This window comes from Humulus lupulus, chromosome 1 (assembly GCF_963169125.1).
Source record: "Humulus lupulus chromosome 1, drHumLupu1.1, whole genome shotgun sequence".
In the NCBI taxonomy this organism is placed as follows: Eukaryota; Viridiplantae; Streptophyta; class Magnoliopsida; order Rosales; family Cannabaceae; genus Humulus; species Humulus lupulus.
Genome location: NC_084793.1, coordinates 16,983,836 through 17,050,800, shown reverse-complemented (window position 1 = coordinate 17,050,800; position 66,965 = coordinate 16,983,836). Strand labels below are relative to the sequence as shown.

The window sequence follows — 66,965 nt, the reverse complement described above, 5'->3', positions numbered from 1 at the left end:
AAATAAAAAGAAAAAAAAATTTTCTTTATTTATATATATATCTTTTCTTTTCTTTTTCTTTTTTTTATCTTTTTTTTTCGATAAAAAATATATATTTATATTCATATATATATTTATACATATCTAAAAAAAAAAACTAAAAAAAAAAGAAAAAACAGAAAAAATAGAAATATATGTATTCTTATTTCTATTTCTTTGTTTCCTTTTCCATTTTTCTTCTCTTTTTGTTTTAAAAAAAAATCATATATATTTATATAATTTTTTTTCCTTACTCCATTTTTCTTTCTTAATTTCTATTCTATTTTTTTGTTTAATACATATTTGAAAAAAAAAATAGATTAAGCTTGCTATTTTCTCTTCACTTTAATTTTATTTTCTTTATTTTATTTTGTTTTGTGTTTTTTTTTTAATTATTTTGTTACTTACTTTAGATTTTTATTTTCATTTGCCTTAGTTTTCCTTAAAATTTAGGTTTTTCAAAAAAAAAAAAAAAAAAACATAAAATTGCATAAAATTGTTCATAAAATTTCGATCATAAAACTCTTAGTATTGGGAACAATTGTGTAATATTACAAATGGTAGAAACCGATATTGTTCTGTCTAGAAAGATTGGTTGTTAAATAAGGTTTGTGATAGCGTTACCCTCCACACTTACCTGGGAACCTCAGGGAGTTCTGTCTAGGCAAGTGTGGGTCTAAAGCGGTACCTTGGCAACCTTCCCAATCGGCCTGGGAACATTTCGAGCATCTACTTTTGCACTATTACATTGTTGAACTTATTACTATAAGAAAACCAAGCTTGTTTTGTCAAAATAAGCAATTTCACTTTGCTTAAAGGTTGTTTGGTTGAAAAGGTTGGCTTGTGATCCACCATACTTACTCAGTAACCTCGGGGAGTTCTAGTAAGGCGTTGGAGATCACCTGAAAACCTCCAAATCTACCTGGGAACAAGTTTAACAAAAAAAAATAAAAAATCATCAAAAAAAAAAGAGAAACATAAAATACATCTAATTCTGATTTCCGAGGGTGGATGAATCATCACGAAACTTCCAGTGACACTTCTTCCAATTCATCTGCCACTCCTACCGGAACTCCTTCCACCAATCCTACTTCTCCACAAACTTTCGCTGTTAATAACCCATTCGCAATGGCTCGCAATGATGAAATCCAACCAAGAACTCTCAATGACTACCTCCATCCTACTCGCACTTCCACACATTCATGCATTATCTTCCCTCCTAATATGCCCGCATTAGACTTTAAACCTGGCATGATTCAACTCTTGCCTACATTTCATGGAATGGAAAACGAAAGTCCATACGTGCATATTAGAGAATTCGAGGAGGTGGTAGCCACGTTCTATAACCGAGCCGAAAATGTCGATGTTGTGCGACTGAAGTTCTTCCCTTTCTCCTTGAAGGACAAAGCCAAAAGCTGGTTGTACTCTTTGAGACCTAAGTCGATTGGAACATGGGAGGAGATGACCAAATCTTTCTTTCTGAAATACTTCCCTAGCCATAAGACCAACAGTCTAAAACGACAGATTTCCACATTTTCCCAAAAAGACAATGAAACGTTCTATTAAGTCTGGGAAAGATTCAAAGATCTGTTAAATCAATGCCCACACCATGGCTATGAGAACTGGCGTTTGGTCAGTTACTTCTATGAAGGCCTCACGAGTCGTGAGCGCCAGTTTGTAGAAATGCTATGCAATGGTAAATTCCTCGAAAAAGAGCCAGATGATGCTCTTGAATATCTCGAAGAAACAGCGAAAAAGTCTCACACCTGGACTGGTCCAAGTGCTACTGACAGCACCAACCGACACAAACCATCTGGAATCTATCAACTTCGAGAAGAGGATAGTATTAAGGCCCAACTCGAAGCTTTGAAAAAGCAGTTTGAGGTCTTAATGACGAAAAATGGGCAAAAGTCACACATGATCGCTCAAGTGGAACCGCAAGAACCTTGCTTTGTTTGTGGAGGGACGGAGCACTTAGCTAAGGACTGCTTAGCTTTGAATGAAATCAGGGGGGTTTATGAGGAGCAATGCAATGCCTTAGGGGCATATAACAAGCCATTCTCCCATACGTACAACCCTGGTTGGAGAAACCACCCAAATTTCAGTTGGAGAGATTCCAACCAAGCTCAATCGTCGGGAGGCCAATGGAGAAGTGAGCAACAAGTTCAACCATCAAAGGCGTATTCTGCACCTCATTACAATGCTCATCCACAACGAAATTCTCTCGAGAATACTCTTCATGCATTCATGGAGGAACAATCCAAACTGAATCGCCAAATGATGGAAGAAATCAAGGAAATGAAATGTCAATTCTCAAAATTGACTGAATCCTTGGCCATTCCGGAAAAAGGCAAATTTCCTTCCCAACCGAAATTCAATGTTCAAGGCCAACACATGGCCCAATCTTCAAATTCAAATGATCAAAACGTCAAGGAAGTGAATGCCATCACGACAAGAAGCGGTAAAACTCTGCAAGACCCATCAATAAAATCCAACTCTCCCAGTATTCCAAAAGTCATTTCCGAAAATCCACCACTCAATGCCACTCCAAAGATACCATTTTCCCAAGCTTTGAAACCTGTTGGGAAACTTCCTGAGAAAGAGAAGAGAAAAATTGCATTTTTCTTGAGACAAAGCCAGCCCAATCTGAAGGCCCAAGCCCAGTAAAAATCTGCCTTCTCTTTGCCCAGCTGCCACGTGTCACCGCCACCGCCACCGCCTGCCACGCGTCCCAGCTCCTCCTTCAGCCTCCTTTCCACCTGCATTGACCCACCATGAACATATATGCATATTATGTACAACGTGACCATCAACCATTCATCCCAGCGGCCCAAGAAAGCTAAGGCCCAATGAAGGCCTTGCCTTCTTTTGCAACTCCATCCAATGCAGCTGAAGCCCAGTCCGAAAGCCCAACCCGAGCTCACCCTTTTCCAGCCTACTATCCACGTATCTTCTTCCCATTGGCTGAAAATGGGTCAATGGACCAGCTGCCACCAGCCACTTTCAACCCATATTTTGTGGGTATTGGGCCTTGCAAAATTACCATTTTGAGCTTTAAAGCTCATCTTTTTTGGTGCTTTTGGAAAAGGGCATTTTGACCATACACCAAAATAGCTATGTTAATATTAATAATAAGATTTGATTTTTCAAAATCATATTTTATTATTAATATTTCAGATTTATTTTGTAAACCCCAAATTGTTATTTAATTTCTTTTTAGTCATTCTCTCCATCTATAAATAGGGACACTTTCTTCACATTTGGTATGTAATTTTTAGGTAGCAAAACTCTAACAAATTTTAGTCTCATTTCTCATATTTTCTCTCTAGAATTTCATGAGAATGTCTAGCATAATAGGCTAACCTTCTTAGGAAGGTTAGGATGATCCTATATGCATTATGACTTTGTTTGGTATTTTTGATTCACCATGTACTTAAAGTTTATATATTTGAGTGATTTATTTTCTTTCATCTCTACTTCTTCATCTTGTTATCTATATTTATATTTACTAATAGTATATAGATTTTGTCATGCACTTTCTATGTATTATCAAATTAGTGAAAATAATATAGATAATATCTTCATCATTTTCTCTATCTCATTCATATATATTTACTTTTACTAAATCTATATAGAATTAGTCATGCTCTTTCTATGTATTTTATAAATAGTAAAAGTAATATTTGTGTTAGGTTTTATGTCCAATCTCTTATTGCATTATTGCCAATGGTATAATGTCATTTTTAGATTTCTCATAAGATTTATCTCATCTTTTCATGGTAAAGAATAATAATCACTTGAATACATTTTGTAAAATATATTTGTGCTTTAATGATAAATCTTCCAAATGAATAGTTGGGATGTGAACTATACATTTGTGTAATTTTTGTGAATCAAAAATCAAAATAAATAAGTATGCATATTGGTGACTCTTGATCCTTCTTATTTGTTACCTATTGTTACATCACACTTTATTCTATCTTTATTTATAATCTTTAAATTTCAAAAACAACAAAAATATCTTCATATTATTTATCTCTAACATTTATTTATTGATTAACTTTATTTCTTTGCCTTCTTGTGGAATCGACCGCCTGATCTATACTACGACAACTGCTAAGTGGAAGTCACGTTTGGGCGTTAAACACTTATCAACCAGGTGTTTCTTGCCTCATCAAATCTCGCGATTAGATGCGACCAGTCTGGTCGCATTCTTTGGTTTATTTCCTTTAAAGATATGTAATCTCGTAATAACTACATTTATTATATTTTCTCTTTATTGCCTTGATGCGCTGGCATTAAGGATAATTAAGGCTCATTGGCCCATGTAACCCCTTTGAGCCTATAAATATGAATGAGAAGGCTCAAGGAAGGGACTTTTGAACCTTGAACCTGAATACTCATAGAAAGAACATAGTGTGATTATCCACCGAAAAGTTGTAATTCTCCTAAGGCTGGTGAAACTCAAGAACCCTAGTTCTTTGATCACGGCATTAGGATTCAACATCAGTAAGAACACTAAGTGGACGTAGGTTATTACCAAACAGTTGGGGCCGAACCACTATAAATCATTTGCGTCACCTTCTTCCCATTTGATTTCATTCTTGATTTCCTTCTTGTTTCTTTGTCATTATTTTGACTCCGTGTCATTGGCCAAATCGATGGTCAACATTCTCGTGCTTTCATTGAGAGATTATTCAAGAAGCTTAAAGAAAATCAAATGGCGAAGACATACAAAAAAGCTGGACACGTTGCTGGCGCTGCGTCGTCTCAACCTCCTCCTCGAAATATGGCTGAAAATGAACCACTTGGATTTTGAAGAGGAGGAAATGGATTTCGAGATGTTGAGGGCAAGACTAGGCATGTTGTAGGATGAGTTGGCCAGTCTGAGGGTCAATCAAGAAAATGCAGCTGAGACCTTGGTGCTGCAGCAAAGAGAGATTGAGCGTCAGCGCCAGGAGCTAAATGAGCGGCAGGCAAAAATGGGTTGTCGACAGAGAGATGCCACAGCTGCTCTTGAAGCAGCCATTCAGTTGGCCAGAGGACATGCTACACCGGCCTCTCAACCGGATCAGCCACCAAGTGCACCACCATAACGGGCCCCAAATCCGAGTCCTCCGATCCAGCTGGCAAGCCCACAAAGGCCGGAGCAGCCACATGTTGCTCAGGATGATGTCCCAATTTGGGATCCTGAGCAACAACCACCTTCTCAGGCTGGTAGCAGCAATCCCCAGCGACAGAATAGGGTCGGACAGCCGCCCCGTAGCCCTAGATGCCCAAGGGACGATGAACAAAATCCACCGAGTAGGGGGTAGCGTCCTTCTGCCAACAGAACGCATAACAAGTCAGGCTCTGCGGTCAGGGGCCCCCCACAGCATAATAATGCACAGGGATCCACCGACCAGCGCAGGCCTCCCGCTGACGCTTGGGAAATGCCAGCCAGAGGAGGAAACAGCGTGACCAGCCAGTTGCGCCAAAGTCGGCCACAATTTAGAGACGACCATGACTACAATGAGGTCGATTCCGGCAGGGGAAATGCTGGTCAAAGGCATGAAGAAAGAGGCGGAGACAGGAACCCCCCACCATGATACAATAGGCCTGTAAGCCATAACGCTGGGGGGCAACCCAGATAGCATAACGTCTTTGATCGGCTAGGAGTTAGTGAGCAAAGGATCAGGGATGATGACTTGAGAGACGTACTCAACGACAGGCGCGAGAGGCACGATGAGTACGCTCCTCCAGCACTAGTCACCCCAGCAATCCCAGACGTGGTTCAGGCTCAAATTGATGCTCTGAATTAGGCAGTACAGCAGCTGGTCAGGAGCCGGACATCTCACATAGAGTATGACCGGAGGAGAGGCACTCCGTTTGTGCAGAGGATTGTTGTGGCAGAAACCCCTAGCAAGTTCAAAATTCCAATACTGCCAAACTTTGATGGGTACGGGGACTCAGTATCTCATGTCAACAAATTTGAGATATAAATGGATATTTAGAAGGTGTCGGACGATGCCCGCTGCAGGATCTTCCCCGCCACACTATCTGACATCGCCCAGGAGTGGTTCTTTAAATTCCCTCCTGCTAGTATAGTATCCTGGGAAATGTTCGTGAATGAATTTTATGGACAATTCTATGCGGGTCGCGTACACCCCACTAAGGCCAACCAGCTGGTCGAGATACACAAAAAGGAGGGAGAGCCCTTAAAGGAGTATGTCCAGTGCTTTATGCGAGCAGCGGCTGGAGCCAAAACAGTGGGCGACGAGGGAAAGAGGATGACCCTAACTGTCGGGGTTAGACGCCATTCTCCCCTCTAAAGCAGCTTGAGAAAGAATGGGGTAAGAAGTACCCAGGAATTCCTAGATCGAGCTGATCGATACATCAAGCTCGAAGATGCAATTGCCAACAAAGGGAAGTCGCCCACGAAAGATAAGGGACTGAAGAAAGATCCAGCCAAGGCCGCCAACGGGACGGATAAACCCAATGGCAACGGTTAAGGCAACGGCAACAGAAATGGCAGAAATGGTGGAAAAAGGGCGGGCAATGAGCCGTCAACATCTGAAAATAAATGCCCCGAAGGCAATAGATACGAGCCAAGATTCACCAACTATACGACCCTTGTCGAAAGTAGAGCAGAGGTCTATCAAGCGACCAGCTCTAATGTCCCTTATAAGTGACCAGCGCCTATAAGGAAGGATATCTCCAAGAGAGATACGACAAAGTTCTGTCATTTTCACAACGACTATGGACATGACACCAGTTGAAGGACGAGATCGAGTTCCTGATCAAGCAGGGACACCTAAGGAGATACGTACGAGCCGCATGAAGGTCTCTGATGGACCCAAAATGGCTATGTTTTAAATATTTATAACTCACAAGCGTACGAATCGTATATGGAATATAGTGTTCGTGTAAGCACGAGATCGAACCCAAAGGAGTTGTCTAAAATCGAAAAGAAAACTATTTTAAATCAAAATTAACAAATTCTAACTTAGCTCCAAAGATTGAATAGATTTTTGAATAATGAAAGTAAAATAAAAGACAATAATATAGATAATAAAGACAATATATAAACATAAACTAATAATAGAAATCAAGATAGTAAAATAAGATTATTAAGGATTAGAATCCACAAAATATAAGTTTAATAATATTTATAAGTACTGATAACTCTACAAAATAGAGTTATTTTACCACTTTTTATGTGCTAATTGTTGCATAATTCTTGAGTTTTTAAGTAATTTATTAAGTTTTTAAGTAATTTTGAATTTATTAGTCTTATCATGATTTTATATACTTTTGTGTGTTTTTATAGTTATTTTGTTGTAAAATGTTGTAGTTAATTATTTGAATTATTATTGTTAAGTTAGTGATAAAAAAATGTTGTATTATTGAACTTAAATGTTTAATAGAAATTAAGTTTTAATTAATATTTTCATGGAATTTATGAGGTATATTTGATTATTGAAAATATTTAGTTTTAATTTAATTTATATTTGTTTTATAGGGAATTTGTTATATTTTATTTGCTCTTGAAAAGCAAGAAAAATGAGAGAAAAGTGGTATTTTTGGGAGAAAATATAGGAAAGTTGGCATTTTTTGAAAACTTTCAGTCACAAGGCCCAAGGCCCATCACGTGAAGCCCAATTGCCTCCGGCTACAGCCACCTTACATTCAGCACTCCATCAGCCACGTTCAACTCCACTAGCCTCCAGCATCAATGAAGCTCCTACCACCTCACAGCCATCTCCTTCAGCACATCACGTTCCAAGACTAGCCATTCTCCCATCAGCTCTTCAGCAAAAGCAAGCCCAAACGCCAAGCCCAACAGGCCCCTGCCCAGCTGCTTCCTTTGGCCCGCCAGCTTCCCTGCTGCACGCCAGCACTTCTCTTCAGCAGCTTCTCTTCCAGCTGCCTTCCAAGCACTCCAGCTGCCAACCCAAAGCAGTCCCCAAGTACCAAAACAGCCAGCCAATTCCCTTGAGCCCAACATTGTCCCTTTTGTCTAAAAATACCAACATTTTTACCCCACTTTCTACACATTTTACTCCAAAACATTATTATTACACCCTATAATTTACCCCTATTTGCCATATTATAATTAATTCAATTAATTTAAATTGATTATTTTAATACCTCATTTTTGGCTATAAATAAGGGATTTGGTGTCCATTTTTTAGGGGGAGGTTACTATACCATAATTTCTACACATTCAAAACCTCTCTATTGTCTCCATCTTCTTCTTCTTTTTGGTTATTTTCTATGTATTTTTAGAGGAAAAATTTGGGGGTTCATCCTCCAAATTTTCCTATTTATGTTTGTAATTTTTAGTTTGTATTTTCTATTCTAGTTATGTGTTTCTAATCTTTTTAAGATTATTAAGGTGATGATGAAACAATATGTAACTAGATAGTGTTTATTTTGTATGTTGATTTCCCATTTTGTGCAACAAAGTTTATGGAATTTTCTTATTCAAATATCTTTTTTCATCTTAAATATCATGTATTTTGGATTGTTAGCACATATTTACACTTTGTTCTTCATTAGTGCAAAAAAAAAACATAATATTCTTTGTGTAAGATGTGTCATTAAATTGTACACATCCATGCTTAGAACAAAAATATTATGTTTTGCCTTATAAATAATGTTCATTGATTTATTTGTTATTTCATTAGATTGATTTACACTAAATGCTTTGAAATTATAATTTTGAAAAGTGAAGAAAAATCCTATCTTTTTAGAAATAATTTGTGCTTAAAATTATAAATCTATTTAGAAAATGATAGTTTAATTTATTTTAACTATCACTAAAACTTGAGAATCAATGTACTTATAAATATTATTGAACTTATATTTTGTGGATTCTAATCCTTAATAATCTTATTTTACCATCTTCATTTCTATTATTAATTTATGTTATATATATTGTCTTTAATTTCTTTATTATTATCTTTTATTTTATTTTTATTATACAAAAATCCCATCAATCTTTGGAACTAGGTTAGAATTTATTAATTTTGGTTTAAAATAGTTTTCTTTTCGATTTTAGAAAACTCTTTTGGGTTCGTTCTCGTGCTTACACGAACACTATTCTATAAATACGATTCGTGCGCTTGCGAGTATAAATATTTAAAACATACCCGTTTTGGGTCTATCAAGTACATTGATTCCCAAGTTTTAGTGATAGTTAAAATAAATTAAACTATCATTTTCCAAATAGATTTATAATTTTAAGCACAAATTACTTCTAAAAAGATAAGATTTTTCTTCACTTTTCAAAATTATAATTTCAAAGCATTTAGTGTAAATCAATCTAATGAAATAAAAAATAAATCAATGAATATTATTTATAAGGCAAAACATAATATTTTTGTTCTAAGCATGGATGTGTACAATTTAATGACACATCTTACACAAAGAATATTATGTTTTTGCACTAATGAAGAACAAAGTGTAAATATGTGCTAACAATCCAAAATACATGATATTTAAGATGAAAGAAGATATTTGAAGAAGAAAATTCCATAAACTTTGTTGCACAAAATGGGAAATCAACATACAAAATAAATACTATCTAGTTACAAATTGTTTTATCACCACCTTAATAATCTTAAAAAGATTAGAAACTCATAACTAGAATAGAAAATACCAACAAAAAATTACAAACATAGGAAAATTTGGAGGATGAACCACCAAATTTTTCCTCTAAAAATACATAGAAAATCACCAAATATGAGAAGAAGATGAAGAGAATAGAGAGTTTTTGAAATGTGTAGAATTTTTGGTATGGTAACCTCTCCTCAAAATAGACACCCTAAATGGTCTTCAAAAGTCAATATTTATAGCCAAAATGAGGTATTAAAATAATCAATTTAAATTAATTAAATTGATTAAATTAATTTAATTAATTATAATATGGCAAATATGGGTAAATTATAGGGTGTAATAATGATGTTTTGGGGTAAAATGTGTAGAAAAGATGGTATTTTTGGCCAAGGGGACAAGAGTACATAAGAGACAATTTTTGGGCTCAAGAAAAAGTAAAGAGGAAAATGTTTTGTGGGCTGTGGCAGGTGGCTGGCTGGGGTGAGAGGCAGCTGAGGCAATGGGCCAGGCAGGCTGGGCCGAAGGGCCTGGGCTGCTTTGTGGTCTTGGTGACTTCGGCTGGAGGCAGGGAGCATGTGGTTGATGGAAGTCCCACGACTGGGGATTGCTTCGGTGGGCAGAGGAGAATTGGGAACTCTTGGCTGGGAGGAGTTGCTTTGGGTGCTTTGTTGAAGGCGCTCCACGCGGCTGGCTGGAAGGCTGAGGGAAATGGCTGGGCCTAGGCAGGTGCGGCCCAAATGAAGGCAGCTGGAGGAGACGTATGGGCCTGGGCCGCTGGGCTGAGTGGAGCACTTGTTCTCAAAATTGCCATTTTTTTCCTTTCTTTCCTTGAAAAATGCCATTTCTTTTCCTTTATTTTTCTTTCTTTTCAAGAGCAAAAGTGTCATAAATTTTCCTACAAAATAAATATAAAATTAAATCAAAATCTACTAATTTCAATTATTAAATAAATCATATTAATTCATTGAAAATATTAGTTAAAACTTAATTTAATTTAACATTTAGTTTCAATAAAACACACACTTTTTTTACTTCTCACTAAACACACACCAATCATTCAAATAATTAAACTACAACAAAATAACTATAAAAATACAAAAATGTATAAAATTAAAATAAACATAATAAATTCAAAATTACTTTAAAACTTAATAAATCAATTAAAAACTCAAGAATTAAGCAACAATTAGCACATAAAAAGTGGTAAAATAACTCTATTTTGTAGAGTTATCAGTCTCAATGAGAGGCTCAAGATGGCAACGAGTAGGCGCCTGCACGCCAACGCTTGTCACCTTTACAGCCAGCTCCTGTGGCAGGTACATTACTCACCATCTGTGGTGGCCCACACCTCGCAGGGGATAGTGGGAAAGCAAAAAAGCGATACGCTTGGATCTTACACCATGACCAGGACATCGAGATGATGAGTGTGGAGAATCGCGCACCAAAGAAAGCTCGAACAGAGGAGGAGTTGATAACCTTCTCTGAAGACGATGCTCAACATGTCTGATTCCCACACTCCGATCCTCTGGTCGTTGACGTCCAAATTGCCAACATGATGGTTAAAAGGGTGTTGGTCGACACAGGAAACTCAATCAACATCTTGTACAAGTCCTCACTGGAAAAGATGAAGTTGTCCGTCAAGGACCTAGAGCCGTGAAACCAAACCATATATGGTTTTTCTGGCGAAGGGCTCACCCCGACAGGGTCGATTAGACTCCTAGTTACAGCAGGAACTGCGCCTGCAAACAAGACATTACTCACTACTTTCATAGTAGTTGATTGTCCTTCAGCGTATAGTGTTGTAATTAGAAGGCCAATTTTGGTCGACCTGCAAGTCGTTACCTCGATATGGCACCTTGCCATGAAATTCCCAACTGACGCATGGATAGGATACGTGTTGGGAAACCAGCGAGAAGCGAGGGAGTGCTATAACGCCTCAATATCTAAGGCAAAGAAAGGCGGTTCGAGAGAAGCTGCCAGAAAGGAGTTGCAAACGGCCAGTGATGTACAAGCTCAATCAGGTGATTGTGTCACCAAATAAGGTGTTGCCCAAAGTTAGGATAGGGATTTGGATCCTCGCTTTGGGGATTTTGATGAAGAGATTGGTCCCATCGAGGACCTTGAAGAGGTCTAACTCGATGAGATAGATCCGACCAGGGTTGTGAAAGTCGGTAAAAACTTAGAGACAACAACGAAACGAGAACTGGTGGAATTTTTAAGGAAAAACTAGGAAGTCTTTGCCTGGTTGCATAAAGACATGGTTGGAATAGACCCTGCGGTAATTAGCCATGTCCTGAACGTATACAAGAGTTTTCCACCAGTACAACATAAAAGGAGGTTGTTCAACAAAGATAGATCGAAGGCTCTAAAGGACGAAGTCGAGAAGCTAAAGGATAATGGATTCATCAGGGTAGCATTTTATCCATCATGGGTCTCTAATCCCATGCTTTTTCCCAAGCCGAATGGCAAGTGGGGAACATGTGTGGATTTCACAGACCTTAATAAAGCTTGCACTAAAGATTATTTTCCACTCCCTAGAATCGACTAGCTGGTCGATGCCACTGCAGGGCATGAGATTCTCTCATACATGGATGCATACTCCGGATATAATTAGATCAGTATGTATCCCCCTGACGAGGATCACACTAGCTTTCGGACAGATACAAGGCTCTACTGTTACAAGGTAATGCCCTTCGGTTTGAAAAACGCTGGTGCGACTTACCAGCAACTAGTCAATCACATGTTCAAGGAGCTGATCGGAACAAACATGGAGGTATACGTCGAAGACATGCTTGTTAAGTCGAATAAGGTACAAGGACACATAGGGGACTTGCAAGAGTGCTTTAACATCTTGAACAAATACCAGATGAAGCTGAATCCCCTCAAGTGTTCCTTCGGAGTTGGTTCAGGGAAATTCCTGGGATTTATAGTAAACTCACGAGGAATTGAAGCCAATCCCGAGAAGATCAAAGCCCTGGTTGTAGAGCTGAGCATAAAATCCGAAAAACCGAAAAAATCGTGTACACCGACCTATCGAACACTGAAAAAACCAAAACCGTTTAAATCGAAAACCGAAAAAACCGCCGACGGTGCAAACCGCCACTGTTCGGTCGGTTTTGAAATTTTGGGTGAACCGACCAATAAAACCAAAACCGACCGAACATAATAAAATAATAATATAATATTATATAATTATTAATTATTAATTATTAAATTTTTTAAAATTTGTACTTTTAATTATGGACTTTTAATTATGTTTCAAACTTTAAAATTTGTAAATGTAATTATGTTCTATATATTTATGTTTTAAAAATGCACAAAAATAAATTCCAACAATCCAAAATTTTTAATTTTTTAACTAAAACTTTCAAAAAAAAAACAATAATCAATTCGGTTTGGTCGGTTTAACCGACCAAACCGCGGTCCAAAACGGTCGGTTTTTTTTAAACTGGTTTGGTTCGGTTGGTTTTTGGATTGCACCAATCCGGACCGAAAACCGAATTCTGGATTTTTTGTTGTGAAAAAACCGCCCAAATCGACCGATGCTCACCCCTACTTAGTCGATATGAAATCGCCAACAAAAATCAAAGATGTTCAAAGCTTGATCAGAAGAATTGCTGCTCTCAATAGGTTTATTTCCAAATCGATAGAAAAATGCGTCCCATTTTTTAATCTACTCAGAGGCAACAAGAAATTCGAATGGACGGAGGAGTGTGAACAGGCTTTTCAAGCCTTAAAGACTCACATGTCCCAGCCACCGATTCTATCAAAGCCGGTTGATAAAGAAACTTTATTCATCTACTTGGCGATCACAGAATACGCTGCTAGTGCTATCCTAGTAAGAGAAGAGGAAGGCGTGTAAAAGGTTGTTTATTATGTAAGCAAGAGGCTAATAGGAGCGAAGCTGCGGTATCCACCTATTAAAAAATTAGCCTATTGCCTGATCTTAGCCTCCAGAAAATTGCGGCCATACTTCCAAGCTCACCCAATCATAGTTTTGACCGACCAACCTCTACGGCAAGTTCTGCAAAAACCAGAAGCCGCAGGCCGATTATTGAAGTGGGCGGTCAAACTTGGGCAGTTTGATACCTCTTACTTTCCACGAGCAGCGATAAAAGGACAGGCTCTGGCTGATTTCGTCACAGAACTCACTGGGCTTCCAGACAGCGAGCAGCTAGAAGGGCCTGAAGAGCCTGAGTCTCAAAGCCAAACTCCTTCTTGGAAGTTGTTTACTGATGGTTATTCTAATGAGCACCACGCAGGAGCAGGAGTGATTTTGATAACGCCTGAGGGGCATCGATTTCACTGCGCAATCAGATTTGAGTTCACTGCTTCTAAGAACAAAGCCGAGTATGAAGCACTGCTCGCAGGATTACGGTTAGCCAGCAGCATGCACATAAAGTCACTTGATATCTACAGTGACTCTCAGTTAGTGGTCAATCAAATCATTGGAGAATACCAGACTCGAGGTTTAAAAATGGTCACTTACTTGAATAAAGCGAAGGATCTATTGGTGCAGTTTGATAAGTATACTCTCCAGCAAGTACCTCGCGACCAAAATTCAAACGCTGATGCTTTGGACAAGTTGGTGAGTGCCAAGGATGCTGACACCCTAAACATAGTGCCAGTTGAACGACTATCTACATCAAGAATCAAAGCAGAAGGGGCCTCTTTGGTGATTCAAGCGGCAGATACATGGATGGCACCTTACATAGAGTACCTGACGAAGGGAGTGTTGCCAACGGACAGAAACAAAGCCAGGACCCTTCAGCGGTAGGCTGTTAGGTATATCCTGGTTGAGGGAATCTTGTACCGAAGGGGATACTCAATGCCACTCCTCAGGTGTATTTTGAAAGAGAAGGCCAAAGAATTGATGAGAGAGGTCCACGGAGGCTTTTGTGGGGACCATGCTGGGGGGCAGAGTTTATCAAAAAAGATCCTAAGGCAAGGATACTTCTAGACCACAATGAATGAATACTCGATGGAATTTGTGTGGAGGTGTGACAAATGCCAGAGGTTCTCCAAAATTCCACAAGCAGCCCCTAATGAGCTAAAACAGATGCAAAGTCTATGGCCGTTCGCAGTCTGGGGTATAGATCTAATCAGATCTCTGCCCCCAAGAAAGGGCAGTGTCAAGTACGTCGTAGTGGTCGTTGATTACTTCACTAAATGGGCCAAATCTGAACCACTTGCAACCATAACGACCAAGAAAGTGCTGGATTTCGTAGTAAGAAACATCGTGTGTCGCTATGGATTGCCAAGAAAAATTGTCTCAGACAACGACACCCAGTTTGATAGTGATCTGTTCACAGATTTTTGCGAGCGGCATGGAATTATCAAGAGCCTTTCTTCAGTTGTTCACCCTCAAGCAAACGGACAAGTCGAGGCAGTCAATAAAACGCTAAAAGATACTCTGAAGAAAAGATTTGAAGAAGCAAAATGGGCATGGCCAGAGCAATTGCCTGAAGTCCTTTGGTCATACAGAACCTCCCATCGCACAGCAATAGGCCATACCCCATTTTCCTTAGCTTATGGATATGAGGCTATGTTGCCTATTGAGTTAGATCCACCATCGCATCGAAGAATAATGTACGATCAAGGCTCTAATAGCTAGCTATTGATGGAATCTCTAGATTTGGTCAATGAAAAGCGAGAGCAAGCCCAACTCCGAGTAGCAGCTTACCAACAAAAGGTTGCCTGATATTTCAATTCTAAAGTACGTGAAACGAAATTCAATGTCGGAGATCTAGTTCTTCGAAGGATTTTCCTCAACACCTGCGACCAGGCTGCTGGAGTACTCAGACCTAATTGGGAAGGACCGTTCCAAATTGAAGAAGTCCTCTGTCCAGGCACTTACAAACTTGCTCGCTTAAATGGAGATCTCATTCCTCGCTATTGGAATGGTGAACACCTGCACAAGTACTATCAATAAACAATTCTTCTTAAAGAATTGGCTTGTATTAATTTTACTTTTACAAGTTATGAAAAAAGGTTGGTCATTTTATGTGACTGATCACTTATAAGTGTAAGATCATTTTGTTGATCACTCGTACAGACATGTTTTGTCCATTTATTACGAGAAATAAAAGGGACTATGCGCAGCCAGTCATTCTTGCCAACTATTGTATTTATTACAAGTATTTGCTCATTGTGCTCAAAGAGATAGCTGAAATCGGCCCCTTGGTTGTGTTTCCAAAAATCATAGAAGCACTTGGACGCGGCGCCCTTGTACCTCTCCAGATTGCTGGCGTTGGTTTTTTCGAGATCGTTGATGCGAGCCTCTAGCTTATCAGCCTCTTGCCTGCTTTCGATCAGGTTCGCCTTGAGTCTTTTGGCTTCGCGAAAATTGGTGAGGTGGGACTCATTGTACTTCTCCTTTTCTTCAAGGGCTTTGTACAGAGCAGCCTGTTGTTGCTTCATCTCCTCGGCCAAAGTATTTTTATCCTCGAGCAATGCTGCATTTGCCTTCTGAGCCGCCTCAAGCTGCTCTGTATATTTCACTTCAACAGCCTTAAGCTCCACAACGTGCCATTGCTCGGACGCCTTGGATTGCTCAGTAGTGACCCCCGAGCGGAGCCGGCTAGCAGTCATGGCCAGCATTGCCTGTGATCAAAACAATAGTTAAAATGACTATAATAGATAAAAAGATTGAGTCTCAACAGGAAGAGACAACTTACATTGGCAAGCTTGTTTAGTGCGCGGTTCAAGATCTGGTCAACATCCATCGACTCTGTCCCACCCATGGATTCTTGGCTGCGCTCGTTCCTTAGGATCCTTGTCATCCTGTCCTTGGCCAATCTTAGAGCGCGGCTCGATAAGTCATCCCCTGTTTGAACAGAGGCAGCTGACTATGTCTGATCGACAGGAGATGGCGGAGGAGGGGTCGACCCGACCGGTGCAGGCAGAGATTGCTGCTCGAGGGGAGATGGAGGTGGTGTTGTATTTTTTGAAGGACCAGTTGCTGGAGGGTCCTCAGTGTGGGTTTTCTTGGCCGGAGGCTCTTTGCTGCACTCCTCGCGATGCCGCCTGCTCGTCTTCTTCTTTCTCGCAGAAGCATCAGGCGCACTGTAGAGGTCGAACATGTCTTCGGATGGCATGTTTGCAAGAAGGCAAGTACATGAATAGTTAGACAATATAAATAAATGAGTGTGCTCTGTCAAAAAAGGAAACAAAGGCAATTGTAAGTAAAATACCCAAGCTATAATTACGGGTCGCTACATCATATACTTTACTAGTGTTACACTCACTCTCTGGCATGAAGAAGTCTGAATCTAAAGTGGGAGTGTACTTAAAGTTGTCGTCCCTGTCAAATAAGTGACAGGGAATAGACAAACTGTAACGACCCAAATTCGCTAATAAGGCTCAAGGGCCTTGATTAGTGTGCCTGGAGAGCATAAAGGGAATTATGTGTGATTTTGATGATTAAGATGCATGATTATGATTTAAAGCATATTATATGACTACTTGAATATTTGAGATGCATGACTATGTGTATTAGTATGCATGTAGGCCCTGATTAGGTTAGAAGGGCATAATCGTAATTTTGGCCATTATGGGCATAACTGCTTTGGTATATGTGATAATTGTTGAGACCACATTATTATGTGGATATATCTATGATCTGTGACTCGAGACGATCCTAGTGAGCAGAGTAGCGAAAAAGTCATGGCGGAGATTTATACCCGGCTCGAGGTGAGCCTAGGGGTATAAATGGGAATTTAGTAAGTATATTGGAGTCTATCTTGACATTGAGGACTATTATTGGTGATTAATTAGGTATCGGGAGTTAAGCGGGAAATATTAGAGACACTCGAGGAATTAGCGGGAATTGGGTAAAATGACTAAAATGCCCTTAAGTGGACTGAAGGGTTAGAAATAAAGGGGAGGGCATTAAGGTCATTTGGTTTGCAAGGGATAGATATGCTGAGGCTTTATGTTAGTGGGAATTGTAGAAAGTAATAGAAGTCTGAAAAAAAGGGAGGAGGGAAAGTAGGAAAAAGAAAGGGAGAAAACAGAGAGAGTTTTCTAAGGTCGGTTTATGCTTCCTTCATCAGTTTCTTGAGGATTTTTGGAGCAAAGTTCAGAGGAGAGCTGGGTTAGGCTGAGCATCAAGGATCCTAAGCTAGGTTTGAGGAATTGGCAGAGGTTTAGCAAGAATTCACCAACACTTGAGGTAAGACTATGTAAGTTCCTTCAGTTCTAGTTTTGGTGTTTAGCAAAGATATCTAAGCTGTGTTGATGGGGAATTCTAGGGAAGTTGGAGCCAAGGGTTGAGGAATAGCAAGCCAAGGAGGTCTAAAGACAACTTGAGGTCGAAGTTCCATCAAAGGTATAAATTCGAAGCCTTTAACTCTGATGTTTTGACTGGTTTTGCTGAGTTACTGAGCTTAGGGACAGCCATGGTGAATTTTGGGATTAGAGATGCATGTGAATGAGTTTTAGGTATTTGGGGTGCTTGGGATGAGTGGAGTATGTTTATAAGGTTGTTTTTGAGGTTGCAAAAGGTTTGGAGAAGTTTTGGTTGAGTTTGGTTCGAGGAAATCGCAGGAAGAGAAATTTAGAGTTGGCCTGTCTGTGACTAGCGCTATAGCGCTAGCCTTTGGGCGCTATAGCGCTAGGCCATGCATGCTGAGGGGGTTTTTCTTCTGTTTGTAGCGCTGTAGCGCCCTCCTAAGAGCGCTGTAGCGCTGACCTGTTTTCAAAAATGGATTTTAGGGTTGTTTGAAAGGGTTTTTGACCAAGGGTTTAGGGTTTGATTCCACCACCTTGTTAGGTGGAACTAGGACTTCCCGGGGGCTCAGGATTGGTCCCAAGGCTAGGTTTTGGAATTGAGGATTGATGATGACTTTGGCCTATGGTTGTGTTTAGGTGAGCGCTAGGGCTCGAGGGGGATCGTGCTCAAGGAATTGAGGGATCAAAGCTAGCGAATCGAAAGGTAAGAAAACTGCACCCGGTTATATGCTTGTGATGGGACTAAGTGCCTAATTGCCTAATTGTCTGTTTTGCCTTAATATGGCTTGTTATTGTATCTAAACCTTATGACTTTTGTAGTCGGTCTTTAAGCTTGATATTTTTGGGATCCCGTGTAAACAGGAAATGCTTCTTAATGAAAATGTGGCTTTTGAGACCAAAACATTTTTAACCCTAGTTCCTTTATAGACTCGATGACACGTTTTTAAATGAAGGACTTGATTAGTAGGTCTGGCACTTTATAAACACACAGTGTAACGGTTTTGGCTATCCAGGGCGTTACAAGCAAGTCTGACACTTTATAAACACACAGTGTAACGGTCTTGGCTATCCAGGGCGTTACAAGCAAGTCTGGCACTTTATAAACACACAGTGTAATGGTCTTGGCTATCCAGGGCGTTACACAAACTATCTAAAAGCGAGAGATCAGTAACGTTCTCATTCGAGGATTTAGAGACATGCTCGGAGACCTTCTTCTTGCCCTTCCCTAAAGGGGCTCGAAGAGCATCTCCTCGCGGGGTGCTGGAGGGTTCCCTGATTGTCACTCCAGCTGTCCTCCTCCTTGGGGGTTGTGACACATCTGAGTGCTGCTTAGGAACTCCTTCATTAGTGACACTCCCCGCAGTGGTTTCCCTCACATCCTGGTGAGGTGCCAGAAGGCCGACCAGCCTTAGATTGGCCTCTGTGACCAACTCTTTGACATTTTTTTTCCACGTCAGTCATGCTAGCCAAAAGAGCCGCTCGTAACTCCATCTCTGGAGTAGGGGCTAGTCGTAGCCATGGACCTGAACGACATAAAAGTTCTAGTAAACGCGTGGGAAAAGTTAAAAGAATTTAAAGCGACAAGAGAATGAAGAATTTACCTCCCTCGGTGAAGGCCAGATTGTTAGCGACAAGGTCTGGGGTTAAGAAGTACTCCTAGAAGTATTTTCCTACATTGGACTTGTAGGAGGTTTCACTCAGGAAAATGCGAGACGATTCCTGGTGGTAGAAATATAAAAACCCCGTGTTGTTCTGAATAGGGTTAGACTTAAGATCGAACAAGTAGTTGATCTCATGAGGTGTGGGGACATACCACTTTTTATGGCTGTAGAGGATATAAAGGACAGAAAGTGTCCTATACCCATTTGGTGTTATTTGGAAAGGAGCGGCCCCGAAATAATTGGCCACTCCTTGGAAGAATGAATGAAGAGGCAAGGTTGCCCCTGCCTAGATATTATACCTCGACCAGGCGCTAAAGGCACCACCAGGCAAGTTTTCCCGCTGGTCGTTGGTGGGTCGGACTAAGGTTACCCCAAGAAGTCCGTACTTCCTGATATAATTGGCTATCATCTTAACCGTGATTTGGCTAGGAGGAGCAACGTACCATTCGACGTCTGGTCGAAGGACGTTTCAGAGTTGGGCTTGATTTTGGATTTCTGGATCAGGGGTATTTTCATCTTGACCACTAGTCGAAAGAATTTCAGCCCGAGGAGCAGGCTGATTTGAAGGAGGGTTGGATGATTTCTTTTTCTGAGTTGTAGACTTTACTTGACCCATGTTTTGAGGTGAGGTCGAAGGATTATTTGGGGTGTTTCGAGAAAAAAGGAACTCCAAGATTAGCATCGACGGTTGTTCTTCGTCCTCGAGAAGTTGGGCCAGCAGATCGTCGTCAATTGGCCTCTCACCTCCCCACTGATCTTGCATGAAAATCTGCGAAGAGAAAAGGGGAGATGAGAATCTAATGGCCAAAAGGATCAAGATGTTTAAAAGTTGGAATAACGTTGCTCGTGTATAAAAGTAAAACTTTTATACGATCAGCAACATTCTTACAAAAAACACTACATTTCAAGCGAACCGTTTGGAAAATAGATTAAAAAGAAAAAAATTTCGACTCTGAAAGGGCGGGAAAAACCCAGTTTTTTCTACAAGCTTATAAATCAAATTTTTACTTCGATTTCACGCCCTAAAGTTATAATCCTAACTACCCAACTAATTCATCATCCCAGCAAAGTGTTATTTTCCTACCAAACTCAGTGTAAATCAATATACCCATTTACCTCGAAACCATTTTGCAAAAACTGACAGGGATATTCAAGAACTCAAAAATGAAAAATAAATGGGAAAACAGGCATAGTACAGCATAACAGAAAAAAATCGACCACAAAGCTTACTTGGATGAAGGATTGGAGTGAAGATTTCAGAAGAATGGACAAGCGCACCTTGAATCAGAGAAGTTTTCTGGGTTTGTTTTGCTTTGTTCTTCAGAGTTCTTGAAGACAAGAAGATTGGTAAAAAGTGAAAAGTGAAGAAAATGGGTTATTTATATTGATCGTGGCACTGAAAAAGAGGTAATAATGAGATTAACTTTTCAAGGCATGGGGAAACGCAATAGCCGTCAGACAACTTTTTGGAAACTGAAAAGGCATGATTGGTTGCCTTTTTCGAGAAGGCATGGGTGGCTCTGACAGATTTGGTGAGGTATGTGAAGGGTCAGTCTCCTAAGTTTACTTTATGCTGGTCGCAGTAAAATAAACTTGGGGGGAAAATGTTTACCCGAAAATGACTCCTGATAACATGGCAAAAATTTATTACACGTGGTTGGCACGTTGCAGCGTCAAAATGAAGGAGTGTTGTTCGCACTAGGTGTTTCTTTCCTCATCAAATCTCACGATTAGATGCGACCAGTCTGGTCGCATGCTTCGGTTTATTTCCTTTAAAGATATGTAATCTTGTAATAACTACATTTATTATATTTTCTCTTTATTGCCTTGATGTGTTGATATTAAGGATAATTAAGGCCCATTGGCCCATGTAACCCCCTTGAGCCTATAAATATGAATGAGAAGACTCAAGGAAGGGACTTTTGAACCTTGAACCATAGTGTGATTATCCATTGAAAAGTTGTAATTCTCCTAAGGCTGGTGAAACTCAAGAACCCTAGTTCTTTGATCACGACATTAGGATTCAACATCACTAAGAACACTAAGTGGACGTAGGTTATTACCACACAGTTGGGGCCGAACCACTCTAAATCATTTGCGTCACCTTCGTCCCATTTGATTTCATTCTTGATTTCCTTCTTGTTTCTTTGTCGTTATTTTGACTTCGTGTCGTTGGCCAAATCGAGGGTCAACATCCTCGAATAAACAATATTGTGACTAGTGTCATGCTCTTAATGGTCTTGGAAGATTCTAGAGTTTCTAGAACTTTCTTTTATTTAAACTATAATTAAATCCTTAAATAAACATGCACACGACAAGTGTCATGATCTTATTAGTTCTATCTAAACCTTATAGTATAATAAATGGTATCTTTATAATCAACTATATTAATCAAACCTTATGTTATAAATAATATTCTTAAACTATAGGTTAAACTTATAAAATCTATAAGTGTTGCTACGAGTGTTCAACTAAGTCCCGACTTGAACCAAAAACCACAGTAACTATCAAACTATAACTACTACTAGCTACTACTACTATTGTAACGACCCAAAATCACTAATATGGCTTAAGGGCCTTGATTAGTGTGTCAGGAGGGCATATTTGGTCCATGCGTGAATTAATTGACTAAATACATGATTATATGTTAAGTGTGCATGCTTGATTATATGAATGTTAAATTGTGATTGAATGTTATAACTGTGAGAACCACATTATTATGTGGGTAAATCTGCAGAGCACGACTCGAGGCGATTCTAGGGCTAGATAGCGGGAAGAGTCACAATGGGGTTTAACAGTTGACTTTAGATAAGTCAGGGGTATTTTAGATATCGGGTAGCTATTTAGGCTAGCGGGTTATGAAAATAAATATATGGAGATATATTTGAGGTCAGGAGGTCTAGGCGGGAATATTGGGGAATTTTTCCGTTTTGCCCTCGGGGGATGTTTCCGGCACCCCGAGCCTCGGGATTGACTTAATGGGATAAATGATAGAATTAGTTAAATAGAAGCTAGTGGAAAAGAAGATTAGAACGACTCTTTTTCTCTCTCTTCTCTCTCAAGGAAACTAGGAAAAACACAAGAAAAACAGAGAAAATTTGGAGGATTTGAGCTGGGATTTCAGAGGATTTCAGTGGGGATTTAGAATCTTAGCTTAAGGATTATCCAAGGAACATTTAATCAAGGCCAAGGTGAGAATTAAATTGTGTTTTTGAGGTTAGAAACTCTAAGTTTTTCTGAGTAGTGAGATAATTGTGATTTTGATGTTCAAGGTTGAATTGAAGCTGGAAGCTTGGGAATTAACCTGGATTTTGCTTAGAGAAGTGGTTCAGCAGAAGAGGTAAGCTTCAATTGGTGAATGAGGGGTTTAAATTCGAGTTTTGCATGGCTGGTTGGGTGTTTTGAAGTTCTTGAGTTTCAGAAATTGAAAGTAGGATTTCAATGAGTTTTAAGTTAGGTTTTCAGTTGAATTAAGTTGTTATAGTCATTCTAAAAGTGTTGGGATTAATTGGTTTTGAATTAGGAAGCTTTAGGATGAGTTTTGGGTAAGGTTTAGAGGTTGAAAATGGTCGAATTTCTGGGCACGAAGGGAAGGGCCGCGGCTCTGTTCTAGAGCGTTGCAGCCCTAGGATGCAAAGGAGCCAGGGAGGCTCGGCCAGGGGTAAGCACCGCGGCATGTGTCTTCTTTCAGGGGTGGCCTTGGTTCTGTTTTAGGGTAGGGCCGCAGCCCTTAGGTGCACACTTGAGCATTTGGGGATTTTAGGCATGGGAATGTGGTCTAGGGTGCTCGGGATCGATTTCCCCACCGTGCTTGGTGGAATTCGATGTCCCAGAAGCTAGTGTTGTATCCGGAAACCCTTATTTGAATATTAATGGAATCAAATATCTTGGTTGTGACTAGGTGTTAAGGCTAGGGCTCGGGAACAGATAGTGCTCAAGGAACGTCGCTCGTAATTAGTGAAAGAAGAAGTTCAAGGTAAGAAAACTGCACCTGGTTGTATATCTGTAATGGGACTAAGGGTTCCCTAATGTGTATGCTTGAAAGGATTATATTATGCCATGTAAACTAAATAGTGAACCAACAGCCTAAGAGTGCCAATGGTTACACTAGCGCACAAGACGCAGCTTGGCCACTGGTAGCCAAGGACAGCTTAATATGCACTAAGCTCGGTTTAAGCGGGCCGGAGTCAGTGGGATAGACAGAGGGTGCGGCCGAAGTTGTCGGCCCTGATTATTATGTGACCTAAATATCGTGAGACTTGAATGTTATCTGTGATTAGTTGCGTCCTTAATTCTGAGTATATGCTTATTGGTTAATGTGGATTATCTAATGGTTGATCATGCTTAAAGAATTGACTTGTTGTTATTGTTGTTTGTGTTACACGTTATGTACCGAAGTCTAAAAAGGCAGGCCGCCAGGTACATACTGGTCGATGGTGTTATGTACCGAAGAGGGTATTCAATGCCATTGCTCAGATGCGTTACGCCAGAAAAGGCTAAGGAACTCATGAAAGAGGTGCATGAAGGCTTCTGCGGAGATCATGCTGGGTGGCAGAGTTTGGCAAATAACATTCTAAGGCAAGGCTACTTCTGGCCAACTATGAACGAAGATTCAATGGAATTTGTACGAAGATGCGATAAATGTCAAAGGTTCTCCAAAATTCCTCGAGCAGCTCCAAACGAATTAAAACAGATGCAAAGTCCGTGGCCTTTCGCGGTATGGGGGATAGATTTGATTGGGTCCCTGCCCATAGGAAAAGGTGGAGTAAAATACGCAGTTGTGGCAGTCGACTACTTCACCAAATGGGCCGAAGCTGAACCGCTCGCTACCATAACGACCAAGAAATTTCTTGACTTTGTCATCAAGAACATTGTTTGCCGGTATGGCTTGCCCCGAAAGATCGTTTCAGACAACGGAACCCAATTTGACAACGACTTATTCACCGACTTCTGCGAAAGGCATGGAGTTATTAAAAGCTTTTCATCAGTTGCGCATCCCCAAGCAAACGGGCAGGTTGAGGCCGTGAATAAAACTCTTAAGGACTCCTTGAAGAAGAGGCTTGAAGATGCTAAAGGAGCATGGCCAGAGCAGCTGCCTGAAGTCCTCTGGTCGTATAGAATGTCTCACCGAACAGCGACAGGTCATACCCCATTTTCCTTAGCTTACGGATATGAGGTTATGTTACCTGTCGAGTTAGACCCCCCCTCACATCGACGCGTAACATACGACCAGGACCAAAACAACCAACTAATGATGGAGTCCCTAGACTCAATTGACGAGATACGGGAGAAGGCCCAACTCCAAGTTGTTGCGTACCAGCAAAAAGTCGCCCGGTACTTTAACTCCAAAGTTAAAGATAGAAAATTCAACGTCGGTGATTTTGTGTTGCGACGAGTTTTCTTAAACACCCTCGACCCCACTGCTGGAGTACTCGGACCTTAACAGATTGAAGAAGTCCTTCATCCAGGCACCTACAAACTTGCACGCCTAAACGGAGATCTTGTTCCATGTTATTGGAATGGAGAACACCTGCGCAAGTATTATCAGTGAACAGTTCTTTTTAAAGGACTGGCTTGTATTAAATTTTACTTTTTACAAGTTTTGCAAAGAGGGTTAGCCGCGTTGTATGGCTAATCGCTCGTATATGTAAGATCCTATTTTAGGATCACTCGTAAAGACATGTTTAGTCCATTTTTAATACGAGATTATAAGGGACTGTGCGCAGCCAGTCATTCTTGCCAACCTTTGTAAATTTATATTTACAAGTATTTGTTCATTACGTGTGTTGTTTTGCTGTATTACAAGTATAACTTTTCCACCCGAGCAGAAATGTTCGAACAAGTCATGGTCAAGGCAAGTGACCAAGGACCTAAAGCTCCTCGATCACTTGGGGGGCATATAAGGCACATTGATAGCAAAGCGTACCATGAGGTATGTAAACACATGAACAAAATGAGTGAAAGCATGCTAAGGTACTTAGAGTATTTTTCAAAATTTATATTTTGTTAAATCAAGCCAAAGTACTATGCTAAGTTCGGTCATACAGACAGATGTTATAGTAAATAAAAATATTATAACATTATAAGGCAATCTTTTACACCGCAAGCATCACTGCTTGGATGTAATTGTTCGAATAAAAGGAAACTTTGCTGCCCATGCAGCAAATTCAAAAAAAGATATTGTCTTTACATCACGACCCGTGGGTCGTGTAATTAAAAAAGAAAAAAATAATAATAAAAGCTCAAGAGGCATTAGGAGCAAGAGGGTCTTTATCAGCATTCTAATTGGTCGCATCCTCAACAACCCCTTCTTCCTCTGCGCCAGCGATGCTTGGGGAAGCAGGGATCCTTGCTCTTGCCTCCTCTTCAGCCAATTGAGCAGTGCAGCGGGCCAGCTCAACATTTCTAACATCTTTTGAAAGATAACCGAAGTTGGCGCTCTGATTATTTGTGTAGAAGTTGTAAAAACACCGGAGCGTCGCGTTCTTGTACCTTTCCAAATCTTTGGCATTGGAAAGCTTCAGCTGCTCTACTTGGCTCTCAAGAGTAGCGATGGCCTTGTCCCCTGACTGGAGCTCCTCGCCTAGTCTCTTGCATTCTTGATATTGGACTCGGCTGGCCTCCTGATACTCCTCCCTCTGCTTCCTCATAACCGCCTTTGAAGCTTCAGCCTCCAATAGCTTTGTCATCGCAGCATCCCTCTGTTGAATGACCGCCTCCAACTCCTTCGCATGCCTGGCCTCTGCAGCCTGAAGCTCCTCAGCTGCTTTCGCCTGATACCTCTCGATGGCCTTCGCCCGAGCCTGGTCGATGGTAGCTTGGGCACGGGTGCGGGCGGTAGTTGCAGTCAGCAAAGCCTGTAGACAAGGGATAAAGTTAGAATCTGTTACAAAGAGTGAAAGACTAAGGCCAAAGAGATACGAAGTGCTTACGCTGGCCATTTCATTTAGGGCCCTGTTCAGAATCTGGTCGACCCCCATGGTCTCTACCTCAGCCATCGCGTCCTTGCAGTGGTCATACCTCACGATGTGCGCAAGGTGGTCCTTTGCTGCTCGCAGGGCGCGATTCGAGAGTTTGGCCCCAAGGGTTTCGTCCCGCTGGGTCTGTTCCTTGGCGGCTGCAGGTTGAGGGTTCGTCATCACGGGCGGAGTTTCCTTTTCAGCAGGAGCCGAAGGCTGGGCAGGAATTTGCCCAGTTGGCGCGTCCTTGGAAGGATCTTCTGTTCGACCCTTCTTGGCAGGAGGTCCCTGGCTTGTTTCGCTGTTGTGTCTCCTAGACGACTTCTGGCGGACCAGAGGAACCTCTACTTCCTCCTCAGCCGGATATAAGTCAAAGACGTTGGGAGTGGCCATATCTGCATACAAGTAAACACATGCAAATGATAAGATAAAGGCAGATAAAAACTCACGAAAAACAGAAAAGAGGTCACAAAGTTTAATACCCGAGCTACAACTACTGGTCGCTACACTATTGACTCTATTAGTCACACACTCACTATCTAGCATGAAGAAGTCTGGCGCTAGATTTGGAGTATACGTAAAGTTGCCTTCCCCGTCAAACAAGTGACAGGGAATTGGCAAGCTATTTAAAAGCAAAATAATTGTACCGTTTTCATCAGAGGATTCCCCCAAGTCCACAACCAGCTCTTTTGCCTTTTGTTTCCCCTTGCCTTGGGGAGCAGAAGGCCTTTCTGCAGAGGATTGCCCGTGGGCTCCCTGATTGTAACCCCCGTCGACCTCCTACGTGGAGGGGACGCAGGAGGTTGCTGCTCGGGAACCCCCTCGGTAGTGGCATCAGCAATCACAGGTCCTCTTGTTTCATGGCGAGGAGCCAGGAGGCCAGATAGCCTCAAATTTTCATCAGTAACCAGGAACTTGACGCTTTTTTCTGCGTCTGTCATCTTGGCCAAAGCATTGGACCTCAACACCATGTCTGGTGTTGGGGTCGGACGTAACCATGGGCCTGAAAGACAAAGTATACTTTAAGAAAGATGAAGGAAATTTTGCTGATTGAAAAGTATCGACCAGTAAAAACAGCACTTACCTCCTCGAGCAAAGGCCAGGTTGTTGCTGGTCATGTCTGGAGAAAGGAAGTACTCCTTGCTGTACTACCCCACGTTGGATATGTGCGTGGTGTCCCTCAGGAAAGTCCGGTTGGTCTCCTGGTGACAAAGATGGAAGAAGCCCGTCCCATACTGCTGAGGGTTGGACTTGAGGTCGAAGAGATAGTTGACCTCATGTGGGGTAGGTTCTGGCCACTTTTTAAGTTTGTACAAGATATAGAGTGTGGCCAACATTCTATATCCATTTGGAGTGATTTGGAAGGGGGCGACATCGAAATAATTGGCCACCCCTTGATAAAAAGGATGTAGAGGGAGGGTAGCCCCCGGCTTTATGTGATACCGAGACCAAGCACTGTACACACCTCCGGGGAGGTTAGCCCTTTGGTCTGCAGCAGGGATTTTGAGATTGACCCCTGTGAGAGGATACTTCCTAAGGTAGTTAACAAGCATCCTAGGAGTCACTAGGCTGGTCGGGGAGAAATACCACTCGACATCAGGCAGATTCTGATGGCGAGGACGGGCTTTAGTTTGGATATTAGGGTCAGGAGCAGGATTTTCTCGACCACTGGTCGAAGGAATCTTAGCCTGTGAATCAGGCTGGGCACGAAGGTTTGGACTATCGTCGGATTCAGGTCTTTTCTTGCCTAAGGATTTAGAACGGGCCATCTGAGGAGGAGATGGACGAGGTCTAGAAAAAGATCGTGAAAAAGGGATCTCGTGAATTCGGTCGATCGGTTGTTCTTCGCCTTCAAGCAGTTGAGCAAGAAGATCGTCGTCGATGGGCCGTTCACCTCCCCACAAATATGGCATTAAAGTTTGCAAACAGAAGAATGGGGAGGTGAGGATAGAGAATTTTTTAAGACCTTCTAGAATAACGCTGATCGAGTGTAAAAGTTAAGCTTTTATATAGCAGCATTCTAGCAAAAGGCTAAAAAATTTCACACGAACAGTTTGAAAAAACGGATCAAAGGGTGAAAGCAAAAAGTTTTTCGTAAAAGCTTTTTCAACTCCCCTTAGGGCGGGAAAAACTTATTTTTCGGCTGGTCTAAAAATCGAATTTTTACTTCGGTTTTACGTCTTAAAAGTATGATCCCAACTATCAAACTAACTCGTAACTTTTTTCACCCACAAGACATTCTATTGACAAACATCTCAACCCAGAAGCAGATAAACTCAACAGTCAACATACAGGAGCATGCATTACAAAAATACAAAACATAAAGATTCGAAGACTTACTAGAAAGAAGATCGTGGAGATTGGTAAGAGTTTTCGAAGGTCAAGGAACTCTCGGGCTGAGTCTTGAAAATGCAGAAGAACGGTCTCTGGAAGAAGATCGAAGCTCTGGTTTTAGGGTTTCAGGAATGAGTAATGGTGTGCGTAAAAAGAAAAAGAAAAACTTCGGAGATGTTATATAAGTTTGTCTGTGGCATTAAAAAATGTGTAATCATCAGTTTCCCCTTTTTCAAAGTATGGGGAAGCGAGATAGCCGTCGAATTATTACTGGGGAACCGAAAAGTCATGATTAGACAAGAGTAGGTTGCTTTTTCCAAGAACACACGAAGGGTTCTGACACGTATGGCGGGGTCACCGAAGGGTCGTTCACTCAAAAGTTTATTTATTGCTCGTAATAAATAAACTTGGGGGGCAAATGTTATCCAAAAAATTGGCATTGATGACGTGGCAAGTGATCCCTGGACACGTGGCTGACATCTAGAGGAACTCTGCTAGTGTATCGACCAGAAGGTACATTATAGGCAGTAGGCGGCCCAGTCTTTCCTGCGACCAGTCTGGTCGATGGTTCCGCATGCAGCATGATGTTCCAATAAAGATCTTTGTATATCCCGAAATTAACTCTCACAATCTCCTAGTATCCGATTATTTAGGAGAGAATATCTGTAACAAACTCATGTAATCCCCCCATTAGCCTATAAATAGGAAAAGATAGCTCAAGGGAGGGACTTTTGGCTTTTGAATCATTTGAGACTAGAGTAATTCTACCGGGAAATATTGTATTGTTCTTCAGAGGTTAGTGAAACTCATTGAACCCTAGTTCTCACATCAATAACAATCTAAGTGGACGTAGGTTATTACCATATCCTGGGGCCGAACCACTATAAAATATCGTGTTCTTATCTTTTTCGCTATTACGTTCTTTTCAACGCATTCATTCACATCAAGCATATTCTGACTCCATGTCAGTTGGCCAAAATCAGGGTCAACACTTTCGTAGCATCGAGATGTGGAACACATTGTGGCTATCTGTTAGAGCTGGCAGTAGGGCTAATCTATACGCAACTACTCCCACTTTGTCCAATATCTCAAAAGGACCTATAAATCGGGGACTAAGCTTGCCTTTCTTCGCAAACCGCTTCACACCTTTCATAGGAGATATCCTTAGGAAGACTTGATCTCCGACCTTGAATTCCACTTCACGCCGCTTGGCTTTCGCATAACTTTTCTGACGGCTTTGAGCAGCGAGCATACGTTTTCTAATCAGCACTACTTCTTCTTGAGCTTTTCTAACAACTTCGGGACCAAGAAGTTGCCTTTCTCCTACCTCATCCCAATGTAATGGTGATCGACACCTTCTTCCATAAAGTAGCTCGTAGGGTGCCATCCTGATCGTTGATTGGTAGCTATTGTTGTAGGAGAATGCAACATGCCAATGTCATGGTCCCGACCCCTATTCCGGGACACTGTTTGGGCTTTACTGATATTTGGGCCGCCAAAGCTCACTCCTTTTTCATCTATTGGGCCTGATCTAGGCCTTAACCCTTCAGGGTGGCCCATGGACTCAGTATGCGGAGCCGTGAATGTTAAGGAGAAACGGGGATAACAGTAGGCATATTGTGGGAGTGAATGGGTGAATTTGTGTCAGATTCAAGTGTAGGTGTAATGCCCTACTACCTTAGAGCCATTACTAAGTGAGTTTAAAATGTGCAATTAACTCGCTAAATGAGGTTTTTAGAACAAAAGTGTGACTAAGCAAAAATTAAGGCTGTAACCCTTAAAAATACTCCCTTTCATTGAAAATTTCAAGTGTCTAACATTTGGGATCCCAAAATAAGGTTTACAAGATATTTATAACTCAAAATAGGTTTACAGTTAATTAACTACCAAAATCACAGTTTATTACAGCCATTTCTCAAAATGCCCCCAACCAAAGCAGTCGGGCAGGCCAAACATGTACGCGCCGCTTCACACTCTCCGTACTCATGGCTGGTTGACTTTTTCTTTGCCCTTACCTGCAACACAGAGCACCCGTGAGCTGAAGCCCAGCAAGAAAACTCATACAGCACATAACATATGCATATTATATAATCAACATATCAGATAATCCACAGATAAATAGACAGTCCGTCAGACTAAACAAATACGGCCTTGCCGTCCCAGAAGCGTTACCAAAGCCTGGGGTCTCGGTTCTCACCGTAAGGATATCCCATGTATCCATTGGGGTCTCACCCTAACCATAAGCACTCCATGTGCTAAGTGTTATTCCCGGCCCCACTGCCGTTCTCGGCCCTTCGCCGTTCCCGGCTCCATTGCCGTTCATTCTACTATAACCACATATAGCATAACTCAAACAACATTCAAGCATATAATAACTCAACCAAGGCTATACCCTAACATGTAATACAATCTGGGGCCGTGCCCTACAACAACACTATGGGCACATGCCCTGCTCTACGGGTACTACAGTTTTCTTACCTGTATCCCGAGCTCCTCAATGCTCCAAAGTCACGAGCACGGTCCTCTAACTCGAGCCTCTCCGAAAACCTAGTCACAACACATATAAAACACTCTTTAATACTAATCAATCCAAGACCACTTCCCGGGACCAATCCTGTACTCTCGAAACCTCCAATTTCCCTAAACAATGCAACGGAAACATCCCCCAAGCCCCCGGGGCAAATGCCCAAAAATGCAAAAATCTCCCTGCCCAGAAATAGCCTAGCGCTGCAGCGCCCAACAAGGAGGGCCGCAGCGCCCAGAAACTTCTCTGTTGCCTGATGTGGCGTGCTACCCCTTTGGCACACCCACATGGGGCCATTTTGTAAATGAGCATGCCTTAGTGCTTGATCATTAGTCAAGTCTTGCACCAAGCAACCTCATGGGATAGGGTAGTGGCAGTTTTGTAATATTGCATATGTCTCCCAGACAAAAATCATATATGTTCCTGGGAAGACTTTATTTCCCTAGAAGGCTCCTTAAGGGGAGGTGACCTGGTGACTTAGGGAAGCACCATGGCCATCAACAGATAGGGGCCAAAGTTGTGTACTTCCTTGCCCTATCTATGCTATATATTAATGAAATAACATTTATCCATACTTGCCCATGTGTGCTTCCTTGTTGCTTATGTGGTACTTGTTTGTTATCTTCGTTGGGCCATTGTGTGCCACTTGCCTTGTTGTGTGCTTTGTGTTGTGTGGACGTTCCTAGGAATGACTTGCTTTGTGCTTTCTCATACTTTGTTATTGCCCGTTGCATGTTCGAGATGTGTATGTGGCTAACCGCTGAGTTTGTTTGCCTGTAGGTGTGTGTTGTAGGCTGACTTGCTAGCTTGAAGAGTCTACAAGTGCCGTACGTTCCGTCTAGTTGGAGTACCCAAATAGCCGACCCGTGACACCTGATGCAGCCTTGCGCCGCGGCACCAAAGAACAAGGCCGCGACGCCCCTTTGCGAACCCAGATTTATGGGTTTTCCCCTGAATTTTCCCCGAGCCAAAACACTTCCAATTCAACCCTAACATATACCTAAACCCCAAAACCAAATTAAAACCACAAATGAACCATTTAATAACCTATAAACACCTACAACAAGCTCAATCACACAATCACACCCAAAATCCACACTTCGGTTTTAAACTTCAGAAACTTAAACCAATAGGCCAAAAACTTAAACCAAAGCTTGAAAAACTTAAACCATGCTTCCAAATTCTTAAACCACATCAGATACGAAAACTCAAAGATGTTTAAAACTCTTACCTCAATCAAGAATTCGACTTTGAGCCCTCTCCAAACCCAGCTCCAAACCAAATCCTCTTGATTACCAAGCTGAATTCCCATACCAAAACCAGCCACAACAATCTTTCAATTTTCATGCTTACTTTCTAAAAGCAAACTTGAAACTTAGTAAAACAGGGGATAAACTCTTACCTCTGAACAAGCCTTAGCCTATACTTGATTTTAGTTGCCTCAAGCCTCTTGATTCTCCTCCTAAGTTCCCAATTTCAGCTCCCCTCTTTTCTTCTTCTTGCCCTTGGTTTTCCTTTTCCTTCTAGTTTCTCCTCCAATTTCAGCAATAGCAAAATGTGACCAAGTGTTAGAACGTGAATCCTCTTTCCCCCAGCTGAAGCTATCTAAACCTCTGCCAAAAGACCATTTTATCCCTCCATCAAAATCCTTTCCTAACTCAAGGGCATTTTTGCCATTTCACCTTTCCTACAATTCTACCATTTTCCTCATCTAAATTTGTTACTCTTAATGGTTACCAATGGTCACTCAAGTTACTCAATTACCATTAACCATTAACTCACAAACTTAATTTATAAAATTCCCAAAATACCCCCAGGCTCCTCCCGAGCCGGGAATAAAATCCCGTTGTGACATTTAAACTAATTAGCTCCCTAGGACCGTCTCGGCACGTGCATCACAATAATATCACTACTCACACGTGGTATTAACCATATAATACAATTATCACATTTATGCCCTCAGCGGGCTAAAATTACCATTTTACCCCTAACATACAAACGGGCCCACATGCATATTTATTCCACCTAAACATGCATTCTAATCACATATTCATTTAAATTCATATATTAACATGTTAATTCACTTATCGCCCTCCAGGCACGCTAATCAAGGTCCTAAACCTTATTAGCAACTTGGGGGTGTTACAGTAGGAGAGAAGGGAAATTGGCTATTATCACTTAGGGTAGGATTAGGAATAAATTGAGGCCGTTGGGGTAAAATCTATGGAGAGATAGAAGCAGGAAAAGGTATGTATGCTGCTGAGGTTGGTGAGTTTCTGAACTAAGAAGTAAGGTCAGAAAACAGTTTGGAATTAGGAAAACAAGTCTCATCGAAAGTAACACTACGAGCAACATAAATGCGACCAGAGGGGTGCAAGCACCTACAACCTTTATGAGAAGGGTTGTAGCCTAAAAATATACAAGTAGAAGTCTTAAAACCAAACTTGTGAGAATTGTATGGCTTGAGAAGTGGGAACCAAGCACACCCAAAAGTTTTTAGAAAAGTACAATCAGGCTTTTTGCCAAAAAGATGTTCATAAGGAGACATGAAATCATTATATTGAATTGGTAACCTATTTATAAGATATGTGGCAGAGACAACAACATCCCACCAAAAGTTTAATAGTAAATGGGCTTGAGCAAGTAGTGTAAGACTAATTTCAGAGATGTTTCTATGTTTTTTTTCAGCCCTACCTTGTTGTTGGTGAGTATGAGGACATGGGTGTCGAAACGCTATGCTGAGTTTTGCTAGAATTGGTTTTAATGGTCGATCTTCACCCCCCAAATCATCTTGCAAACATTTTATTTTGCTAGAAAATTGTCTTTCAATGAAAGTGTTGAATTGCTGAAAAACAGAAACAGTTTCAAATTTAAGTTTTAATGGAAATGTCCATGTGAGTTTAGTGAAGTCATCAACAAAATGAACATAGTATCTATATCCTTCAATAGATAGATAAGGAGAAGGACCTCATAGGTCCAAATGAATTACTTCAAAAGGTTTCTTGGTACTTGTAACACCCTGCTAATTAGGGTTCGTCACCAAGTGTGTTTAAAACCAATGCTGGACTTGCTAAACAAGTCATTTGGACTAAACATATGATTAAGTCACTAAAGGTTTAGGTATTAAAAACTTTTGATTAAGTCATAAGTATTTCCATTAAATCAAAAGCATGTTCTTTACACGGGATCCCAAAAACATCAGTTTAAAAGCTGGTTACAACATTCAAGTTACATAATAAGCCGACCTAGGCGACAAAAGTTGGGTGTAACCGTAGTTTCCTTGAGCATCTCGGCCGTGGTGGTCGAGCGGACTGCATATGTACATGTCACTGCTATTGCCCTCCGACTCATGGCTGGTTGAGCTTCTCTTTACCTTTACCTGCACCACAAAGCACATGTGAGCCAAAAGACTCAGCAAGAAAACATATTAAACAATTCACAGAGTAATATGTCTGTCAAACAGTAATTACTGAATCTGGTGTACTCATTACACAAATTAGCAACCATAGGGTCACTCAAGTGCGTGTCGCACTTCCTTTCAATTTGTTGGCATTCGAGCCAGTCAAGTGCGTGTTGCACTCCCAGGATGGCCTAACCATGGTGGCCTGCACTCCACATGCACAATGCCAATCTCAGCTTATAAACTGAGTCCTTAAAGTCCTTGACTTATAAGTCAAGCCTCACATGCCCCTGACTTGTAAGTCGAAGCTTTACGACCCTTGACTTATAAGACGAGTCTCGCAAAGTCCACTATGCCCTCGACTAATAAGTCGATCTCCAATTAACATCCTAACAATCCTCTAGTTTATAAACCGAGCTTCCTAGTCACAACAGACAATCATGTATTTCATTTAACATACGTACCTACAGTCACAATGCATTTTAATACACTCAAACATCAATCATAGACATAACCATAATTATGAGCATTCCAATGTACTTAACCAGATATTCACAAATATAATTATAAACATGCTCATTAACAGGGACAAAGCCTTAATCATATTTATATTTGACCATTGAACTAAGCCATAATCACACATTCACATACTGGGTGTAGTTTTCTAATCTTCTATCCGAATGCAAGTTACTAGCGACACCCTTTGAGTACGATCCCTGATTCGAGCCCTTAGCGTAGACCTAGTCACAACCATAATAAGGAATTCCATCAACAACAGGAGAATAAAAGCTTCCAGACCAAATCCTAGCCTCCGGGACGTCGAATTCCACTCAACAAGGAAGTAGAATCGATCCCGAGCCCAAAAGGTTAAGTTCCTGACCTAAAAACCTCATTAGGGCCAAAATTTCCCTTAAGGGTTGCGGCCCCATGCAGCCCGCCTCTAATCAAAGGCTCGGCCTCCCTGGTCTCCAAACACGCGTCGCGACCTTGGCTCTGTGGCGCTCCCTTGCCACTGAGCCAACTTGGCTCCCATTTTTGCTCCATAGGGTCGCGGCACACCAAGAACAGAGCCACGGCCCAGCCCTTCAAACCCAGAATTTCTGGGTTTTTCTTTAGCCGAACCCAACCAGAAACAACCTAATTATACCCCAAATCCTCCAACTCAATTCCCATAATCAATATACTTCTTTCCAACAACCAAACCCAACTAATTACCAGATTAAAACTCACCAATAATCTCAAAACTCATCCTCTTAACTATCAAACATGCAAAACACCATAGCTCTCAATAAATCAACATAATTAACATAAGAACTTCAAATTAAAACCCTTACCTCAACTGTATGACTCAAGTTTTAATCTGTTCCCAACAATTCCCTGGTTTCAAGCCTCCCTTCTAAGCCAATTTTCTTTCAATTTGACTCAACCCACCAAAGCTCCAAGAGGTAAAAAAAATAGAATGTGAGAGAGAAGGAGTGAGCTGATGAGGATCTTTTTTCCTTAAGTTTCCTAAGTCATCTAAGGGGTTCCAAGCCAACCAAGTCCTAAACTTGGACAGAAATGACCAAATTGTCCCTTTGCCCTTAGCCTATTCATTTAATGCTCTCAAGGGCAATTTTGTCCTTTGTCTCAGACCCCGTTATTCACAATTTACATCCTATAATTCTCGTTACTTCCAATATTCTCACATGATTACCACAATATTTTTCCACTACCCACTAAATCCCGGTAATGTACTAAATTACTAAAATACCCCCAAGCTCACCTCGAGTCGGGTATAAAACCCCGTTGTGACTTTTCCGCTAACTTGCTCATCAGGATCGCCTCACGTCGAGTAACCCAAATATATCCACATAATAATGTGGTCTTAATCACACAAACACATATTTGCATTTATACCCTGAACGGGTCAAATTACTAAAATACCATTCTTATAAGAAACGGGCCCACATACACATGTTTAGCATTTCTAACATGCAAGCATAATTATATTATAATATAATTCACATAATAACATGTTCATACTATATTAACATATAATTGAGGTTTGGGTTGGTTTAATGGAGGTTTGATTGAGGTTCTTGGCTGGTTTTAATGGAGAAAATGGCAAGGGGGCTCTGTTTGTGGGGTCAAGTCATGACTTGGTCAGGCAAGTTGCAACCCACCCTAGTGCCCATGTTGAATGTGCTCTCTGACTTGGGGGTGCGCCGTGACTTGCTAGGACAAGTCGCGACTTGCTAGGCCAAGTCGCGACTTGCTAGGCCAAATCGCGACTTGCCCCTTCCTTTTGTGGCAGGGAGGAGTTTTTAAGGGCTTAGGCTTGGGGGTTCAATTCCTAAGGCTCGGGATCGAATCTATTAACCGTTTTAGTATGATTCGAGGTCCCGTGAGCGAGGTTTTAGATCATGAACCGTTTATTGATTTATTTTATTAATGGAATTCCATAATTGGTTATGACTAGGTGACCGCTAAGGGATTAAAGGACCGATCGTTCTCAAGGGTCGCTCTTTTATTATTTCACGCTCGAACCAGAGGTAAGAAAACTGCACCCAGTATGTGACATGCATGATTATTGATGAGACATGTCGAGTGCTCTATATGTTGACATTGATTGCATTATAAATGCTTAGCAGTCTTGCTTATTTGTTAATGGTACTGACTTATTAGTCAGAAACGACAATAATGTTTGTATTGATTGTGAAGCTGTGACTTATTAGTCAAGTTCGGCAGTAGTACTGAGCACTGGTTGTATGGTATTGACTTATGAGTCAAGAACGATATTAGCGTGTTTAACGCGAGCCGAAAAGATTAGATATAATCAACATGAGCATTATCAACATAAGCATGAAATGTTTGACCGAACTTAAGTTCGATGAAAACAAAAGCACTTGTCTAGTCTAAAGGCTAGTTACTTAGAGCCAGAGCCAAAAGGCTAAGGTGACTGACACGTCACATGGCTTAGGGAGCGGATCCCCAGAGATGGACTTATTAGCCATCTATTTAAGGAGCAGAACCCTAGAGATGGACTTATTAGTCATTTATACAGGGAACATATCCTTATAGGTTGACTTATTAGCCACTTGCACAGTGTGTGACTCAATAGTCACTTATCTGATTAGGGTGCAGAGCCCTAGAGATAGACTTATTAGTGATCTATTCAGAGTATGACTTAATAGTCACTTATCTGATTGGGCTGCAAGCCCCATCATGATTATCAGAATCTTTATTGATCTTCACTTATCTGAATGGGCTACAAGCCCTAGTATGATTATCATAATCATCTATTGATATTGAATACATGCAGTAATGAGTTTTCTTGTTGAGCCTTGGCTCACGGGTGCTATGTGGTGTAGGTAAAAGGAAAGAAAAGCTCACCCAGCCTTGAGCGGAGAGCTTAGGTGGTGATGTATACATATGTGATCGCTTGACCACCACGACCAATGCATTTCACAGGGGAACTAGAGGTTAACCCTATATTTTGTCGCTTAGGTCGGCGAGTTGTAATTTTTACACTATAATGACCATTTTGGATTGTAAATAACTTGTAATTGATTTTATGGGCCCATGTACAGTTTTATGCTTTAATAAAATATATCCATTCCTTTTAATAGGAAATTTTCACCGTGGCTTATTAATAACACCTAGATGCACGTTTATAACCTAACGACTCGTTTAGCGAGTTAAGCATTGTTTAAAGTTCACAGTAACGGTCTTGGAGTAACCAAGGCGTTACATATATTATGCTTTGTTGGGTTTTCTTGCTGGGTCTTGGCTCACTGAAGCTCTATGAAGTAGGTAAGGGCAAGGGGAAAGTCGACCAACCATGAGTTGGAGGGCTTTGGAGCGGCGCATACATGTTCGGCCTGCTTGGTTGCCACAGTCGGGATATTTTGAAGGACTTAGAGTAAAAGTCCATTTTTGTCGCTCAGGCCGACTATTTTGTAAACCCTGAATGTAATTATATTTTGATAAGCCTTTTCCGGATCCCTTGAAAATGTTTAAAGTTTTAATTCTTTCAACCAAATTTTTTAATACCTAAACCTTTATTTAATTTTAATTACACTTTTGAGTTTAAATGACTTGCTTAACTAGTTAAGCACTATCTTAAATACACAATATAACAGTCCTTAAAAAATGATTGGATTTAAAAAATTATATACTTGAAATGAAAAATTTGACGAAAACTTAGATTTTTTTTTTTGGGTTTTCAAAAGTAAACTTTAGGCTACCTATGATGTCGATTGGTTACTTTGTCATAAAAAACTTCATTTTTAGACTATATAATTTCATATACATTTTGGTCACCTTCAAAACTTATTCGTAGAAAATTTATATCTTAAGATACCGATTGGTATTTTTAAATTATATTATGGTATCTTATTATTTAAGATATTTTTATGTTACGTTCAAGTCTATTTTAGAAACTAATAAGTTACAATAAAGCACAACAAGTTACAATATAACTTCTTAGCAAAATTTACTTTTAGTAGACTACATAGTAATTATGAAAAGTTTTAATATACTTTTTGGTCACTCGTGTAATTTACATGTGAGTAATAGTGAGTTTTCGATAAACAGAGAAGAAAAGAAATTTAGACGTTACTTTTGAATTATAATAAAAAATACACATTTTGGTCTCTTAAAATTAAAATTTTCTTAACTAAATTAAAAAGCAATTACGAAATTACTTTTCAAACACAACACAAAAATGACTTAGTTCGATTATTGAAGGTACATTTTCGTTTTGTTGATAAACAAAGCAGAAAAGAAACTTAGAAGTTACCTTTCTAGCACAACAAAAAAACAACCTGCCACAATCATCTTCTTCGATGATAGTAAGAAACTCATACTTGTCATATACCAAAATGACCGCCTTGAAATGTAAGTTGTAATAGTACCACTCTTATGCCCAAATGACCGACAGTGTTGCCAAAAAAAACTTCTAAAGCCACGGTTATATCCACGAACTCATCGTAAAATGCTGACGATATTGGCATAGCATTGGGTTTTGTTCTCTTTGAAAATCTCGATCTAATGGTGCCACACCCAAGGATTGTGGTGGCCAGAGCTCGCCAAAAATCCAGTCAAAATATCACTGACATCATCTTTGACTGGTGTGTGTGGCTGCATCCGACGACGTTTGATGGCAAAACTTCAGTGGAACTCATTGGCAACTGTCCTTTCCAATCATTAGGCATGTGTACAGAAAATACTCATCGGTGGTTGATGACACTTCTTTGACTATGAAGATAGAAAGAAAGAGGAGAATAATTTTGAATCTGGTATATAAATCTAGTATTTTTTTGTAAATATAAATAGCTACGTGAATATTGTAATTATTTTCAAATTTACGTACTAAGATGTAAATTTTTCAATTTAATATTAGCCCCAAATAATATCAAGACAAAGCAAATTATTAATAATATATCAACAATAGTTATATGATAAAAATTTCCAACATTAGACAATATTGGTTGTGACTTGTGATTGGTCGGTGGAAGCTAGTGGGCCGGGCCGAGAGAAGTAGTGTCATTTTTGAAATATTACAATGAAGATGTGAGTAATTTTGTCCTAAAAAACACAAAATTAAAAAAAAAAAAATTGTCGTTCATTGTTGTTCCATCACTACTGGCGTTTTCATTTCTTTCCTTTTCTCTTAATCGGAGGGCAAGAAGAAGGTTATGAATCTCTCCACTCACCTTCTCCAACTAGGGCTTTGAGTTTTACTCCGGTGATCCTCGCGCCCGCCATTTTGACGCTCCCGAGCCTATTATTTTCTTTCGAGGGTGGCGGATTTCATGTTCTGATCTGAATCACAATCCAACCATGGCTTCGCCGCAGAACCAACCGGCGAATGTGGATCTATTCGATGCGTATTTCCGGCGAGCTGATTTGGACCGCGATGGCCGGATTAGTGGCCAAGAAGCCGTCCCTTTCTTCCAGGGCTCCGGTTTGCCCAAACAGGTCCTTGCTCAGGTACCTCTCTCTCTCTCTCTCTCTATCTCTATATCTTTAAATATAAGTGTTAAATTGTATGTGTATTTGTGCATCTTAGTATGTTTATATGTGTTTGTGTATGTCTTCTTGTGTAATTAAAGTCGTATATTGTAAAATTGATTGGGATGGAATTGTGCTAAGGTCTTATAGATCAGAGTCTGAATAACTAGTCTATTTATTGTTTAAGTGATATGATTATCTTGATTTAATGCTCTGGTCTATGCTGAATACGATCCAATTATTTAGTGGCGTGTTTTCAAGTAAATTATAGCTAGATTTTGTGCTTTATCTGATTCTATTTATATGCTGCAATTAATCACCTACAATGTATACTACTCGGGTAGGACAATAATCTGGCATATTGTATTTGTTTTGTCATACATTCCCGTTGATGTCACTTCACAAAATAATCATTAATAGTTCATTCAATTTGTTTTGGGATTTGGTGAGATTTATTGTAAGAAAGATGTGCTTTAGTTCAACTCTAGTATTTATAGTTTTCTTTTTTGCCAGATATGGGCATATGCTGACCAGAGACAGGCCGGGTTCCTTGGTCGGGCTGAGTTCTATAATGCCCTTAAACTGATTACTGTGGCGCAAAAACGTGAACTAACCCCAGATATTGTGAAAGCTGCACTGTATGGCCCGGCTGCAGCGAAAATACCTCCACCGCAAATAAATCTTGCGGTCACACCTCAACCTCATCCTGGTTCTGCTCCATCAGCATCTACCACTCCGACTCAGAGTAATGCTGTCACTCCGGCATTATCCCCAAATACTGGATTTGGGGGGCCACAAGTTAATGTAAGTGTGAACCAGCATCTTTCTCAGGAAAGTAAATTAATGAAGCCTCCACTACCCACATCCGCTTCACCTTCTCAACTGACTGTTTCCAGCCAAGGATTTCCTAGGGCAGGTGCTGTGGCAGGGCCTCGTCCTCTAAGCTCAAGTGTATCAAGTGGTTGGCCCAGTGGAAGTACTGTTGGAACCCCTGCAGTAACATCACAAGTTCAAAATATAGGGACTAACCCCTCCGCAAGTTTGGATGGGTTTGGGCTGGCAACTTTAGGGCCAACAACTTCCCTACCACCTAGGCCGCAAATAACTTCTGGGATGAAGCCACTAGGGCCTCCAGCTAAGGATACTAAAGAAGTGAATATATCTGGGAATGGGTTTGCTTCTAACTCATCTTTTGGAGGTGATGTGTTTTCTGCAACCCCATCACAGCCAAAGCAAGATGCTTCTGTTAATGCATTTACTGCACGCAGTTTACCTGTCCCACCGGCCCTTGTTCCAAACACTGTTGGGTCCCAGCCTGCAGTTAGACCGACCACCCTTGATTCAACACAGGGTATACCAACACGTCAAACAGCTGGTGTTCAGTTTCAGTCAGCCCAGTCAGCTGCAAGACCAAACGGGGAGCCTTCAGCTCAGACTACTTCTGTATCTTTACCTGGAGTTTCACCTACACCTGGCAACTCTGCAACCAGTCAGCCCCAATTGTCATGGCCTAAGATGACTCCGACTAATGTTCAGAAGTATACAAAAGTATTTGTTGAAGTAGACACAGACAGAGACGGGAAGATTACTGGTGAACAAGCACGCAATCTATTTCTTAGTTGGAGATTGCCTAGAGGTAGGATTTTACTTTATTTTATACATAAAGTCAGGGCTTTTATTTCTAAATCTGGATATACTATATTTTATCTGAAGACTTATGCTGCATTTTTTTATGCTTCTGTTTTATATTTTTGTTAATGGAATACATTGAAATATTGTTATCACTTTGAAGAATTTTTTGAGCTTATCTATAGATCTAGATTGCACCACCTGTTTAGCTATTTGACTGTGGGTTTACATGTGTTATTTCTGCCACATTCTTCTGTGAATATTTGTGTATAGCAGTTTAAGTTAATTTGACATGTGAAAACCATTTGAGTATGCTTTGTTCTGGACCATCTTCTTGTGTATTCCACATGACCAATCCAGGTTGATGCTGCCCGCTTTTCACTTCCCAAGGGTCTGTTATCCCTCTTTCCTTCCCTCTCTCTGCCTATGCTTGCATATAATAGGCTGTTATAAGCTTATAATGTCTAATTTACTTCTGATAGTATTTGATGTTCATGTGTGCATTTTAATTTGATTAGAAAATGGGCTTCTCACTCTGATAGTGGGGTTTATATACTCTTTCAGTTTTTAGTACACATGCTGTGCTCTTATTCTTCCATTCCAAGCTGTGAACCCAGAATTCTAATGCTGTTTGTTCTTGTCTTGTGTGTCTAAATTACATATTACATGTTTGTATTGAAAGCTTCTTAAGAAAGTTTTTTTATTGTTTACATCTACCAGAGGTTTTAAAGCAAGTGTGGGACTTATCCGACCAGGATAATGATAGCATGCTATCACTTAGGGAGTTTTGTATTGCTTTGTATTTAATGGAGAGGTTTAGGGAAGGACATCCTCTTCCAGCAACTCTTCCAAGCAACGTCATATTTGATGTTTCTAATAGTGTTCAACCTACTAGTAACTACAGCAATGTTGGCAATGCAGCTTGGAAACCATCTGGTATTACTCTAGAAGAATAATTCCTTTTGAGCTTAGAATTTTACTTTTTGTGAAAATTCAATTTCTTTATTTAACCCTTTTATTCTTCTTTCCATTAAGGTTTTCAGCAGCCAGATGTTGTGCCTGGCCCTGGTGCTCGGCACATGATGCCTCCAGTTGGACCGAGACCACCAGTACCTGTTGCTCTTCCCCAGGCTGATGAGGAGCCATCAGTCACTCAGCCAAAATCAAGAGTTCCGGAGTTGGATAAACACTTTGTTGATCAACTCAGCACGGAGGAGCAGAATTCGCTCAATACAAAGTTTAAAGAAGCGACAGAAGCAGATAAAAAGGTTCTTCTGCAGTTGCCTCCCCATATACTTTTCATGAATGTTTGCGTCGGTTTCTGGACTCTTTTAAGAAAAAGAGTTTATGATGTGTAAAGTAGTCATCTATCAGCATTTGGTCGCACCACATTCATTTTGTAGCTATCTGTTCCTCTCAGAATTTCCTTATAGAGTACAAGTTGATATTTATTGCTATCTTTTAGTAGAAGATTCTACATATCTTGAGGGGATAAAATTCTATTGACTCAGCTTTCTTCTATTTGTTATCGAAGGTAGAGGAACTGGAGAAAGAAATTATGGAATCAAGAGAGAAAATCGAGTTTTACCGTACAAAAATGCAAGAACTTGTAAGTCCTATTTTTTTTTTTAAATCTGCCTAAGGAAATTGGGCCCTTATATACAATTGGCGTGCATATCCTAGGGAAGGTTATACTGTTCTTTATTTTTAATTTTTCAGTTACTATTCAATATGTTCTCTTGGCAGTTTTGGCTCTGACAATAAATAATTTGCAAAAATCTACCACAATACTTTCTCATTGGAAATAGTAGGATTTTTTTTACTTTCTCGATCATGCACTCCTTCATAGCCTGACAAGAATTCGTAAATAATTGATTAGCTTCTTTTACTAGGGCAATGTTTACTCTTATATAAATGTATATGCACCATTAATCTACTATATTACCTTCTCTTTTGTGTTCCACAACAAGATTCTAATATCGATGAGCAAGAAATACAGAACATGTAGAACCCTTGATGTTGTTAATCTCGCTATATTCAGTGATGCTTCTGATTAATACTTATCATATAGTTTTCCGAAGTGCCGTATATATTAATGTTAAATCTCAATATAATTGTGAGGGTAAAAACATTTTCAAGGAATTTGGCCTATTTGCTTAAAAATATCGAATCTTTCTAAGATGTTAATTAATATTGCATTTTTTCTGATCAAGGTTCTCTACAAGAGTAGGTGTGACAATCGTGTTAATGAGATCATGGAAAGGTCATCAGCTGATAAAAAAGAGGTATATTGTTGGAGGATTGACTTGCATACTTTTTCTCATTGATATAGGTTAACAACTATTTTGTGTTTGCTGAACACTACATATTTTGCAGGTTGAGTCCCTGGCGAAGAAATATGAAGAGAAATATAAACAAAGTGGAGATGTAGCCTCCAAGCTAACTATTGAAGAAGCTACATTTCGCGATATCCAGGTATCAGTCATTATTATTGTGATTGGTGTAAATTGATGGCCTAAGTGGTTCTCTCATCAGTTTATTCAGTTATCAGTCATCAACTGTCAAATTATTAATGTTTTAAATTGATCCAATATCTGAAGAGAGTTACATTAGTAAGTACAACTAAACGATCAAGCACTAGGTTCATTCTGTACTTATTATTCACAATGATCATTTTTTGCATTCCTCTGCTTGTTCTCACATTACTTTGGTTACATACTTTTACTGTTATATTATATTATCTCTTAAATTATTCCAGTCATGTGCATGAAACTTGCATTATATAAACCCAAACTTCATTTGTACATGTAGGAGAAAAAAATGGAGTTGTACCAGGCTATTGTTAAGATGGAACAGGATGGCAGTGCTGATGGAGTTCTTCAGGTAAATTTGAAGGTGGTTTTGACCAATGAATACCTTTTCAGACTTTATCTAAGTTGTGGAGTGAAACTTTCAGGCTCGTGTTGATCGTATTCAATCAGATCTTGATGAACTTGTGAAATCCCTCAACGAGCGTTGCAAGAAATACGGATTACGTGGAAAACCCATAACTTTGACTGAGCTTCCTTTTGGTATGATATTTTCTTTTTAAGTTGGCTCTCTTATAGGTTCCAGAATCTGATGTACCACCAACAACTTTCCTTGTTTTTTCGAAGAAAAAAAAAGTGTGAAGACAGAGGTCAATTAACTACTTGCTAGAGGATCATTTGGGTATACTGGTCTAGTGGCAATTTTCATCACCTGATTGATTTTTATTTTTCAGATATCTTTGGTTGGCATTTGAAATAGTCTAAGTATTTGCATGGGGCTAGTATTGTTGTCAAACTTTTTGGTGACTGTGGGATGATCAATGCTTTACAGTTTACACACCCACACACACATGTCCATTTATGTACTTGTTTCTTTGCTGCATTGTACTGGATCTTCATATATGTTATGTTTCTAACTTCTAAGTCTTGCTTGGGATTTTACTTCTTATAGACTCAAAGTGCTTTTCACCCAAGTTAATTAATTTAATGTCTCCTATCTCTTATTTGGTGTCTCACACACTCTGCTTTAAACTAAAAAATTAGGCTGGCAGCATGGGATCCAAGAAGGAGCTGCTGACTGGGATGAAGATTGGGACAAGTTTGAAGATGAAGGTATGCGAACAGCAAAATACTTATAAGCAATTGGTGCTAAAAGATAATACTACTATCACTTAGCACCATGTCCATGGTGCAGAGAAGTCTTGTCATAGTGTCAACTGATCATTGTACCACTTAGTTGACTTGAACTGATCATTCACATTCGTGCTTTTTTATTCTCGTCTTTTCATGATGTGATGCTTTCCTGTTGGGACTTAATTCTTGTAAAGGAGAGTTCATAATGATGCAAAACTTTGTTTTTTCAGGATTCACTTTTGTCAAGGAGCTCACCCTTGATGTGCAGAATACCATAGCACCTACAAAACAAAAATCCACATTGTCTCAAATTAAAGAAGCCTCAGTAGTTGAGAGTCCAAAAGCTGCTGCTTTACCTGATTTGGATACCAAATCTGATAAGCAGGAGAGCGTGGATGAAGAACGGGTTGTTGAAAATGGATCTGCACATTATAACAATGAGGACTTGGCCAAAAGTGCTCCAAACAGTCCAATTGGAAGCAGTGTTGTTGGAAGTCCATCTGGAGAATTTTCAGATTTTGGAAAGACATTTGGTTCAGAGGCCTCACCTCGTGATAAGGAAACTAGGTATTGTGTAAAATCCTGGACTTTTGTTTTGTCTAAATTTTTAATTTTGCAAAATTAACTAAGGCATGTCAATTTGTGCAGTGATCTTGGTGGTGCTGGGTCTCTATTTTCTGGTGATAAGAGTTTTGATGAACCAGCATGGACATTTGACACTAATGATGACTTGGACTCGGTATGGGGTTTTAACTCGGTTAGTACCATGAAGGTAAGCTGGCATTTTTTTTTAAAATGCAGTTAAGCTAACATTCATCAGAAAGCTGAAATCGCTTCATTTCCCTTGCCATCATTTTTTTAAAAAAAATTTGGTGGGTGAGTTTTTTTTTTTTTTTTTTATTTGTTCAAAACATTAAAGATATTGTACATGGTGTCTTACCAAGTATGGAGTTCATTAGTCCTTACTGTGCAAGTGAATTAAGCCAGGGAAACGATTTGGAGTCTGTCTGATGCCCACTAGTTGTGTCAGCCACCAAATCTTACAAATTTTAATATAAACTTCAACAACAATATTGACTCTGAGATCTGTACTTCAGCTAAAACAAAGTCTCATGCCCAAGAATTTTTTGAAAACCCAACCTGTTTCTTACCTTAATCTTGATATGTTTATGTATTCATCAAAGCATCCACAAATAAACTTCCAGAGACTTTTAAAGGTACCTTAATCTTGATATGTTTAAGGCCATATTTGTTCTTAATAATCTTGTTCCATAGAGGTTTTTGCTCTTTTGGAAATCTTAAGAGGCATCAAAATGTTTCCAATAATTCCCAGATAAAAAAACCCTTCATTGCATTCCAAAAATAGTCTCCGATATTATTTTCAATCACCTCTAATATGGAAAGTAAAAAATATAGTTGGTAAAGAAGAAAGCACTGATTCTGTCAATGTTTTGTCTTCCTCCCTAGATACAGCAAACAATTTTTTCCACCAATCTATCATTTTACTAAATTTTATTCAGAATCGTATCTTAAAATATAGCTCTTAGTGGTTACTCTCCCATCAATGGTAAGACCCAGATACATGGTAAATGAAGTACCTTCTGAGCATCTGATGGAATTAGCTAAATTTACCATCAATTTTTCATCCATATTAATCCCAACGGAAGACTCTTACTGTAATGTTTTTTGTTTTTAGTTACTCTACCGTGATCTTTGCTTTATATCTTAATGTCCCTAAAACAGGATAACAAGGATCATGAGAGAAATGGTGACAACTTCTTTTTTGGGGATGGGGATTTCGGCCTCAATCCTATTAGAACTGGGTCCTCCCCCAAAACCAGTGCTTTCTCACAGAACAGCCGGCCCTTCAGTTTTGACGATTCTGTTCCTAGCACACCCCTCTACAATCTAGGCAATTCACCACCAGGATTCAAGGAGAGTTCAGGACCATCTTTTGACAGCTTCTCAAGGTTTGATTCCTTCAGGAGCACGCAGGACAGTGGATTCTTTCCTCCTCCAAATGATACATTTTCAAGATATGATTCAATGCGTGGCAGTAGAGACTTTGACCAAAGTCATGGATTTCCATCATTCGATGAGCCGGACCCTTTTGGGTCATCAGGACCGTTTAGGACATCACTGGATAGTCAAACTCCAAGATCAGACCCTTTTGGGTCTTCAGGGCCGTTTAGGACATCACTGGATAGTCAAACTCCAAGATCAGACCCTTTTGGGTCTTCAGGGCCGTTTAGGACATCACTGGATAGTCAAACGCCAAAAAAAGGTGCTGACAGTTGGAGTGCATTTTAGTTGGGTAGTTCTGCTCTTCTTTGTGTTTGCTTCTTATTCAAAGCGACTTACTACTAGAGCCGTATATAGATGATATGCCATCGTCGTGGGGCTGTTTTTCCCTCGCTTGATACATATATATATTTAGTATGCCGCCACTGATTGTGATGTAATTTTGTATTCACCTTGTGTATTTTCCCCCCTTTTTTCAATTTTTTATTTGTTGAGATGGAAATTTCCTTTTGATTTTTGAGCATTACTTCGGTACACTAATGAATATATTTCCTATTGAGTTGTGCCACATTTTTTCCACAATAAAATCTCCTCTGATTTTGTTCTATTTGCTGGAAGTATTCTATTCTCTTGTATGAATTGTTTTGACATAAATGAAAGACGGTCAAGTAACCACATCCTGTTATTATATCTGTATATTTGGACTTGGGAATTTCCTCATATACTTCTCTTCCATATCACTTGTGTATTTTTTTTCTGCAGAATTCCAGCTGCACTAATAACTTAAATCTTCATTTCTTATTTGTATTACGGTATACAAGTTGTTTGCATATTATTGTGACAGATGTCAGGATTTGAAATTGCAATGTAGTTCAGCAAAACGGTCTTTTAAAATTAAGTCGTAGGAATGAAATTAGTATATGACGACAATAGACTTTTTTACGATGCTTTATTCGGTGGGCCATCTATCTTACGCTACTAGAATATTAATATTAACCCTAGTACAAAAACCGGACAAAGCTTATTCCGATGTTGTAAAGTTTTGATCACATAACATTACACTTCGCTAAGTAAATAATCAATGAGAATAACTTAATTTATTCATAAGCCTTTAAAAATCTCAACAAAATTTGAACTAAGAATTGGACAGGGGCCGCGCGAACGCAGGCCCCCACTGCCACAAATTATGACGTTGGCTCTCCCACTTGGGGAGACCATAGGCGAGCACCCCTCCTAAGTGCAATGGAGGTCACCAACCTAGGCCATGGGCCTTGTTGATCACCCATTGACCCCGTCCAGGTAAGTATGTTGCATCATCCCTCTCCCTTATATTTTATACCCTCTTACTCCCTATCCTCTTATCTTACGTTCCATGTGGGACTCTTTATATTCACTATTTTGGCTTTTGTTTTGCCACAAAGTGCTCAGCTCTCTACCTCAATCAGTCAGGTTTGTCATTGTTCATCTCCCTCAATTTTCCTTTACATGATAAACTAGTCAACCTAGTGTTCGTTTCAGAAAGTTAATATTGGTTCAGAAATTATATCGAAGATTGTGATTCAGAATTTAAATGATATCAACAATTAACACAGTTGTTACTAGTGATTATTAACATGTGCTGTATTAGTTTTTTTTTTTATAACCACATATGCTTTATTAGTTACTCGATCTTATCTTGATAACCATTGATTTTGTTGTTACTACTTAGTAACAATACAGATTATGAATAGTTATCTAATTGTTATCATCTTATACCACCCTAGAGTGACCTTATGAGCTATTGGCTAGGTTCATTCTAGCAGGGTGAAAAAATATTTCCTATTAAATTTATTTTAGCCATTGTTTTTTTAAATGATATTTATATAACCCGAACAAGTATCATACCTGGAAGAGTTATTTCTTTAGATGTAAAATGGAGAATCAATTCCTATGGACTTTGATAGTGAGTTGAGGTTCGTGTATTCATAATTTGCTACTACAGATGACACCCATTTGCACCAAGAAAAAATAGGAGGAGAATTATTCATTAGATTGAAATTCATACTTTCATTATAACAAAAATATATAAAATTGTTCATACATTCAAAATTTACAATAGATAACCCATTTATTGTTTAACAACTCGACCAATCCAAAATTTACAAATGATGAGTCGTTTTCTGGTATAGGCCACAACTCCACTGTAAAGACTAAAAGCTTTTACAACTAAAACCCGTTTCAGATTGATTCTAGACCTTAACAGCAAACATTTCTTGCAAAGCATACCAAGTTCCAGACACTCCAAGACCAATGCCCAAAACGAAAATGGTCACATCAGACCACAATGCAGTTCGACTCGTGTCATTTTTGAAGACCAGAAAATGGAACAAAGAAGGTAAAACAAACCCCAATGCACAGCAAACGCCACTGCCCACCAAAGACAAGAAATCAGCAAAGTTGGGGACCAACAAAGCCACCAAAGTCACAACCAAAACGGAAAGCCATCTCAGCCACAGACAGTAGCTCCCACCCCAGAACCTCCTCTCAATAATCTCATAAACTGGGTTCATCATTATAGGTAAAGTGAAGAATAGATTCACACAAAGCCCAACCTTGATCAAGATGCTAATCAACCCTGCACCCAAGTTAGCAGTGATCATGTCTTGTGTTTCTTCCCCATAAGCAAAGTAACCCAGAGCTCCAAAACTCCCATACATTATTGATATGAAAGCCATGGAGAAGGCCAAGACTTTCCCAAACTTGTTCTTATCTTTCATCTCAGATTCCAAAGGCAAACACATTCCAATCCCTTCAAAGGAGTAAACAATCACCCCTAAGCCATACAAAAACTCAGAAAACCCTGAAAAAGCCCTCACAACAGGCCTGTTGCTCAACAAAACGATAACTTCCTCTATCATCACAACACCCATTGCTCCAAGATCAACCACATCAGCCAAAATACTCAAAGGGGCGAGATGGGTCAACGTTGGAATCGAATTCAACCCTAATTGGAAAGGGAAACAACCCCATATGTAAAAACTCTTGGGGTTCAACCCCAAAATCTTAGAGCTCAAAAGGGTCATCGTCGTTTTCATAGATGTGGTCGGTGAAGTTAAGAGATTGGCCATAGTATTACCTATGAAGATTAGATATCCAACGCAAAACCCAGCTTGAGCGAGGATAATAAGAATATCAACTAACAACCTCCCAAAAGAGCCACAAACGGTGAAACCCAAATCTCCAAAAGACGCTATCTTCGAGAACCCATCAATGGATTCGAGTCTTCGGCGGGTGTAGACCAGTAGCATCATGCAGTGGTGGGTAAGAGCGGCGACGCCCAACATCGTAAGGAGGCTCAACGCCCAACCAGTTCGCTTGAAAGTGTACGGTAAGCCCAGAACGCCGGCGCCGACTATGGCTATAAACACATTAGCGAAGGTCTTGCCTTGAGACGACAATGACTTGTGGCTACCGATTAAGGGTGTGTCCTCCCTCGGCGGTGGCGGAGCTCTTAGAGCTTGAGATGAAGATCCTGCCTCGTTGTCAAACACCATTTTCGAAAAGTGGAAAAGCTATCTCTAGATTCTATATATACCAAAAGAAGATTCAAATTCAAAATTCTTTTGATATCTACAGAAACTGAATCGCCAATAATATAGTTTGATTTAACTTAAACGATCTCAACTTTATGAGCTATCGAGCAATATTCCAAGTACTATTACAGATAAGGACTAGATTTTTGGACATTAACATTCATGAACAAAGAAAATTTTGATCGGGAAAGAAATGGAAAATAGACAACTCAGACTTGTCAGAGTCAGTAATGGCTTCAAACTTTAAGAAAAATAAAAAATTGGTCATATTTTATTTCTAATAAAAGACACGGGAGCTTCATGAATTAAGAAAATATCTGCCTTTTTGTTTATTAACGTTAAATTATAGGAAAATTATGTGGTGCGGATGTTAAAAAGTAGGGATTTTTTTTTTTTTTTTTTTTTAACTTGACTGGGTTTTATATGGGTATATTTTATAATTAATTCATGTTGGGTATTGTTTTTTCTCATCCCATCTAAAGATAATCAAAATCTCACAATATTATTACAAAATCAAACAAATACACAATCAGCTCCTCCACCCCATCTCTCGTGTTCGTCTACCTAAAGCTCCTCCTGTGTTCGTCAAACGTGAGCCAAGCTCCTCCATTCGTCGAAGTTCTGAACAAGTTTTGAAGCTGTACATCCCCATCGTCAAGCATCTGCACACTATGCCATGCCCAACCAATGTTGAATCCAAGACCTGGTTCACGCTTGAAAGCCAGAGCTAGTCTTCTACCCACTGACCCCTCTGCCTACAGCCATTTCTGCGCTCCAACCAAAGTCACTTTCCCTGGTTAGTATGAAAATTTCTGTTTGCATATACTGCAGTTCTGTATTGGAGGGTTGTGTTTAGGGTGTATGAAATTGGGGATTAATTAATTGGTTGGTTTCTCATTATTTTTATTTGGGTTTCTCATACTACGTATAGCCATATATTTTTGTTAATGGATCTTCATTTTGTTTGTTTGTGTAGTTAATTTTTTGTTTGTTATCAGTTTTTTATTTGTGATGGTTGAATTGAATGTCATTTTTGTGATGGTGTCAGTTTTCTTTAGTATTTGAATGTATGTTTTAACTATTTCACCTTGTACAACCAATTATAAATATATGAACCCTTAGTTTACATTCAGTTACTATATTACTTATGGAAAATTAAGTAAATGTTGTAATAAATATTTTGAATTCAATTTCGCTGCAAACAATGTTATTTCTTTTTATTCATAGCTTAATGGAATGGGTATTCTTTTGATGAACTCCAAAGTTTTCAAAAAAAATTTCTTCATTTTAGTAAATATTTTAGTGAATATGTTTGATTTTTTGTAGTTGATAGATAGTCCTATAATTCGATGAAAGTTGTTATTTTGTTTGAACTTGTACTTGATTTACTTGTCGATGAAAGGCTCAGTGACTTGAACTGTCCTTTTCTGGAGAAAAATAAGGTTGGACATTCTACTGATGTTTAAGCAAGAACATGTTTATGGCTAGTGATGTTTAAGCAAGAACTGTTCTTTTCTAGTGTTTTTTATGAAATTCTCACTGGAGAAAGGGGCAATTTGATTCCAACTGCATTTTCGATTAATGGGTCACTGTTTCTTTACATAATTTTCATGAACTGAGCTGTTGTATGGCTATTCTGTTTGCAGCTTGGAACTTTTGTTGTATAGCATAACCTTGATAAAACTTGAAACCCGTGTGTTTGAAAATAGAAGCATAAATAATTTGCACTGTTATAAATCTTGATTGTTTATGACTTTGCACTGTTATAAAACTGATCAAGTATAATATATATTATTTGTTAGGCTTTATTGGTTTCATTTGAGCTTATCATTTTGTATAAGTTTTTTCCCTTGGATTTAATTTCTTTGGAGATAATTTTGATGGAGATTTAGTGGGTTGTAGAAGTCTTTGCATATGCAATGCTTATTAATTTCCCTAACATTATAGGTTATGGTGTGTATTGGTGATTTCGATATTCCCTAACATTTTCAGTTTTTATTCTTCATCTCTCAAGCATCTCATGCTTGTGTTCTTCTTGATTTGCAAATCACAGTCATATTTTTTGTTTTTCTGCTGGGTTGAAGGGTGAACAAGCGAGAGGTCTTAAAGGCACCTGAAGCACTCTTCCAGGTTAGAAGCTTGTCATTTAATTATGTTGTGTTTGAATAAATTTTGTTTGCCACATATTTCACTTTGTTTGTTGAAATAGTAAATCTTGCTGTGGTAATTTGACATGGTTTGGATAATTTAGAAAGACTGAAGTAGCTAATGTTCATGGAATATTGGCTGACCTTTTGTACTTGCTATTGTATTAGGTGGTATGGATAAAAATAAGTTGTGTGATATTCTGTCGGGGTTGATTTCCCACGAGTGTGAAGTACAGGAATTGAAGCGAGCGATATCATATTTAAGACATGATGTTTCTCAGCTTCGTTTGAATGAGCTTAGACAATATGAGCAAAGTAATTCATTTGATCTTTTGTTTGAGGAAGCATGTGGCTTGATGAATGATTTTAATAGTTTGACTAAGAAATTTCGAAATAGAATTTTTTTTTGTGATGTTAATATAGAGAATGGGGATTCAGAGTTTGCAGGGGCTCATTTAGTTGATTTGAATGTAAAAGAATGTGAGGTGGAGTTGCAAGACATTGGTGGAGTGGATTCCAATGCAAAACATGGAGATGCAGAGTTGAAACATGATTCGTTAAGTGGTTTGAATGTGGAAGATGGGAAAGGGCATGTAAAATCCTTTATTGGCATTTTTGATAATTATGACAAAATTAATTAAAAGGATATTTTCGAAATTAGTAGTTTCCTCTTTTGAAATATTTTGTGGTGAATTTCGAAAATGGGTAGTTACTTGTTTTGTAATATTCAGATTTTTATTTTATGTGTTAATAAAATAAATATATATATTTTCCTATAAAAGAATATATTTTTCTTGAATTGGAAAATTATTATTTATTTATCTGAATTGGTTTCCCAGAAATCGTGTACAGCTTGCAATAATAAATGATATATTGTTTCCTTATTTATTTAAGGAAACTGGGTTGAAAATCTGTCCAGGTTCAATGAATCTGTTTGAACGGATTGCCAGTCTGTTTGAACAGATTCTGACTTTCCTGTTTTGGAAGATTTTCCATTTATTGGCTGTTTGATTCCTGAGTTGTTTTCCACGACCTAAAGGGATTCTAAAAATGTATATAATCATCCTTAGGTCGTTGGTTTTTGATTATCTCTCTTGGTGTATTATTTTCCAAATATTTTTCAAGTTTTAGAGAGACTTTTTATTATGTGAAGAACTTGAGTCCAGCAAGTTCTTAGTGGTTTATTACAGTGTACTTCTGTATTGTTTTCTTTGTGTTAATTGTGCAGGTTGAACACACTTGGACATTGGTCATCAAGCTTCGGGAGAAGTCTTGTTCGTGAGTCACTTTTCGGGAGGAAAAGTGCAAGTGTTATGATTTGAAGGGAGTTCAAGATCTTAGCACTTCAGAAATTTGATTAGGAGTTTAGATTAAAACAGTTGCGACAAATTCAAGAGGGAGTCTTTATTTGTATAAGTCAATTTGGTTTTGTAATCGTTTAGATATTCTTCTAATAAATTTCATTCTCTGGGCGTGGCCTCGTGGACTAGTAGCAATCTGCAAAGATTGCTGATACCACGTAAAAATTCGTGTGTTCTTTACTTTATGTTCGTTTTTATCTTCTGGTCACAAACTGTTTAAACATATCTGGTTTCTGTTCAAACAGTCTTTGTATCTGTTTAAACATTTCTGTAACAGTTCAACAATTAATTATTTAATTTGAATAATTAAGTTGGTAATCATAAAAAACGGAATTTCAGGGCAGTTGGAAGTCATTGGGTGGGTGGATTTGAAACTAGAAAATGGAGAGGGAGTGTTTCATGATGATGGGTTGGGATCTTCGAATGTAGACTTTTGTCCTTTGAATGTAGAAGTTGGGGAAGAGCAGTTGGAAGTTGTTGGTTTGGTTGATTTGAGAGGAGAAAATGGAGAAGGAGCGTTATACATATTTGAAGGGCAGTTGGAAGACATTGGTGTGGTTGATTTGACGCTAAAAGATGCAGAGGGAGAGTTGGAGCAAGATCTGTTACAGAATAAAAAGATGGAAGATCCTCCATTGATTAGTCAAGGTAATTTGTTAAGTCATTGTTTAACGCCCAAAATGTGACAACCACTAAGCGGTGGTTGTAGTATAATCGGGCGGTCGATCCACAAGGAGGTAACCTAAAATCAAAATGTTAGTAGGAAATAGCACAAAAAGTTAGTAACAAGAAGTAAATAAAATTGTAAATGGAAAGATGTTTGAGATTTTGGTATTGTATTTTGATAAAGTGATGAAATGAGATAAGTGAAATAAAGGTAAGATGTAATCAAGAGTTTGAGAAAATGAAAGGTTTTAAGAATCATCCATATGCTTTTTTAGTTAATTGGTTACTTGATTTACAAAAATACACAAGTAAATAGTTCACATCCCAACATTTACTTGGAAAATCTAACATTAAAGTCCATAGTTTTTCTAACAAAAGTTCATTTGAGTTATAAAGTTCTTTACTTTTAAAAGCACAATGTTAATCTTATGAAAAAATCTAAAAATGACAAAATACCCAAGGGCAATAATGCAATAGAAGATTAGACATAAAATTATGTATCAATATTACTTTTACTAATTAGAAGCACATAGAAAGAGCATGACTAATCCTATATACTATTAGCATAAGTAAATAAAGATAACAAAATAAAGTTAGAGATGAAAGAACATAAATAACTCAAATATATTACATTAAGAACATAGTAAATCAAAGTAGCAAAATAACATCACTTGCATATGGAATCATCCCTAACCTTCCTAGGAAGATTACGCCATTATGCTCATGATTCTCACAAAATTCTAAGAAGAAAATATGAAAAGAAAGTGAGTGGAAATTTTGCTATAGTTTCTCTACTCTAAAAATTACATACCAAATGTGAAGAAAGTGTCCCTATTTATAAATGGGGAAAATGACTAAAAAGAAATTAAACAAAAAATGGGGTTTACAAAATAAATCTGAAATATTAATAATAAAATATGATTTTGAAAAATCAAATCTTATTATTAATATTACCCTAGCTATTTTTGTGTATAGTCAAAATGCTCTTTTTTAAAAATACCACAAAAACATGAGCTTTAAAGCTCAAAATGGCAATTTTAGAAGCCCAATACCCACAAAATATGGCTGGTGATACAAGAGGGTTTTGACCCATTTTCAGCCAATGGAAAACTGCCACGTAGGCGGCTGGCTGGGGTGTTGATGCATTGGGCTGGCTTTGGGTTGCTGGAATCGTGGGCCTTTGTTTGGCCACTTGGGCTTGCTGAGAAAGAGAGACTGCTATTGAAGGAGGCTTCTCTTTGGACCTTCGGCTGAAGGAGAAATAAAGAGCTGGACTGATGGCAGGTGGGGACAGGTGGCGTAAGGAAGATGCATGTGGCTGGTCACGTTGGAGGCTTGGGAGAAGCATGTGGCTGGTCACGTTGGAGATCACATTGTTGAAGGGAAAGCTGGTGGTTGAAGGAAATTGGGCTCAGCTGGGATGTGGACAAGTGGCAGCATGGGTGTTGGAGCTTCAGCGTGGGCCTGTGGATTGGGCTGGAGTCTTGGGCCGAATGGGCCTGATTTCTTCAACAAAATATCATTTTCTTCCTTTCTTTTTTTAGTTTTAACTCTTTCTTTCTCTTTTCTTTTTGCTTGTGTTCAAATGCAATTTATTTCCTAAAAATTAACAATAAATTAAATCATAATCAAATATTTTCATTTATTAAATAAATTAAATTAATTCCATGAAAATATTAATTAGACTTAATTTATTTGGACCATTAAAGTCAATAAATATGCATTTTTCACCACTAATCACAACCCACAACTAGCTTATTGCTAGTCCCTAGCAATTCAAGCGAAAAATAAAATTATCAAGTTGAATAATCAAGTCAAACCAAGAAAAATCATCTAAGCATTTTCAAATTATCAGCAAGAAGTCAGAAATTACTATCTAAGCTACTATAGTTGCGATTTCAGAGTTGTGTGTGTGCACCAAACCATATTCTTTTTCTCACAAGTCATAACACAAATAGTATCGAAAAATCTCAAAAGTATAAAGATCTCAACTCCAAATTCCTCACGGGCATTGAAAGTATTGTATGGGAAGGATTACACTCTTGGAGTTGGAAATGTAACAGTTTACGCTCAAATGAGAGAAGATAAACTTTTTAGGACAAGCAATTTGAACAAATATTGATCACAAGATAGGCAAATCAACTTATTGGAATTCAAATGACAAACAATCTTTGGGATTTACATGAGAAGACTCTAAGAGCAAAATGACAACTAACTAACAATGATAAATAAGAAAGTGAACTATAATGATAATAATTTTTTTTTAATACAATTACACAAAATAATAGTAATAGAAATATATATACTATTATTGTTCTTTTTTTTTTAACAATTACAAAATAATAGAAGGAAGTGTTGCTCTTGTTCTCTTTTTTTCATTTTTTTTAATATTTTTTTTCTTTTTCTTCTCTTTTTTTTTAATTTCTTTTTCTTTTTCATTATTTTTTTTTGACAAGAGACAACACAAAAAAAAAAAAAAAAAAAGAAAATTACAAATACAATAAATAGAACACAAATTTATTACAAAGATTTTTCTTAAATGAAAAACATCCCTCTAGTAAATGTCATGTTTTAAATTCCAAAGATGTGACTTTACCAACTCAAATGATCAATAAAAGTTCAAAAAGTTGTTTTCTCAACTCTCACAACTCACTAAGAAATGAAAAACTTTATACTTGAAATTTCTCTCAACTATTTGTGGTAACAACCAATTTATCGCATGTTTGGAAAGTGCACAAAAGAACTCTGAAAATCACTTCTTAATAGCTAAACATAGTAAGAACTGACTCAAACCAACAAATTCTACTCATGCTTGGATAATTTTGAGAAAATTTGACTTAAATATTCAACAAGACAATAATGTTTTCCAAATGAATGCTAATGATGTAACAATAAGATTTTCCAAATGAAAGCTAATGCATGCTCACCACCCCTAACCAAAAATCAGACAGTGTCCTCAATGTCAAAATGAATAAGCAATGAAAAAGATAAGGTAAGAGAACACCTGGATGATGACCATGTCCATAAGGTGAGAGCGAAAATAGCCTGGTAACAATACCCCAAAACAAAATACAAAAACAAAAAGCATACAAAAATAAAAGAAAGACAGAAAAATAAAAAAAACAACAACAAACCATTCAGAACTTTAGAGTGTATAGATTGGGTCCTTAAGAAGGACCTCTTCAACACGACTCACACTCTCAATGTAATGCTTCAGCCTTTGGCCATTGACGAGAAAAATTCTCCCATCGGTTGGATCCTTGACCTCCACCGAACCGTTGGGAAATACTTGCTTTACTACAAATGGACCAGTCCATCGCGATCGCAATTTACCGGGATGCAAGTGCAAGCGAGAGTCGTACAAATGCACTTTTTGATTTGGCTCAAAGTACTTTCGTAGGATTTGTTTGTCGTGAGCGATTTTCAAATTTTCCTTATAAATCCTGGAATTGTCATATGCATCGTTTCTCAACTTCTCAATTTCGGACAACTGGAGTTTGCGATTGATACCTGTGGCATTCAGATCAAAGTTTAGGGTTTTGATAGCCCAGTATGCTTTATGCTCGAGCTCGACAGGTAAATGACAGGCTTTTCCAAAGACAAGCCGATAGGGAGACATCCCAAGAGGGGACTTGAAAGCAGTGCGGTATGCCCAAAGAGCGTCTAGAAGACGTGTAGACCAATCTTTGCAGTCAGGATTTATTGTCTTTTCCAGAATGTGTTTAATCTCCCTATTGGCTAACTCAGCTTGACCATTAGTCTGTGGATGATAGGCATTTGCAACTTTATGAATTACACCGTACTTGCACATAAGAGCCTCAAAAGATCGATTGCAAAAATGAATGCCTTGATCACTGATGATAGTGCGAGGGGTACCAAACCTTGATAACACATTTTCTTTCAAGAATTTGACAACTGTAGCGTTATCATTGGTTCGACATGGTACAACCTCGACTCATTTGGAAACATAATCCACAGCGAGGAGAATGTAAAGGTAGCCAAAAGAAGGTGGAAATGGTCCCATAAAGTCTATCCCCCAACAATCAAATATTTCGATAACAAGAATTGGGTTCAAGGGCATCATGTGCCGACGGGATAAGGATCCTAACTTTTGGCACCTTACACAAGAACAACATAAATCATTGGTGTCTTTGAACAAGGTGGGCCAGTAAAGGCCGCATTGCAAGATTTTTGCAGCGGTTTTCTTCACAGAGAAGTGACCACCACAAGCATCATTGTGGCAAAAATTCAGCACACTAGACATCTCATCGTCGTGGATGCATCTTCGCATGATTTGGTCGGGGAAATACTTGAATAAGTATGGGTCATCCCAAAAGAAATTGCACACCTCGACCAGAAATTTGCGTTTGTCTTGTGAACTCCAATCGGATGGGAGTTCACCTGTTACTAAGTAGTTTACAATGTGAGCGTACCACGGCAACTTAGCAACAAAAAGTAATTGTTCATCGGGGAAATCATCATGAATAGGTGGACCGTCAGCGAGATCGCTGAATTCAAGTCGGGACAAATGGTCCGCGATGACATTTTCAACACCTTTCTTGTCTTTGATCGTTATGTTAAATTCTTGCAGGAGAAGGATCCACCGTATTAATCGCGCCTTAGCATACTTTTTGGAAAGGAGATACTTAAGGGCAGAGTGATCGGTGAAGATCGTAATAGGTGATCCAATCAAATAAGATCGAAATTTTTCAAGAGCAAAGACAACGGCAAGCAACTCTTTTTCAGTAGTGGAATAATTCATTTGAGCACTATTGAGAGTTCGGCTTGCATAATAGACAACAAAGGGTTTCCCCTCCCTTCGTTGTCCTAGCACAGCTCCCACAGCAAAGTTGCTGGCATCACACATGATCTCGAAAGGAAGACTCCAATCGGGTGACTGAATGATGGGAGCGGAAGTGAGTGAATTGACAAGCGTTCGGAATGATTCCTCACACTTAGGTGTCCATTCAAAAGTGGCATCTTTGGCTAGGAGGTTGCTTAGCAGATGGGCAATCATTGAAAAATTTTGTATGAACCTCCTATAGAAACCAGCATGACCAAGAAATGACCTAACGTCTTTGACAGTCTTAGGAGTTGGCAGGTTGGAGATAAGGTCGACTTTGGATTGATCAACCTCAATTCCTTTTTCAGAAACAATGTGGCCTAAGACTATGCCAGAAGATACCATGAAGTGGCATTTTTCCCAATTGAGGACAAGTCCTTTCTCGATGCATCATTTTAAAACAGCTTCAAGAAGAAGAAGACATGTCTCAAAGGAGTTTCCAAAAATGGTTAGATCATCCATGAATACTTCCATTGATTTTTTGATCATGTCACTAAAGATGCTCATCATGCATCTTTGGAAAGTAGCTGGTGCATTACACAAGCCAAATGACATACGCTGGAAAGCAAACGTGCTAAAGGGACAAGTGAAAGTGGTCTTATCTTGATCCTCCAATGCAATCTCAATTTGAAAATAGCCAGAATAGCCATCAAGAAAGCAATAGAAAGGATGACCAGCTACACGTTCAAGGATTTGATCAATGAATGGGAGTGGAAAATGATCTTTGCGGGAGGCGGCATTCAATTTTCTATAATCAATGCACATGCGCCACCCCGTCACCGTTCTTGTGGGGACAAGGACCCCTTTTTCGTTTTGGATAACGGTGACTGTAATGCCCCAAATTTCCTAATAAGGTTTAGGACTTTGATTAGGAGGCCGGGAGGGCCATAATTGATCTATTATGCTATTTAATAATCATGTGCATGTTCATGTGAATTATATTATTATATGATGGTAAATGCATGCATATGGGAGTATTTATAGTTATGAGGGCATTTTGGTAATTTGGCCTGTTGAGGGCATATTTGTAAATTGGGTGCATATTGTAATTTGTGAATGAGATTTTATTATTATGGAGATATATTCGAGCTATTCGGCATGAAACGATCCTAGATTATGAGTTAGCGGTTTTGTCATAACGGGGTCAATTTTGGGGTAATAGAAATGTTTATTTGATGATAAATTGGGAATATTTGAGATCAGGATGGAATTCTGGAAGTTTTGACTATAATGTCTCCGGGGGTGTTTTCGGGACCCCGAGCCTTAGGTTTTATTTGAGGTTACTTAAGCTTGAAGTAGCTTGTCAGATAAGAACGTACGTTAGAAAATCTCTCTCTTCCTTCTCGATAGCTTATTTTACCGTTCGAAGCCTTTTTGAAGGAATCTCGAGTTCTAGGAGTCAGAATCAAGCAAGGGTCGAGGCATAGCGATCCTAGGAAAGATTAGAAGCTTCCTAATTGAAGGATTTAACGGAAAACAACCCAATCAAAGGTAATCTAAGTTTGAAGTTTTTAGTTTCTAAAGTTTTTAAGCTTAGAATTGGACTTTGTGAATTGTTGAATTTTTGGTTGGTTTGAGCTTCAGGTTTTGGTGGTTTTGGACCATTGGGAAGTTTGGGAACTTTGATTTGATGATTTGGATGGGATTTTGGAAGGTTTTAGAAGTGGAAAAACGAAGAAAAATGGCTGGTGCGAAGTTGGGCCGCGGCCCTGTTCTTGGGCGCCGCGGCCCTAGCTTGAGGAAGGTGGAGGAGGCTCTGCCAGGGGGGCGGGCCGTGACATGGTCCATGTAGGGCCGTGGCCCTTAAGGGAAAAATTGCCCAAAAGAGTGTTTTTGTGATGGAAACTTAACTCTAAGGGCCTCGGATCGATCCTACTACTTAGTTGAGTGGGATTCGATGTTCCGGAGGCTTGGGTTAGGTTTGGAAGTATTTAATTACTCATTTTGATGAGGTTTTATATTTGGTTATGACTAGGTGACCGCTAAGGGCTTAAAGGTTGATCGTCTCAAGGGTCGTTCTTTAAATCGTTCTAGCTCGAGTCTGAGGTAAGAAAATTGCACCCTGTGTATATGTGACATGCATGGTTATCCTTGATGCACGTTGGTTGATTATTGAATGTGACATGCATGGCGGTTATTGGTGCATGTTGGATTGCTGAGTATTATGCATGCGATGCATGAGAAACATGTGATTAGGACATGCTTTGTATGCTGGGTATGATGTTGTTCAGAGCTTGAGCCTCTGTGTTGTGCATGGACCTAATTGTGCTAGTACCTGTTAAGTAAGCATGCTGAATGCCTTGTTTATGGATATTGGGTACGTGATATATGTGTCTGGTGGCATGGCTTACTTGTGTATGGCGCTGGCTTATTAGTCAGAATCGACAATGGTGTCAGATCCGTCTGTGAAGCTGTGACTTATTAGTTAAGTTCACCACAGGCTGAGCACTGGTCGTGTTTTACCGACCCAAGGGTCAGAAGTGGCAGTGCGTTGTGAACGCCGGGCCAAATAAAGATTGGATCTAATCAAAGTCGGCATTGAATGACTCATATGGGGTATTAATGCTGGACCGACCGGAAGGTCAATGAGAACTATAAGTGCTTGCCTAGTCTAAGACCAGATGATTTCAGCCAAGGTATATGACCCCGGTGACTGTTTGTCACATGGCTGGGGGACGTTGTCCTTAGTTACGACTCTAGAGTCGAGAGGATGGTTATGTTGGTGACTAATCACCATGCACCTATCCTGATCAAGCTTATGAAGGAACCATTTATCAGTTAAGCCCTGGTGACCCTATCGTCACATGGCTAGAGGAAGCTGTACCCACTTCTATGACTTTTGGCTATTGTCACCTACCTGTTTTGGACCGTTGGTCCTGAATGGCTGTTACAATTACTGTTGATATTACATCATGTTGTCTGTTGATATTATATCATGTTACCTGGTGATATTACGTCATGTTATATGTTGATATTATATCATGTTAGATTGTGTTTTCTTGCTGGGCTTCGGCTCACGGGTGCTACGTGGTGCAGGTAAAGGCAAGAGGAAGCTAAACCATCCTTGAGTTGAAGAGCTTAGGTGATGACGTGTACATATGCAGCTGCTCGTCCACCACGGCCGAGGTTTAAAGTGGAACTGGGTTGAACCCTGTTTTGCCGCTTAGAACGGCCTGTTGTAAATATTTTCTGTAATAAACTCTGAAATTATATTTTCGGGATCCCAGTGTATATATTAAACGTTCGAGTGAAACGTTACATCTTAACCAAAGTTTTTAATCCCTAAACCGCTAATCATTCTTAGTTACACGTTTTGGCCAAATGACTCGATTTGCGAGTTTAGCACTGTTTACAAGGCACACCGTAACGGTCCCTGGAGTTTGGGGTGTTACAGTGACACCAGATTTCTTAGGCACAACTTGAGTTGGACTAACCCATTTGTTATCTGCTACCGGGTAAATAATACCGGCATCTAGCAATTTCAAAACTTCATTTTTTACAACCTCTGTCATCGTGGGGTTCAGTCGCCTTTGAGGGTTTCTTCGAGGGATAGCCTCGTCCTCCAGATTGATTCGATGGGAGCAAATTAACGGGCTAATACCTTTGATATCAGCAAGCGTCCAACCTATCGCAGATTTATGCGTTCGCAGTAGCTCGAGTAACTGCAATTCTTGAGAATTTTGAAGGTTGGATGAGATGATAACTGGAAAGGTTTCACCGTCTCCCAAGAAGGCATGTTTCAAACCCTCGGGAAGTTGGGTCAATTGAACAATTGGAACCTCTTCGGCTGAAGTTTTCGGCTGTGCCCTCTCGCGAGGTAGCTCTTCAAAGCGAGGTTGCCAAAACTGAGTCCTTCTATTGCGTGAGTCTATGCGATCTGATATTGCAAGAGTAGACTCAATAGAGTTCGGACTTTCGTTGTCGGACAGAAGGAGGAGTTCATCAAGATTATCAAAGTTGTTGCGCAATTGAACCTCCTCGGGAATTAAAGAGTCAATCATGAATGTTTGATAGCATTCATCATCTTTTCGGGGTTGTTTCGCGATGTGGAAGATATTGACTTCTAGAGTCATGTTTCCAAACGATATCTTCATTAGAACCATTCCGACAATTGATCAAAGCATTTGCAGTAGCAAGGAATGGTCTTCCGAGGATAATAGGAATTTTGGACTCCATGTTCACCACAGATTGGGTATCAAGAATAAGAAAATCCACGGGGTAATAGAATTTTTCAATTTGAATCAATACATCCTCAACGATACCCCTAGGCTTTTTGGTGGAACGATCAGCAAGCTGTAGTACAACAGATGTTGGCTTCATTTCTCCAAGACCGAGTTGCGAGTATACAGAATAAGGCATGACATTAACACTCGCGCCAAGATCAAGTAAGGCTTGGCTGACTTCATGGGTCCCAATTTGGCAAGAAATGGTGGGACAACCAGGATCTTTGTATTTTGGCGGTGTCTTTTGTTCAATTACCGCACTTACTTGCTCGGTCAAGAAAGCAGTCTTCTTGACATGGTGCTTCCTTTTTGCAGTGCAAAGATCCTTGATGATTTTGGCATAAGCGGGCACTTGTTTTATGATGTGAAGCAAAGGAAGATTAATCTTCACTTGTGTCAAGTGCTCAAGGAGTTCAGCTCGGTTATCAGGAAGTTTCCCAACAGATTTCAAAGCTTGGGGAAATGGTATCTTTGGAGTGGCATTGAGTGGTGGATTTTCAGGAATGACTTTTGGAATACTAGGAGAGTTGGATTTAATGGGTGGGTCCGGCAAAGTTTTACCGCTTCTCGTCATGATGGCATTCACTTCCTTGACGTTTTGATCATTTGAATTTGAAGATTGGGCCATGTGTTGGCCTTGAACATTGAATTTCAGTTGGGAAGGAAGTTTGCCTTTTTCCGGAATAGTCAAGGATTCAGTCAATTTTGAGAATTGACATTTCATTTCCTTGATTTCTTCCATCATTTGGCGATTCAGTTTGGATTGTTCCTCCATGAATGCATGAAGAGTATTCTCAAAAGAATTTCATTGTGGACGAGCATTGTAATGAGGTGCAGAATATGCCTTTGATGGTTGAACTTGTTGCTCACTTCTCCATTGGCCTCCAGACGATTGAGCTTGGTTGGAATCTCTCCAACTGAAATTTGGGTGGTTTCTCCAACCAGGGTTGTACATATGGGAGAATGGCTTGTTATATGCCCTTAAGGCATTGCATTGCTCCTCATAAACCCCCCTCATTTCATTCAAAGCTAAGTAGTCCTTAGCTAAGTGCTCCGTCCCTCCACAAACAAAGCAAGGTTCTTGCGGTTCCGCTTGAGCGATCATGTGCGACTTTTGCCCATTTTTCGTCATTAAGACCTGAAACTGCTTTTTCAAAGCTTCGAGTTGGGCCTTAATACTATCCTCTTCTCGAAGTTGATAGATCCCAGATGGTTTGTGTCGGTTGGTGCTGTCAGTAGCACTTGGACCAGTCCAGTGTGAGACTTTTTTGCAGTTTCTTCGAGATATTCAAGAGCATCATCTGGCTCTTTTTCGAGGAATTCACCATTGCATAGCATTTCTACAAACTGGCGCTCACGACTCGTGAGGCCTTCATAGAAGTAACTGACCAAGCGCCAGTTCTCATAGCCATGGTGCGGGCACTGATTTAACAGATCTTTGAATCTTTCCCAGACTTGATAGAACGTCTCATTGTCTTTTTGGGAAAATGTGGAAATCTGTCGTTTGAAACTGTTGGTCTTATGGCTGGGGAAGTGTTTCAGAAAGAAAGATTTGGTCATCTCCTCCCATGTTCCAATCGACCTAGGTCTCAAAGAGTACAACCAACTTTTGGCCTTGTCCTTCAAGGAGAAAGGGAAGAACTTCAGTCGCACAACATCGGCATTTTCGGCTCGGTTATAGAACGTGGCTACCACCTCCTCAAATTCTATGATATGCACGTATGGGCTTTCGTTTTCCATTCCATGAAATGTAGGCAGGAGTTGAATCATGCCAGGTTTAAAGTATAATGCGGGCATGGTAGGAGGGAAGATGATGCATGCAGGCGTGGAAGTGCGAGTAGGATGGAGGTAGTCATTGGGAGTTCTTGGTTGGATTTCATCATTGCGAGCCATTGCGAATGGGTTATTATCAGCAAAAGTTTGTGGAGAAGCTGGATTGGTGGAAGGAGTTCCGGTGGGAGTGGCAGATGAATTGGAAGAAGTGTCACTGGAAGTTTCGTGATGATTCATCCACTCTCGGAAATCAATTTTAGATTTATTTTATGTCTCTTTTTTCTTTTTCTTTTTTTTTTGATTTTTTTTATTGATTTTGATTGATTTTTTTTTTTTTTGTTA

General features: G+C 39.5%; 2 protein-coding genes and 3 non-coding genes across 5 annotated transcripts; 2 read left to right on the top strand and 3 right to left on the bottom strand.

Annotated features, from left to right (window-relative positions):
* Nucleotides 1-1,527: 1,527 nt before the first annotated feature.
* On the bottom strand, nt 1,528-1,634 carry LOC133813640 (small nucleolar RNA R71). The gene has a single exon (XR_009884647.1). It is a non-coding gene; the product is annotated as a small nucleolar RNA R71 (small nucleolar RNA).
* Nucleotides 1,635-40,342: 38,708 nt separating this feature from the next.
* On the top strand, nt 40,343-48,645 carry LOC133787405 (uncharacterized). Its single transcript, XM_062225545.1, has 13 exons — nt 40,343-40,704; nt 41,239-42,361; nt 43,075-43,290; nt 43,390-43,622; nt 43,889-43,963; nt 44,568-44,639; nt 44,731-44,829; nt 45,166-45,237; nt 45,311-45,425; nt 45,927-45,995; nt 46,247-46,583; nt 46,665-46,788; nt 47,760-48,645. The coding sequence occupies exons 1-13, from the start codon at nt 40,555-40,557 to the stop codon at nt 48,324-48,326; spliced, it is 3,252 nt and encodes a 1,083-aa protein (XP_062081529.1). The 5' UTR covers nt 40,343-40,554; the 3' UTR covers nt 48,327-48,645.
* Nucleotides 48,646-49,184: 539 nt separating this feature from the next.
* On the bottom strand, nt 49,185-51,904 carry LOC133787421 (amino acid transporter AVT3B). Its single transcript, XM_062225546.1, has one exon. The coding sequence runs from the start codon at nt 51,569-51,571 to the stop codon at nt 50,267-50,269; it is 1,305 nt and encodes a 434-aa protein (XP_062081530.1). The 5' UTR covers nt 51,572-51,904; the 3' UTR covers nt 49,185-50,266.
* LOC133813367 (U1 spliceosomal RNA) lies at nt 49,186-49,345 on the bottom strand. Its single transcript, XR_009884383.1, has one exon. It is a non-coding gene; the product is annotated as a U1 spliceosomal RNA (small nuclear RNA).
* Nucleotides 51,905-66,255: 14,351 nt separating the features above from the next.
* On the top strand, nt 66,256-66,362 carry LOC133813036 (small nucleolar RNA R71). The gene has a single exon (XR_009884084.1). It is a non-coding gene; the product is annotated as a small nucleolar RNA R71 (small nucleolar RNA).
* Nucleotides 66,363-66,965: the final 603 nt, after the last annotated feature.

Excerpts from the sequence above, each read along its gene's own strand:
- LOC133787421 (XM_062225546.1), bottom strand. The coding sequence starts at position 51,571 with ATGGTGTTTGACAACGAGGCAGGATCTTCATCTCAAGCTCTAAGAGCT.
- LOC133787405 (XM_062225545.1), top strand. The coding sequence starts at position 40,555 with ATGGCTTCGCCGCAGAACCAACCGGCGAATGTGGATCTATTCGATGCG. Across the intron at positions 45,238-45,310 it reads GTGCTGATGGAGTTCTTCAG|GCTCGTGTTGATCGTATTCA; the intron begins GTAAATTTGAAG and ends TGAAACTTTCAG. Across the intron at positions 45,426-45,926 it reads TTTGACTGAGCTTCCTTTTG|GCTGGCAGCATGGGATCCAA; the intron begins GTATGATATTTT and ends CTAAAAAATTAG.